Source organism: Nicotiana tabacum, chromosome 17 (assembly GCF_000715075.1).
Source record: "Nicotiana tabacum cultivar K326 chromosome 17, ASM71507v2, whole genome shotgun sequence".
Taxonomy (NCBI): domain Eukaryota; kingdom Viridiplantae; phylum Streptophyta; class Magnoliopsida; order Solanales; family Solanaceae; genus Nicotiana; species Nicotiana tabacum.
The window spans coordinates 104,031,019-104,100,907 of NC_134096.1; the positions used below are offsets into that span (position 1 = coordinate 104,031,019).

General features: G+C 38.7%; 1 long non-coding RNA gene across 2 annotated transcripts; it reads left to right on the forward strand.

Annotated features, from left to right (window-relative positions):
• Positions 1-22,772: 22,772 nt before the first annotated feature.
• LOC142171597 (uncharacterized) lies at positions 22,773-39,580 on the forward strand. Of its 2 annotated transcripts, XR_012701390.1 has the most exons (4): positions 22,773-23,468; positions 26,014-26,081; positions 31,455-31,552; positions 39,370-39,580. It is a non-coding gene; the product is annotated as an uncharacterized LOC142171597 (long non-coding RNA). The 2 variants fall into 2 exon arrangements; XR_012701389.1 differs by lacking the exon at positions 39,370-39,580 and having other exon boundaries at positions 31,455-31,731.
• Positions 39,581-69,889: the final 30,309 nt, after the last annotated feature.

Here is a 69,889-nt window from a genome sequence, read left to right on the forward strand (position 1 = left end):
GTAGCTAGATTAGTTCCTTGTAGTTATATTTATAATATGTAATTGAGTTTGGATAGATTTGGGCCATTCAGAGTCGAATTTTCGTCGAAACAGAATTATTACGGATTGATTGAGCTTGGTTCAAGGTAAGTGGCTTGCCTAACTTTGTGTGGGAGAACTCCCCTTAGGATTTGGTACTGTTTTGATGTGTGAGCGTCGTATACGTGAGGTGACGAGTACGTAGATGGGCTAATTGTTGTTAAACACCGATTTCTACTAAGTAATAACATGTTTCCTTCTTGTTTGAGTCATATTAGCATGTGTAGTATCCTGTTAGATTAGAATAGCATGTCTACTTGCCTTAGTTGCTTATCTGAACTTCGCACAGCATGTCTAGTGCATTTCCTGTTTTCCCTTGACTTGTACTTAGTCTAATTGTAGGATTTCGTGTTGTAGCTGTTAAGTTCTGTTATTTGAGCTGCATATTTACTTTGGGACTACGGAACGGTATTCCAGGAGATCCCCTCGCATATTTACTTTGGGACTTCGGAACGGTATTCCGGGAGATCCCCCTGCATATTTACTTTGGAACTATGGAACGGTTTTTCGGGAGACCCCCTACATATTTACTTTGGGACTACGGAACGGTATTCCGGGAGATCCCCCTACACATTTACGTTTGGGACTACGAGACGGTATCTCGGGAGATCCCCTGTTGTCATCGTTGTGTACTGAGTTGTTACCTTCATATGATTTCATTTTTGCTAAATTTCAGTCTTTATTTTACTGCGATATTTCATTATGCCTTGCTCTATTATTTATATACCAGTAGGGCCCTGACCTGACCTAGTCACTACTCGACCGAGGTTAGGCTTGGCACTTACTGGGTACCATTGTGGTATACTCACGCCCTTTTATGCACATATGTTTCGTGTGCAGATCCAGGTTCTTCCTACCAGTCTCGTCCTTAGTTGCAGTCACTACTGTTTATCAGAGACTTCAAGGTACATCTGCCTGCGCCCGCAGATCCTCGGAGTCCCCCTCTATCCCCCTATGTTGATTCTTCTCTTATTTCTATAGACATTGATTTATAGAATAGTTAGAACTTCGTAGAAGCTTGTGACTTGTGGTGTTTCGGGTCTTGGTAGTGTTATGTATATTTCGAGCGTTGATTATTGTATATGCCGAGCGGCATCTCAATTGCTTATTAAAAATATCTGTTACTGTTAGTTTTTAATTTTCATATTTTTCATTTCATTTCTGCAAGTGTTAGGCTTACCTAGTCGTAGAGACTAGGTGACATCATGACGATTCACGGAGGAAGGATTTGGGTCTTGACATCAGTGAGCTTGAGTGGGGCAGCCTTGGAATGGTACACTCGTCAAGATGTCAGTAAGTGGTATGCATGGGATGACATGGCTCAAGATTTTGTTCGACACTAACAGACATTATCCCAGACCGTTCCTCCCTATCTAAGATGGAAAAGAAATCCGAAGAAAGTTTTAGGGAGTTTGGGTTCAGATGGAGGGAACAAGTTGCTCGGGTCAGTACCCCGATTGATGAAGAAGAAATGGTTGAGCTTTTGCTACAAGCTCAGGACCCACCTAATTCAGTTATTTGATCCCAACTTTAGGTAAGCCTTTCAATGATGTGGTAAAAATGGGGGAGATGGTAGAAGAAGGAATCCAGTCAGGCAAAATAATGAGCTACTCTGCATTGAAAGATACTACAGAAGACATTCAGAATATCTCAGTAAGTTTGGGTGGAAGAAAGAGAAATAGAAAAGATGTTGTTGAGCCCCACCAACGACAAGATCCAGTGGGCGTTCCTGCTCAACTATTTCAGCCTCAATATCGACCCCATGAATATCCTCGTACTCCAGATAATCCTCCCCCAATGCTACTTCTCTACACAAAATCCCCAAAGCCATACTTCACCTTCCCAGTACTCTATCCACATGCACCGCCATATGCTCCACATCCACAAGACCTGCAATGGCCTGTACCGCCACCATAAATGTCTTACCCACCTATACAAGCATATCAACCACCTACCCGCAAGAGGTTCCAACCGAGGCCGGAGTAAAAAATGAAAAGGCAACAACAAAGAGAAAAGTCTTCCACACCTATTAGAGAATCATATGCCAGTTTGTTCCAAAAGTTCAGGCAATTAGATATGTTCAAGCTGATTTAGATAAAAATGTCGAACCCCCTTCCAAAGAATTTTGATTATTCTCAAAGGTGCGCATATTTCTCTAATGCCCCGGGGCACAACATAGAAAAGTGTTGGAATCTGAAAAGAGCAGTCTAGAATGTTGATGCCCCGGGTCCATTGCCTGTTCATAATGAGACGCATATGGTGGGCATAATTTATGTTGAAAAGTAATATGAGAACTCTTCTGAGTTCCTTGGAGGTACACTTGCCGCAAAGTTTTCAGCGCTATCAGTCTCGGTTCCAGAAGTTGATCTTAATAACGAGTTGGCAAAAGGGACACAAAAGCTATTTGCTAAGGTCAACGTGATGGAGACTTGTGAAGGTCCTAGTAATGTCGATATGCGACTCAGTGGCTAAAATGTCGAGCTAGGAAATTGGAAAGACACTCCTTTCTTGGTTAGACATGAAGGAGTCTTGGTAATTTATTTTGTCATCATTTCTTTTGTCCGGGTTATTTCAGGGTTGTAATCCGGATATTGTCTTGTGACTCAAACCCTTCTATCCTTTTATTTTGCCTAGATCGATTAGTCTTGTTACGTCTTTTAGTGTTATCTAGGATTGTTCCAGGGTTATAACCCAAGTTTATTTTTCTTGTTTTGTTGTTCAAACCCTTTCACCGTTTGTCTAATGCAATCTCCTGTTTTCTGTTATTTCTAGTCAGTTTTTGTTTAGTTCTATTTTCCTTTTATAGTTCTTTTCATGGTGACCCTAGTGACATGATATGCACGTGGAATTCTCAACCTGGTCTTGAAAGTTAGTCTAATCATGAAGCACTGAAACAAGTTTTGAAGATGACAGAGATATTTAAGGGAAACAAGTAAATATTTGGACATTTTGAGATCATTTAAAGCTCGAATTGTGGGAAACTGGGGCAGATAGTTTGGGAAGTTAAGAAGACTACAAGAATTTGTTACAAGAGAGTGCATCCCGAGCAATTTGAAGAGAGCAACTTTGAGTTCAAATGCATTTCAATTTACAAGATAAATCCAAGGTAATTTGCTCCAAATTGACGGTGGACGGAGGACATCCATTGTGAAGAAGAAATCACCCAACAAGAGTTCTGTACTTGACAAGGCACTAAAGAAAGGTGGAAGGCATATTTGTGTTATCAATGCTAATGCTCCAAAAGAAATGCTATGCATGATCTGCATTTTTTATCCTCAAGTTGCATGTGTTATACTTGGCATTTTCAGAGATTGAGAGGCCCTCTTCCAGCTACCCAAACACTTTATACCGTTCGGTATCCCTTTTGAACCTATGTTAATTTCTTTGACCTCCCCTCTTTTGGAATCAAGTTAGAGCCACTAAAAAAATTCATGTCCTCATAAGGTTTGTTTTAGAAGTTCATCCCAAAGGAAAATAGAGAAAAAAGAGAAGAAAAGGAAAAGAGATAAAAGAAAAAAAAGAAGTCAAAAAGAAAAAAAAAGAAAAAAAGAAAAAAAGAGAAAGAGAGAAAAGAAGAAAAGAAAAAGAAGAAAAAGAAAAATAGCAACAACAAAAAGTATTCCTTTGAACTGCGTTCGACCTGATTCTTATGTCAACAAGATACGTAGGCAGCCTTACTCTAAGGTTCGGTCACACCAAGTTAAAAATTCTAAAATTCCTCATTTCAAAAGAAATTGCGGCAGAAGTTTTATTTTCTATAAAAGACGGTTCCAAAAGTTGTAAAGTTATACCTCATTTTGTCTTAGTTTGAATTTGAGCCTTTCTTTCTTTCTTTCTTTCTAACCCTATGCAAAAGCCACATTATAGTCTAAAAAAGACCTCCCAGATAATCTTTGAGGGTGCCGAGTTAGACATACCAGGAACATATGATATTTTTACCATGGTTAATGCCATATCATCTACAGAATCAGAGGAAATAAGAAGAAAGAAAAATGAGAGAGTTTTATTGGTGAAAACCCTCACGGGCACCATAAAGCAACATTGAGTTGATAGAAAGAACAAAATAAGAGACTTTTTATGGTGAAAACCCTTCGGGGAACCACAAGTCGAATAAGGATTGTGAATCTAATAGAAAAATTGGACATTGGAGCCCAGTTCCAAAGATTGAAGGTATGACAAGAATTGAAAGTTAGACTTACTAGGCAGATTAGGCCGCTTAATCCAAAATGCATGTCATGGTCATTAGAGTTGGTATCCACATCATATAAGTTTCTACTTTGTAATTCTCTTGTTAGATATCATCTCTTTCCATTGTCCACTTACTATGTTCCTCTTGCTTTGTTTAAGTCCTCTTTTTGAGTCTGGTTTGTCAGAACAAGTGAGAAATGACTTCAAAATCTGCTACCAACTTTCCAATTGCACAAAGCCGAGTCTGGATAGCGCATCAAAGTGGCATAAGTCAGGATAGAGAGTAGTATGCACACTGAGTTGGTGACAATTGACGTGCTTTGGGATTCATGTGAAATGCAAAGGTTCGGTAAATGTCAATTCATAAGCACAATGCAAGAGATAGAGGGTATTGGGATTGAACGGATCAGAGGTGTTTTCTGTGATAATGGTTGGCAGGAAAAGTGGTTAGTCAATAACAAGCAAGGTCTTCCAAGTTGAAATCAAAGTTATCATGGCAAGTGTAGGAGAAATCTCCCTCAAGGTCGAGGCCACAAACCGACCACTATGTTTTAAACTCACAATTTTTCTTTGTTTGAAACAGGGACGAAGACTATGCCCAAATCAAAGCTTGGAAGCATGAATTTTTCAGGTGTCGTGCCCAAATTGTCAGCACAAAGGCTGTTTGAGAAAGATTTTATGTCATGACCCAAAATGCATTAAAGTTTGTGATGGCGCCGGACACCGCTATCAGGCAAGCCAACACTAAATACTTAATTCAGGTCTCATTTTAATATTTTTGAAATCACAGTTTTTCCCCTCAATTAAATAGTAGAAGATGGAGTTTACAAAATACATAATAATATCTTTAAAAATTCCAATACAGTGCAACCCACAATCATCCCAAAACTCAGTATCACAAGTGCATGAGCATTAACTAGGAATATAAAATAAAATACAACAGCTATCCGGAATACAAATTGGACAGAAAAAATGTAAGTACTCTAAAGGATACTCTGTTGGTTGCGGAGCATCGTATAGAATGCAGCTCACCTAAGTCCTCGTCATAATCGCGCCTCTGCTCCCACAAGGCCGCTAAACATATGTGTACCTGTACAAAAATATACAGCAAGTGTAGCATGAGTACGTAAATCAATGCACACCCAGTAAGTATCCCGCCTAACCTCGAAGAAGTAGTGACGAGGGGTCGACTCAGACACTTACTATGGGCTATAATTAATATACCAATGATATGATAAATTATGGATTTTATGAGGCAACGGTAAACACAATAACATGAGGCAGGTAAATAATTCTCTTGTTAATAGAGAATTTTCAAATTTATTTTCATCTTTTAACAATTTATATCTCCGGCCAGTGGGGCCATATCAATTATCAATAATTCTAAAATAATCAATTAAGTTATGCGAAAATCATGCCGAGGACGTACGGTCCGATCCAACATAATATTAAACTATGCACTGTCGGAGGGTCGAACAACGCGAACCATAGATGCATCTATTTAATCTACCGAGGCGTTTGGCCTGTGTCCACAAAAGATAAACACATTCAGACAACCAAATCTAGGATTTATTTAGGTTTGATGTTTAAAGAAATATCAATTCTCATTAACAGTCAAGTAACCCGTCCAAAACCCAAGTAGGTGAAGTCTAACCCTTTTGAAATTCCTTTATCAAGTTCCAATCTATTTTAAACTGTTAAATTAACAAGTAGGATGCAAGCATCGCAAGTATAACATGATTTGGGTCCTAGACTACCCGAACATAAGAATAATAATAGCTACGCACGGACTCTCGTCACCTCGTATGTACGTAGCACCCACGAATAGAAGCACATATTGAATTATTTCACCTATGAGGTAAATTCCCTCTTACAAGGTTAGAAAAGAGACTTACCTCGCTCCAAAATTCCAAAACTATCTTCAAAGCCTCCCTAACACCTCAAACCGATGCCCGTCGCTCCAAAACTAGTCAAATAAGTTGCAACCCAATCAAAATATGCTCTAATACTCATAATTAATCAATTTATAATAATTTCTAACTCCGCTAGAAAAATCGATAAAGCAACCCTCGGTCCCACGTGCCCGAATTCTGAAAATATTTGAAGATAACCATTACCCATAACCTTACGAACTCAAATGTATGATTTATTTCCAATTACATGCCCAAATTCGTGGTCAAAAATCAAAGAATACCAATTTCTAGATTTTTCTTCAAAATTCAAATTTTCTACTAATTCCCTTGTTTAAATCCATATATAAACCAAGTATTTAACTTGCAATAGGTGGAAATCACTTACCTTGACATAGATGATGAAAATCTCCCCTTGAAGCTCTCCAAATATCGTCCATCCTAGTGAAAAATGAGAGAGAATGAGCCAAATTCCGTATTAAATCCAATCTGTCCAGACCCGTTCTTCTTCGCATTCGCGTGACCAGTGTTGCATTTGCGAAGGCCTGACCATACACAGCATTGCATTCGTGTTCAAGCTCTTGCATTCGCGGTAGCCAACTACCCTCCTTCTTTGCGTTCGCAGTCTAAGCTTCGCGTTCGCGTAAGCTTGACCAGACCTTACCTCGCGTTCGCGTCCACTGCTTCGCGTTCGCGAAGGCCAAATCCAGCACCCCCAAAATTTCTTCATCGCGAACGCTGGACTTCCTTCGCGTTCGCGAAAAAGGAAACCAGATACCAGAATCAACAGTTCCAAAATAGCTCCAAATAATGTGAAACCACCCCGAAATACACCCGAGCCCCCCCAGGACCTCAACCAATTATACCAACTAGTCCCATAACACATTACGAACTTGCTCGAGGCCTCAAATCACATTGAACAACATCAAAATCATGAATCGTACCCCAATTCAAGCTTAAAGAACTTTAGAACTTCAAACTTCTACATTCATTGCCGGAACCTACCAAATCACGTCCGATTGATCTCAAATTTTTCACACAAGTCACATTCGATATTACGGACCTACTCCAACTTTCGAAATTAGAATCCGACCCCGATATCAAAAAGTCTGCTCCCGGTCAAACTTCTCAAAAACCTTCAAATTTCTACCTTTCGCCAATGGCCCCAAAATGGCCTACGGGCCTCCAAATCCAAATCCGGACACGCTCCCAACACCAAAATCACCATACGAAGCTATTCCCAGGTTCGAAATCCCAAACATACATGATAACATTGAAATGCACTTCAACTCAAATTTAAGAAATCCTTCTAAAAATGCCAACTTTAATAATAGGTGCCGAAACGTTCCCGGGTCATCCACAATTCGACCCGGACATACGCCCAAGTCCAAAATTATCATACGAACTTGTTAGAACCTTAAAATATTGATTCCAAGGTCGTTTAATCAAAAATTCAATCTTAGTCAATTCTTCCAACTTAAAACTTTCGAAATGAGGATTTTCTTTCCAATATCAACTCTGATCTCTCCGACATTGAATTCCGACCATGCGTACCAGTCGTAATACCTGAAATGAAGCTGCTCATGGCCTCAAACCGCTGGACGATGCGCTAGAGCTCAAAACGACCGATCAGGTCATTACATTTTACCTCCTAGACATTCCCCTAGTTGAGAAGAACATTACCTCCCAAGAATTTTCCCTACTTGAGAAGACCATTACCTCCTAGGCATTTTCCCTAGTTGAGAAGAACAGTAGCTTCTAGGTATTCCCCCTAGTCGGAAGAGTATTTAGCTTTCCTTTCGTTCAGGGGTCCCGCCTGGAGAATATGGTCATTCTTAGTTTCCTTAAGATGTTAGTCTTTAGTTTTTATTAAGTTCAGGGGTCCCGCCTGGAGAATAGGATCAGTTTTTAATTTTCTTAAGTTGTTAATCATTAGCTCTTCTTAAGTTCAGGGGTCCTGCCTGTAAAATATGCTCAATTTTAGTTATCTTAAATTGTTAATCTTTAGTTTTTCTTAAGTTTAGGGGCCCCGCTTGGAGAATAGAGTCAGTTTTTAGTTTCCTTAAGTTGTTACTCTTTAGTTTTTCTTAAGTTCAGGAGTCCCGCCTGGAGAATAGGGTCAGTTTTTAGTTTGCTTAAGTTATTAATCTTTAGCCTTCCTTGAGTTCAGGGGTCCCACCTGAAGAATAGGGTCAGTTTTTAGTTTCCTTAGTTTTACTAGAGTTGAGGAGTTCGCCTGGAGAATAGAGTCAGCTTTTAATTTTCTTAAGTTGTTATTCTTTATTTCAGGGGTCCCGCCTGTAGAATAGTGTCAGATTTTAGTTTTATTAAGTTATTAATCTTTAGCTCTTTTTAAGTTCAGGTCCAGCCTGTAAAATGGGGTCAATTTTAGTTTTCTTAAGTTATTAATCTTTAGTTTTCCTTAGGTTCAGGGGGCCCTCCTGGAGAATTGGGTCAGTTTTTAGTTTTCTTAATTTGTTACTCTTTAGTTTTTCTTAAGTTCAGGAGTCCCACCTGGAGAATAGGGTCAATGTTTAGTTTTCTTAAGTTGATTAAACTTTAGTTTTACTTGAATTCAGGGGTCCGGCCTGTAAAATGGGGTCAATTTTAGTTTTCTTAAGTTGTCAATCTTCAGTTTTCGTTAAGTTCAGGGGTTCCGCCTGGAGAATAGGGTCAGTCTTTAGTTTCTTTAAGTTATTAATCTTTAGCTAATATCTAATTCATGGGTTCCGCCTGGAGAATAGGTCCATTTTAGTTTCCTTAAGATAGTCTTTACTTTTTCTTAAGTTCAGGAGTCCCGCTTAGAGAATCGAGTCAGTTTTTAGTTTCCTTAAGTTATTAAGTTTTAGCTTTCTTTGAGTTCAGGGGTCCCGCCTAGGGTCAGTTTCAAGTTTTCTTAAGTTGTTAATCTTTAGTTTTTCTTGAGTTCGGGAGTCCCGCCTGGAGAATAGGGTCAATTTTTAGTTTTTCTCAAGCTCAATCTCACATCTAGGAGAAGCACTTCCTAGTTTAAGTCATTTAGGCTACACTTTTAGGAGACGTGCATCCTAATTTGAGCCATTGAAGTTTCACCCCTAGGAGACGCACTTCCTAGTTTGGGTCATTTAAGTTTTATTTTTAGTAGACGCATTTGCTAGTTAAAATTTTCTTGGTTTTACTTATAGAAGACACACATCCTAGTCGAGTCTTTAGTTTACTCTCATCATTGCATCCTTCATCAATAGCATATGTGATTTACAGTTTTGCTAATAACTCACAATTCTTCCTAGTATAAATTGGGGCAGAAAATTTTGTTCGTTTTGTTTGTTTTGATTGCAGGCACCCACCTAGAGAACAAGGGTCAATATTTCAGAAATTGATTTTAAGTTCAAATCAGAGAAGCACCAGGAGTCCGCCTGAAGAACAGGGTTAACTTTCAGTTTCCTTCAAGTTCAAGCCGCAGGATCCCGCCTGAAGAACAGGGTCAACTTCCAATTTTTGAGTTTAAAAAGCAGGAGCTCACCTGAAAATGCAGGTTTACAAGCGCAAGCCTACTTCAAAGTCAAGCTTATTTCAAGTTCAAGTTAGAAGCACCAGGAGCCCGCCTGAAAAATAGGGTCAACCGTCAATTTCCAGTTTAATTTAGAAGTACTAGAAGCTCACCTGAAGTACATGGTCAGCTTTCAATTTTCAGTTCAAGTCAGAAGTATCAGGAGCCTTCCTAAAGAACAGGGTCAACTTTCAGTTTTCAAGTTCAAGACATGGGCAACAGGAGCCCGCCTGAAGGACAGGGTCAACTTCTAGTTTTTTTAGTTCAAATCAGAAGTAGCACAAGTCCGCCTGAAAAACAAGGTCTGCAAGCTCAAGTCTACTCCAAGTTCAAGTTTATTTCAAGTCCAAGCAGCAGGAGCCCGCCTGAAAAATAGGGTCAACTTCCAGTTTTCTTCAAATTCAAGTCAGCAGGATGCCCACCTGAAGAATATGGTTGATTTTCTATCTCATGTTGAAGATTCAAGTAGAGAATTAAGGAAGATTCGAGACAAGAAGTAGATAGGATCTTGTAATTTTTTTTATTTTTTGTTGTAATTTTTCCTTTTATTTTTTATGTAATAGTAGAGACCGCGGACCAGAACCTCGACGACATGACACTTCACTCGACTCTTCACCTCGGTATCCTTCTCACTTTTCTTACATCTAAACTACACATGGCCTGATTCCTTTATAGCCAAGGATATGTAGGCAGCTCAAATACCAGGGCTCGGTCACAATCTTTTATCCATCTTTATTTTCTTTTGAATAAGTGTCGGGTCAGAAATAAATTACGTCGCTTACTTGTTTCTTTGCTAAAAAACACTTCGTGTTTTCAAGCAAAGAGAGACAGCTGTAAGCACGTAATTTTTGACCTACCACATCTTCAAGCTTTATTAGTAGTTTCGCATATTTTATATATTTATTTGAGTTATTTTAATTTTTCTAAGATTGTAATATATTATTTTAATTGTTATTTTATTTGGTCTATTTAATATTTAAAAAAAAATCAAAAACACAAAAATAGTTTCAAGTCTATTTTAATTTAAGGTTAATTAGTATTTTATGTAGTAATACTATTTTTCACCTATATTTATCTATTTTTATTTAGTATGATCTTTTAAAAAAACACAAAAATAGTTTCACTAATGTTTTTGTAGTCATACTATTTTACTAGGATGTTTATTTTTCTCTACTTTATTTTTATATAATCTTGAGGAATACCAAAAATAGTTTCACAATATAATATTGTTTATTTTAATTAATTAGAATTAGTTTTGTATTTTATTGTATAGATTTTATATTATTTTTAGAAGGAAGATTAAGATGCTTGGGCTGGTATTGTCTTGTTTAAAGTTTAGGATATCCATGTACTTTTAAGCCCAATTCAACCAACCTAATCCAATCCCCTTAGCCCATACCCGCCTGACCCATCTTCCTCCCCTCTTTTAACGTCAACCCTCTACTCCCCTAAGATCCAACAGCCCGCATTTAATTCTCACTCCCATACAAATACCTAATGTAACACCCAAGACCCTAATCCTAAGAACTAGCTAGCAACCGCAACCCAAAAAATCTCCACACCTCTGTCGCACCCAATTTCCAAAATCAAACACTCCCAAAGGTTAGACATCTCCCCAAAAAATCGAATACCCCAAGGACCTAGGACCGGCGGCCATACACACTCACGTACATAATAGGGGGATAGACATTAGAGAGGTTAGAGGACAAAAACGTTTTAGCTCAAGAGAGGAGGCGGAAATGAACGGCAAAAACATAGGAAAGAAACGGAGAACAAGAGTGAGAGTCCAAAAACAAGAGATTTCGGGAGAGAAAAAATCGGACAAAAAATTAAGAGGAAACTTGGGTTTCAAGAATTCTTCAAGCTCCTTTCCTTAGTTTTTGATTCTTTTAAAATTTCAGAAAAACAACAAAAACACAAAAATATTTTTTTACCTTTTATGTTTCTTCTTTTAAATTTCAATTCTAGTTTCGAAAAATGGAGTTTGATTGAAATTTGAGGTCTGGTCGTGTTCGAACTCCAGTTTTCCGACGTCATTCGAGTTTTGTTACTGGTTTGCGGTCCCTGCTCAATTTTGTTACTGCTATTTTTCAACCTCCTTTCGAGTTCAATTGTCAGAATTCTCATTAAGTTGTAGTCGTCGGAGATTCAAATATATTGAAAAGTAATTCAGGTCCATCTTTTCTCCTCTTTTCTGTTATTTGCGATGTTACTTTCGTGGTTGTGATTGAAATATGTTACTGGCCTGTTCTCTTAGTTTTTGTTGATTTTATATGTGTTCGTCAAGTTTATTATACGGCTCAGTTCTGATTTTTGGATTTAGTTCATTAATCGAAAAATTTGGATTTGAACTTTATTCATGAGCATTGGTTCTTTAGTTTCCTTTGTAGGATGCTTTTACTATATATTTGAACTTACTTTGTTTTTACTTCTAAAGAGAAAAACATATTCTGATATCCAATTCTATACAACTGTTGTGTTGGATTTGTGCTGAATATTAAAAGTTAATTTACTAAGAAAATTGATGGCACATTAATCTAATTTATGTGATGCTTTTGCTGGGCTAACACACATTCTTTTCTCATGGAAAGTTGTCTTGAATTTTGTCCTTTGCTAAAGATTTCAAGAGTAGAGTGCTCATTTTGTGGAAGTCAGTTTTTAATCTAAAGCTATGATGGCCAGTACCATATTTTAAGTCACCTTTTAATTCTGTTTTTGTTGTTCCCATTTCTTATGCTTAGGATGTTCGTATGTTTAGGTGTTTCATTTGTCATTTTGGTATATATTTGTTTGGAATGAAATTAGACTGTGGGAAAAGAGAAAAGGCCAGACCCAATAGTGATTAAACTGATTACATGCTTTAAGATTGGGTTCGGTCTAAATACATGAAAAAGATAAGTATGAGCATGAATTAAAATTTTGTTTTATTTACTTTATTTATTATATTATTCTCTAGGAGCATGCCTAAGCCGACCACACTTGGGTAGGCAAGCCTTAGGATTTTTGTTTATGTTTTAAGGCAAGAGGTTGTTCCCTTTAGTTTATTATTTTATCTGGAAAACGCCCCGAGGTACATGTAAATGAAGGCCAAGGATGAGACGACATCATCATGGAAGCGTAGTATAGTATTTTTTTTCCCTCTTATTTTATTTTCTTTTATTTAGGTGGGGACAATCTCGAGTCTCTTGTTTGTTTATTTTCTCTGTGTGTTTTGCCTCAGTTTGAGTATTCTTTAAAGCCGACTAGATCAAGTGTGAAACTGTACTAGTTATGGGACTCGGGGAATGTCTAACACTTTCTCCCCGAGTCAAATGAATCCCCTTACTTAGAATTTATGGTGTAGTCAGTTTTAGAGTCAAATGTATTTTGAAGGAATTCTTTTTTAAAAAACGGTTACCTGGCACACCAAAATCAAATGTCAGGTGGCGACTCTGAAAAATCCTTCTGAATACGATTCTTTGTCACTTTCAGTTTGAAAACCCTTTTAAGCTTTTAAATCACCTTTTTATATATATTTTAAATGGTATTAAAAGGTGAAAAAAAGGATGTGACAGCTTTGGCGACTCTGGTGGGGAGTTGTAGGTTCAAGCTGGTACTTGATATTGTTGGCTTTTTAGAATATTCGCTTGAGGTTTTTATATTTTTATTTGCTTTATTTGATTTTTATTTTTGTTTATGTCGTTTTATTATTTGCTAGTTGTTTATATGTTTACAGTTTTTCTTTATGTGTTACTGCTTTATAATTGACATCACATGCACTAGCCGGTCAATTCTTTCTGCAACAAGTCTCGTAGTACGCATCGCATACACGAATTCTTCGTTGAGTCACCCTTATTTTAGGAGGGGGGCGTCGGACGTATGGAGTGAGTGGAAAGCTTGAGCAGCCACTATCGACCATACGCTTCCTCCGAATTGCCTTGTTAGTGAACCCCAAACGTAGGTCAGCTTTTAGGTTATTTTTATTTGCATCATATCATTGTGACCTAGCAGGGCCCGGTCCTAGGTACAGTGTCCTTTGTTGAAAACCTGTCCAAATTATGTCAAATGGGCCCGTTGGCCCAAAAGGACATTCAATCATCCTATGTGCTAAATGTTGCTTCTTTAAGGGTAGAAAGGTCATTTGGCGGACTGATATTTGGGAAGAAAGGTAAAAAAATGAAGTAAGAGAAAATATTGAGGGTTTTATCACTTTTAATTTCTTGCCCGTTTTCTAAAAAAAAATAACAAATAATAAAAAAAAATTTATATTTTCTTATCATTTTTCAAAAAAGAAAAAAATAATTTTTCCAAATTAGTTACATTTTTTTTCAAAGCTTTCTCCCATATCCAATCCTCCCGAATTACGCATACCTGATTCTCGTCTTTCGGGACGAGATACATAGGCAGCCCATATAGGGTCCGGTCTTCCTAGTGAGTTAAGTTTTTGGCTTCGAGGGTCATAGCCAAATCTTGCATGTCTAGCCACTTTTGGCCACATCGGCCATTTTGCAAAATGGGGCCATTTTCGCAAAAATAATTCAGTGACCCATGTCTTAGAGTCCTATGTCCACAACAAGATGTTCTCCCAGTTTAAGGTCCATTCCTGTTGAATTTGCATGCTTAGCCAATATTTGGCCATATAGGTCATTTTTACAAAGTGGGGCCATTTTTGTAAAGTAATTTTGGAGACCTTGATTCCTAAGAGGTTGGGGGCTACATAGGCCCTCGTGAGATGTTTTCTGTGTCTTAGAGGTCAGCCTAATTGAGTTTGCACTAATAGTCACCCTTGGCCACGTAGGCCATTTTGCAAAATAGCCCAATCATGCCTTGCATGTGTCCAATAGGAGGTGTTGTGGCGTCGCATAGTGTCTTGAGTTACTAAATCTATTTAATCTTATTTTTCTCATTAAGGTGTGGATTTATTTACCGGAGCTTGAGCATGATAGATGCCCCAGGGACAATCTTAGTCAGGACCGTTGCTTTCAGGAGCTGTTTGAGGAGACTTTTTATATTTTGAGTATGTTTTGTCTCTTATTTTATAAATCTTGTCCAGTAGTACTGATTCGTTTAGGTGGTGTCACAGTTTGTCGTAATCTAGTTGAGCTTGTCGAATCTTTTGTTATCGTAATTCCTATAATATATTTGAAAACCAAAAACAGCTATAAATGAAAAATCCAAAAAGATATTTATTTTTAGTTTATTTTGTCCATTAATTTTCCAGAACTATATTTGGTCCGATTCATGTGGAACATGATACGTAGGCAACCTACATCGGGTTCGATCAAATCATTTAAAAAAAAAATAAAGTTATGGGATATGAGAAATGAGAGGAAGAAAAGAGTGACAATCAAAAGGAAAAAGAGAGGAAAGAAAATGATCAAACCAAGGAGTGTTAAAGAGAAAAATGAAGAGGAAAGGGGCAAGAAGAGTGAACTTGGGATGATGCCAATATGACATTCGTATCCTTGAAGTTATTTTAGAACCGATAATTGTGACTAGGTACATTGCACATAATGTGAGATTATCTTATGTTAAATGCCCTAACGCTAATGTGATGACTTTATTTTGTTTCTCTTTGTTATCTTCATTATAACAGAAGGGTGGTTGCTTTGTGGTTCTTAAACTGTTACTCTTCCCTACAACATAAAGTTGAAAGGCAATGGAAGATGATAACGGAATTGAATTAGTTGATACTGGTGCCCAAAAGCAATTTGTTTAACAAGACATTGGGTTGGTTGAATAGGTAAGGATGTTAAGATAATACATGGCGAACATGTATCCGGCTTGGATGACTGGTAAGGCACCACTCCCGCCACCACCTAACTTCCTAGATGCCACCCCCACCCAAGCCCCGGTCATAGTGTCAGATGATCCCCCATATTCTCCAAATTTTCCCGCTTATCATAGCTTTCCTAACCTCCCTAGTAGCTCCATTGTTCGTCCTTCAACTATATTTCCCAAAATAGCATACCTGTCATATCCAATATCCCCGCTGTCACAACTTCTCAACAACCTTTCTTTCATAGATCTAACAGTGAACACAGTTCAAACCTTTTGATACCCAATACTTCCCCCCAGAGTTGGCCTACCAGGTCCCAGACTCATATAATCATAGCTCTTAGAATGAGCCTCACGTCGAAAATGAAAAGTTCACAAGGAAAAAAGAGAGATGAGATATCCAGAAAGCTGAAAGGTATAGAACAATCCTTAAAGAACATGCAAGGGATGGAAAATCAGATTAACATGTCTTACAATGGCTTGTGTATGTTTCCTGATATTCATCTGCTCGCGGGGTTGAAAATGCCAAAGTTTAACTTGTATGATGGGCGTGGAGATCCAGTAGCCCATCTAAGGGGTTATTGCAGTGAAATGAGAAGTGTTGGCGGGAAAGATGAGTTGTTGATGGCGTATTTCAGTGAGAGCTTGAGTGGGGGAGCCTTGGAATAGTACACTCTTCAAGATGTCAATAAGTGGTATGCATGGGATGACATGGCTCAAGATTTTGTTCGACACTATCAGTACAATTCAGATATTATCCCAGACCGCTCCTCTTTATCTAAGATGGAAAAGAAACTTGCAGAAAGTTTTAGGGAGTTTGGGTTCAGATGGAGGGAACAAGTTGCTCAGTTCAGTCCCCCGATTGATGAAGAAGAAATGGTTGAGCTTTTGCTACAAGCTCAGGACCCACCTACTTCAGTCATTTGATCCCAGCTTTAGGCAAGCCTTTCAATGATGTGGTAAAAATGGGGGAGATGGTAGAAGAAGGAATCAAGTCAGGCAAAATTATGAGCTACTCTGCATTGAAAGATACTACAGAAGACATTCAGAATATCTCAGTAAGTTTGGGTGAAAGAAAGAAAAATAGAAAATATGTTGTTGAGCCCCACCAACGACAAGATCCAGTGGGCGTTCCTGCTCAACGCTTTCAACCTCAATATCGACCCCATGAATATCCTCGTACTCCTGATAATCCTTCCCCAATGCTACTTCTCTCCACAAAATCCCCAGTGTCATACTTCACCTTCCCAGTACTCTATCCACAATGCACCGCCATACGCTCCACATCCATAAGACCCGCAATGGCCTGCACCGCCACCACAAATGTCTTACCCACCTCTACAAGCATATCAACCACCTATCCGCAAGAGGTTCCAACCGAGGTCGGAGTACAAAATGAAAAGACAACATCAAAGAGAAAAGTCTTTCACACATATTGGAGAATCATATGCCAGTTTGTTCCAAAAGTTGAGGCAATTGGACATGTTAAAACCGATTCAGATAAAAATGTCGAACCCTCTTCCAAAGAATTTTTATTATTCTCAAAGATGTGTATATTTCTCTAATGCCTCGGGGCACAACATCGAAAAGTGTTGGAATCTGAAAAAAGCAGTCCAGAATCTTGTTGATGCAAGTGACATTATCGTGCAAAATCCAGATGCAGCGGATACTAGCAAAAGTCCATTGCCTGTTCATAATGAGACGCATATGGTGGACATGATTTGTGTTGAAAAGGAATATGAGAACTCTTATGAGTTCCTTGGAGGGCCATTTGCCGCAATATTTTCAGTGCTATCAGTCTCGGTTCCAGAAGTTGATCTTAAGAACGAGTTGGCAAATGGGGCCCAAAAGTTATTTGCTAAGGTCAACGTGATGGAGACTTATGAAGGTCCTAGTAATGTCGATGTGCGACTCAGTGGCTAAGATGTCGAGCTTGGAAATTAGAAAGACACTCCTTTCTTGGTTAGCCATGGATGAGTCTTGGTAGTTTATTTTGTTGTCATTTCTGTTGTCCGGGTTATTTTAGGGTTGTAATCCGGATATTGTCTTGTGACTCAAACCTTTCTATCCTTTTATTTTTCCTAGATCGATTAGTCTTGTTACCTCGTTTAGTGTTAACTAGGATTGTTCTCGGGTTGTGACCCAAGTTTATTTTGCTTGTTTTGTTGTTCAAACCCTTTCACCGTCTGTCTAATGCAATCTCTTATTTTCTGTTATTTCTAGTCAGTTTTTGTTTAGTTCTCTTTTTCTTTTATAGTTCTTTTCACGGTAACTCTAGTGACATGATATGCATGTGGAATTCCCAGTCTGGTCTTGAAAGTTAGTATAATCATGAAGCACTAAAAAAAGTTTTGAAGACGACAGAGACATTTGAGGGAAACAAGTAAAGATTTGGGCATTTTGAGATCACTTAAAGCCCGAATTGTGTGAAACTGGGGCAGATAGTTTGGGAAGTTAATAGGACTACAAGTATTTGTTACAAGAGAGTGCGTCCCGGACAATTTGAAGCGAGCAACTTTGAGTTCAAGTGCATTTCAATTTACAAGATAAATCCAAGGGAATTCGCTCCAAATTGACGGTTAACGGAGGACATCCATTGTGAATAAGAAATCATCCAACAAGAGTTATGTACTTGACAAGGCACTAAAGAAAGGTGAAAGGCATATCTGTGATATCAATGCTAATGCTGCAAAAGAAATGCTATGCATGATCTGTATTTTTCATCCTCAAGTTGCATGTGTTATACTTGGCATTTTAAGAGATTAGGAGGCCCTCTTTCAGCTACCCAAACACTTTATACCGTTCGGTACCCCTTTTGAACCTATATTAATTTCTCTGACCTCCCCTCTTTTGGAATCAAGTTAGAGTCACTAAAAAAATTCACGTCCTCATAAGATTTGTTTTAGAAGTACATCCCAAAGGAAAATAAAGAAAAAAGAGAAGAAAAGGAAAAGAGATAAAGAAAAAAGAGAAGAAGTCAAAAAGAAAAAAAAGAGAAAAAGAAAAAAAAGAAAAAAAGGGAAAAGAAGAAAATAAAAAGAATAAAAAGAAAAATAATAACAACAAAAAGTATTCATTTGAACTACGTTCGACCTGATTCTTGTGTCAACAAGATACGTAGGCAGCCTTACTCTAAGGTTCGGTCACACCAAGTTAAAAATTCTAAAATTCCTCACTTCAAAAGAAATTACGGCAGAAGTTTTGTTTTCTATAAAAGACGATTCCAAAAGTTGTAAAGTTATACCTCATTTTGTCTTAGTTTGAATTTGATCCTTCGTGCCTTTATTTCTTTCTAACCCTTTGCAAAAGCCACATTACAGTCCAAAAAAGAAAAAAAATTAGAATCAGAGGAAATACCAGGAACATATGATATTATTATCAGGAACATACTAGGATATTATTATCCTGGTATGTTTGAGGGTGCCGAGTTAGACATACCAGGAACATATGATATTATTATCATGGTTAATGCCTTATCATCTACACAAGCAGAAAATTGAAAAAATGAGAGAGTCTTATTGGTGAAAACCCTCACGGGTACCATAAGGCGACAATGAGTTGAGAGAAAGAACAAAATGAGAGATTTTTTATGGTGAAAACCCTTCGGGGAACCACAAGTCGAATAAGGATTGTGAATCTAATAGAACAATTGGACATTGGAGCCCAGTTCCAAAGGTTGAAGGTATGACAAGAATTGAAAGTTAGATTTACTAGACAGATTAGGCCGCTTAATCCAAAATATGTGTCATGGTCATTAGAGTTGGTATCCACATCAGATAAGTTTCTACTTTGTAATTCTCTTATAAGATATCATCTCTTTCCATTGTCCCCTTATTAAGTTCCTCTTGATTTGTTTAAGTCCTCTTTTTGAGTCTGGTTTGTCAGAACAAGTGAGAAATGACTTCAAAATTTGCTACCATCTTTCCAATTACACAAAGTGGAGTCTGGCTAGCGAATCAAAGTGGCATAAGTAAGGAACGAGTAGTATGCACACTGAGTTGGTGACAATTGACGTGCTTTGGGATTCATGTGAAATGCAAAGGTTCGGTAAATATCAATTGATGAGCACAATGCAAGAGATAGAGGGTATTGGGATTGAACGGATCAGAAGTGTTTTTTGTGATAAGGGTTGGCAGGAAAAGTGGTTATTCAATAACAAGCAAGGTCTTCCAAGTTGAAATCAAAGTTATCATGGGAAGTGTAGGGGCAATCTCCCTCAAGGTCGAGGCCACAAACCAACCACTATGTTTTAAACTCACAATTTTTCTTTGTTTGAAACAGGGACGAAGACTATGTCCAAATCAAAGCTTGGAAGCATGAATTTTTCAGGTGTCATGCCCAAATTTTGTTAGCACAAAGGTTGTTTGAGAAAGTTTTTACCTACTAGACATTCCCCTAGTTGAGAAGATCATTACCTCTTCCCTACTTGAGAAGACCATCACCTCCTAGGCAGTTTTCCTAGTTGAGAAGAATAGTACCTTCTAGGCATTCTCCCTAGTTGGAAGAGTCTTTAGCATTCCTTTAGTTCAGGGGTCCCGCTTGGAGAATAGATTCATTTTTAGTTTCCTTAAGATGTTAGTCTTTAGTTTTTCTTAAGTCCAGGGGTTCCGCCTAGAGAATAGGATTAGTTTTTAGTTTTCTTAAGTTGTTAATCTTTAGTTTTCCTTACGTTTAGGGGGCCCGCCTGGAGAATATGATCAGTTTTTAGTTTCCTTAAGTTGTTACTCTTTAGTTTTTCTTAAGTTTAGGAGTCCCGCCTGGAGAATAGTGTCAGTTTTTAGTTTTCTTAAGTTATTAATCTTTAGCCTTCCTTGAGTTCATGGGCCCGCCTGGAGAATAGGGTTAGTTTGTAGTTTCCTTAAGTTGTTAGTATTTAGTTTTACTTGAGTGTAGGGGTCTCGTCTTGATAATAGGGTCAGCTTTTAGTTTTTTTAAATTTTTAATCTTTAGCATTCCTTTATTTCAAGGGTCCCGCTTGGAGAATAGTGTCAGTATTTAATTTCTTTAAGTTATTAATCTTTAGTTTTTCCTTGAGCTCAGGGGTCCCGCCTGTAGAATAGGGTCGATTTTAGTTTTCTTAAGTTTTTAATGTTTAGCTAATCTCTAGTTCAGGGGTTCCGCCTAGAGAATAGGTTCATTTTAGTTTCCTTAAGATGTTACTGTTTAGTTTTTCTTAAGTTCAGGAGTCCCGCTTGGAGAATAGAGCCAATTTTTAATTTCCTTAATTAATTAATTTTTAGCTTTCTTTGAGTTCAGGGGTCCCGCCTAGGGGTCAGTTTCTAGTTTTCTTAAGTTGTTTATATTTAGTTTTCCTTGAGTTCAGGAGTCCCGCCTGGAGAATATGGTCAATTATTAGTTTTTCTCAAGTTCAATCTCACATCTAGGAGAAGCACTTCCTAGTTTAAGTCTTTTAGGCTACACTTTTAGGAGACACGCATCCTAATTTGAGCCATTGAAGTTTCACCCCTAGGAGACACACTTCCTAGTTTGGGTCATTCAGGTTTTACTTTTAGTAGACGTATTTGCTAGTTAAAATTTTCTTGGTTTTACTCACAGAAGACACACATCCTAGTCGAATCTTTAGTTTTAATCTCATCATTGCATCCTTCATCAATAGCATATGTGATTTACAGTTTTGCTAACAACTCACAATTCTTCCTAGTACAAATTGGGGCAGAAAATTTAATTCGTTTTGTTTGTTTTGATTGCAGGCACCCACCTGGAGAACAAGGGTCAATATTTCAGAAATTGATTTTAAGTTCAAATCAGAGAAGCACCAGGAGCCTGCCTGAAGAACAGGGTCAACTTCCAATTTTCGAGTTTAAGAAGCAGGAGCCCACCTGAAAAATGCAGGTTTACAAGCGCAAGCCTACTTCAAAGTCAAGCTTATTTCAAGTTCAAGTTAGAAGCACCAGGAGCCCGCCTGAAGAACAAGATCAACCGTCAATTTCCAGTTTAACTTAGAAGTACCAGGAGCTCACCTGAAGTACATGGTCAGCTTTCAATTTTCAGTTCAAGTCATATGTATCAGGAGCCCGCCTGAAGAACAGGGTCAACTTTCATATTTCAAGTTCAAGACATGGGCAGCAGGAGCCCGCCTAAAGGACAGGGTCAACTTCTAGTTTTTTTAGTTCAAATCAGAAGTAGCACGAGCCCGCCTAAAAAACAAGGTCTGCAAGATCAAGTCTACTCCAAGTTCAAGTTTATTTCAAGTCCAAGCAGTAGGAGCCCGCCTGAAAAATAGGGTCAACTTCCAGTTTTCTTCAAGTTCAAGTCAGCAGGATGCCCACCTGAAGAATAGGGTTGATTTTCTATCTCATGTTGAAGATTCAAGTACATATTCAAGGAAGATTCGAGACAAGAAGTAGATAGGATCTTGTACTTTTTCTTTTATTTTTGATGTAATAGCAGGGACCCCGGACCGGAACCTCGATGGCACAACACTTCACTCGACTCTCCACCTCGGTATCCTTCTCACTTTTCTTACTTCTCAATAACACATGACATGATTCCTTTATAGCCAAGGATATGTAGGCAGCTCAAATACTAGAGCTCGGTCACAATCTTTTATCCATCTTTATTTTCTTTTGAATAAGTATCGGGTGAGAAATCAATTACGTCGCTTACTTGTTTCTTTGCTCAAAAATACTTTGTGTTTCCAAGCAAAGAGGGACAGTTGTAAGCACGTAATATTTGACCTGCCACGTCTTCAAACTATATTAGTAGTTTCACATATTTTATATTTATTTTAGTTATTTTAATTTTTCTAAGATTGTAATATATTATTTTAATTGTTATTTTATTTGGTCTATTTTAGTATTTTTTTTAAAAAATAATCAAAAACACAAAAATAGTTTCAAGTCTATTTTAATTCAAGTTTAATTAGTATTTTATGTAGTAATACTATTTTTACCTATTTTTATTTAGTATGATCTTTTAAAAAACACAAATATAGTTTCACTAATGTTTTTGTAGTCATACTACTTTACTAGGATTTTTATTTTTCTCTACTTTTATTTTTATATAATCTTGAGGAATACCAAAAATAGTTTCACAATATAATATTTTTTATTTTAATTAATTAGAATTACTTTTGTATTTTATAGTATATATTTTATATTATATTTAGAAGTAAGATTAAGATGCTTGGGCTGGTATTGTCTTGTTTCAATTTTAGGATATCCGTATTGTTTTAAGCCCAATTCAACCAACCTAATCCAATCCCCTTAGCCCATACCCGCCTGACCCATCTTCCTCCCCTCTTTTAATCTCAACCCTCCACTCCCCTAAGACCCAACATCCCATATTTAATTCCCACTCCCATGCAAATACCTAATGTAACACCCAAGACCCTAATCCTAAGAACTAGCTAGAAGCCGCACCCCAAAAAGTCTCCACACCTCTACCGCCCCCAATTTCCAAAATCAAATACTCCCAAAGGTTAGCTTTCTCCCCAAAAAATCGAATACCCCAAGGACCTAGGACCGGCGGCCACACACACGCACATACATAATTGGGGGATAGACATTAGAGAGATTAGAGGACAGAAATGTTTGAGCTAAAGAGAGGATGCGGAAAAGAACAGCAAAAACAGAGGAAAGAAACGGAGAGCAAGAGTGAGAGTCCAAAAATAAGAGATTTCGGGAGAGAAAAAATCGGACAGAAAATTGAGAGGAAACTTGGGTTTCAAGAATTCTTCAAGCTCCTTTCCTTAGTTTTCGATCCTTTAAAATTTCAGAAAAACAACAAAAACACAATTTTTTTACCTTTTATGTTTCTTCTTTTCTATTTCAATTTTGGTTGCGAAAAAATGGAGTTTGATTGAAATTTGAGGTTTGGTCGTGTTCGAGCTCCAGATTTTCGGTGCCGTTCGAGTTTTGTTACTGGTTTGCGGTCCCTGCTCGATTTTGTTACTGCTGTTTTTCATCTTCCTTTCGAGTTCAAACGTCGAAATTCTCATTAAGTTGTAATCGTCAGAGATTCAAATATATTGGAAAGCAATTCAGGTCCATCTTTTCTCCTCTTCTCTATTATTTGCGATGTTACTTTCGTGGTTGTGATTGAAATATGTTGCTGGTCTATTCTCTTAGTTTTTGTTGATTTTATATGTGTTCGTCGAGTTTATTATACGTCTCAATTCTGGTTTTTGGATTTAGTTCATTAATCGAAAATTTTGGGTTTGAACTTTATTCATGAGCATTGGTTCTTTAGTTTCCTTCTGTATGATGCTTTTACTATATATTTGAACTTACTTTATTTTTACTTCTAAAGAGAAATATATTATGATCTCCAATTCTATACAACTGTTGTGTTGAATTTGTGCTGAATATTAAAAGTTAATTTACTAAGAAAAATGATGGCACATTAATCTAATTCACGTGATGCTTCTGCTGGGCTAACACACATATTCTTTTCTCATGGAAAGTTATTTTGAATTTTGTCCTTTGCTAAAGATTTCAAGAGTAGAGTGCTCATTATGTGGAAGTCAGTTCTGAATCTAAAGCTATGATGGCCAGTGCCATATTTTAAGTCACCTTTTAAATCTGTTTTTGTTGTTCCCATTTCTTATGCTTAGGATGTTCGTATGTTTAGGTGTTTCATTTGTCATTTTGGTATATATTCGTTTGGAATGAAATTAGACTGTGGGAGAAGTTTAAAGGCCAGGCCCATTAGTGATTAAACTGTTTACATGCTTTAAGATTGGGTTCGGTCTAAATACATGAAAAGGATAAGTAAGAGGATACGAGCATGAATTAAAATTTCCTTTTATTTAGTTCTCTTTTATTTACTTTATTTATTATATGTAACGACCCGACTTGTCGTTTCAAGAATTAATGCCTCGTTCAGTGATTTAAGGACTCGAGAAGTTTTTCAATATGTATTATGACCCACGGGTATGGTCGATTTTGATTTTCGGAAAATTCAGAATTAAATTAAAAGAATAATTCTTATTTAGAAGCTTAAATGGAAAGAGTTCACCGGAGAGTTGACTTTTGAGCAAACGATCCCGGAATAGAATTTCGATGATGGCAATAGCTTCGTATGATGATTTCGGACTTAGGCGCATGTTCGGATTTTGATTTGGAAGCCCGTAGGTCAATTCGACGCATTTTGGCGAAAGTTGAAAAATATAAGATTTTTGGAAGAATCCGACAGAAGGTTAAATTTTTTATAACGAGGTCGGATTTCAATTCCGGAAATTGGAATAGCTCCATTACATCATTTATGACTTGTGTTCAAAATTTGAAGTCATTCCGGATTGATTTGATATGTTTCGGCGCAAAATATAGAAGTCGGAAGATTTGAAAATTTAAAATTTGATTCAATGCGCGATTCGTAATTTCGGCGTTGTTTGACGTGATTTGAAGCCTCGACTAAGTTTGTATTGTATTTTAGGATGTGTGGTATGTTCGAACAGGGTCTCGAGTGGCTCAGGTGAGTTTCGAGGTGGTTTCGGACCATTTCTAGGTCATTTTTAGTTGCTGGTTTTTTGCCACAGAGGTAAGCATCGCGATCGCGGACAAACGGTCACGATCATGAAGAGAAATATTGCTGTTTGGACACTGTGAATCGCGATCGCGGAAGCCTTTTCGCGATCGCATAGAGGAAAATCATGCTGCACTCACCCGATTTTGGAAGCTAATATCTCACAACCTATAAGGAATTTGTAGATGATTCAAAAATAAAAGTTGTAGCCCTTTGTGTCTAATTTTTTAGAAAGGTAAACCATTTGTCATTTGGAGTTGTGTACAAAAAGTTATGGCGGATAAACTATATGCTGTCTAGGAAGAGTTTGGAAATCTCTGTTGCACAGGGCTGACTTGAAATCTTATATCTAGCAATTTATAAGGAATTAAGAGATGAACAACAAATGAAAGTTATATCCCTTGGTGTCTAGTTTTCAGAAAGTTAAACCATTTATAATTTGGAGTTTTGTACCAAAGGTTATGACCATTATACTAGAGGCTATCTAGAAGAGCTGGACACTTGTTTTTCGCGATCGCGAAGCATTTTAAGCGATCGCAAAAGGCAAATTTTGGGCTGAGAAAAGTTGTGCTTCGCAATCACGAAGCATTTTCCGCGATCGCAGAAAGTAAATATATGGGCAGTAGCTATATTTCGAGGTTTCAGCCATTTTTAACATATTTGGAGCTATAGAGTTCGGATTAAAGCGATGTTTGAGACGATTTTCACCATATGGATTGGGGTAAGTGTTCTATATCCAAAAGTGATTATACTTCAGGATTCTATGGTTATATTTATCATTTATTTTGAATTTAAATAGAAAAGATCAAGATTTTTGCAAAACATTTCAAAAACAAAAATTTAAGATTTGGAGGTCGAGTTGTTATCGGAACTTGATAAAATTTATATGGTTGAACTAGTATCGGAATGTGTGTTCGGATTTCATCAAAATTATATTGGGTTCCGAGAGGCGAGCCCCGCGTTGACTTTTGTTGACTTTTTTGGAATAAATTTTTAAGTCGATGTATTATTATCCATAATTGTTTCCAATGAATTTTAATGAGGTTGTACAATAAATTTGGATAGATTTGAGCTGTACAGAGGTCAATTCAAGCAAGAAGACTATTTTGGAATATCGTCGTAACTTCAAAAAGGTAAGTATCTTGCCTAACCTTGAGTGGGGGAATTATCCCTTAGGCATCGAGTCTTATGTGCCATTTGTGAAATGTGAAAAGCCGTGTACGCGAGGTGACGAGTACGTACTCAGGCTTATATGTGTAAAATATATTGGGTTAAAGTCTTAGGCCTATTGTGTAGTAAATTGTATAACCGCTGACATTTATTAAATCATCTATTTGCCATGCCTCAATTCGTGTTTGTTAAATTTATTTTTATATGACAATTTGATGTGATTATTACTTGTATATTTATGTGAAATTCGTGAGTTTGATGATTTGATATTTCTTGGAATTTAATTTTATTATGGATTTTCCATCTGCAAATAATTAATGAAATAAGTTTAAACCGAAGCGTTATATAATTATCAAGAATTTGAATTATAAAGGCTGTGAATCATATTGAGGCAAAGTGCCGAATTGTGAAATATTATTCGGTTGAGTTATTCACTCCCGAATATTTTGTTAAGATGTTGTGCTCATTATGGCCGAGCCGTGGGCTTCTTATTGTGAAAAGAATAATATATTGTTGAAATTTGTGATATGTTGTAATATTTGAGTACTTGATGATCCATTTGTGATATGTGAGCACTTGATGTGCAGTTGTTGAAATCATATTTACTTTGGGACTACGGAACGGTATTCTGGGAGATCCCCATACATATTTACTTTGGGACTACAGAACGGTATTCCGGGAGATCCTCCCTTGTCTTGCATATTTACTTTGGGACTACGGAACGGTATTTCGGGAGATCTCCCTGTCTTGCATATTTACTTTTGAGACTACGAGGCGGTACCTCGGGAATGCCGTTTTGTTGATATTGTTCTATGGATGCACTTACCGTTGGTTATTTTATTTTTTCGTGATATGTAAATTCTTGTCTTCTTCGGTGATGTACTAGTTGACTTTATTATTATGTGTTTTGTACTCCTTATTGTATTGTGTTGGCTTTGGCTTTTTAGTACGAGACTCTGGAGATTTATATTTCTGGTTTTTATTGATTTTTGATGACTGAATTGTTTTAAATAAAAGAAAATTTCTATTATGTTTTATATTGATAAGTATTACATCCAAATAAGTAGTTTATCTGATGCTTTAATTTAAGTGCAAATGTCATTTTCTTCACTCAAACTATTTCTAAAGTCAATTGATCGTGCAGATTCTTTTATATATTGATATTTTTGGCACGTGAGTTGTCCGTGCAGTTGTGATAGAAACATGGGCACGAGATGCCGTAAAAATATGAAAGTGGGCTGAGACCCATATTATTATGAATATGAAATGAGGTGTTACAAGGTGACTTTTATTTGAAGGAATTATATTCCAAAATTATATTTGAAAGATATTTATTTGAAGGAAGTATATTCGAAATAAAATTATTGGAAAGTATTATATCCTGTTTATTATTTGAAAGATTTATAGGTGAACGAACTATATTTGAAGGACTTGATTAAATTGGTTGTACTTGTATTCATTATTTGTTGAGCAATATTTATGGTGTTCTTTCCGCCCTGCTGTTTATATCACTGATTGATTATTATTGCCATCATTGTTATTTGTTTCCTATTATTTTTGTATGCTATATTACACAAGTTATTAGACTAGTGAGTGTCTTGACTATACCTCGTCATTACTCCACTGAGGTTAGTCTTGATACTTACTGGGTACCGACTGTGGTGTACTCATACTACACTTCTGCATATTTTTGTGCAGAGCTAGGTTTGGAGATATCGGACTCGGACATAGTTAAGGTGTGATCGCAAGGATTCAAGGTAGAGCTGCTTGGGCGTCGCAGTCCCTTGGAGTCTTTCCATTTTATTGTATTGTTAATTATTATTTGAATAGTATTGAGTATTCAATCCTTGAGATCATTCCATGTATTCAGTTAGAGTTCGTGACTCAGTATTACCAGTCTTGGGAGGTTGTTATATTTGTAATTATTTCCGCTGTTGGTTTATATATATTAAAAAATAAAATTGGCTTGAATTGTAATTATAATTGGCTTACTTAGTCTTAGAGACTAAGTGCCATCACGGCGCCTGTGGTGGGATTTTGGGTCGTGACAGAAAAAGCGGTAATTGAGCATTGAGTGGCCTTTGGAGCGAGATAAGTGTTGTGTCTAACCTTGACTTGAGGGAATAGGACTTGTTTGTCTATTTTCTACATGTTTAAATGTTGGGGAACAACGTATATGTGAGGTGACGAGTACTTATGCATTGTGGTCGGGTTAAAGCATGCGGGCGAGGCTGAAATTGCGCACTCGGTATCAACTATGCGTTAATGGTTCGTGATACTACAGAGGGGTCATAAGGGAGACAGAGTTGCTCAACCATTCCTACAACGTGTCGTCCAGATCGAGGATGCGGAAGTATTGAGAGATCATTCAATTGTGCACATGGAGGTGCATTAGGTTCTGACATCTGGTTGATAAATATGATCTTAAGAAGGTTTAATTAATTGCCTAATTGTCACAATCGTGGTAGGGTCACGAGGTAGGTGTAGATCTGAAGATAGTTGGTGGTATTAGAGACTATGTAGTGTGTGTGGGATTTTCATTTAGTGAAAGGTACATTCTAGCAGTCAAGGCACTCGAGGAAGCAATTTTGTCTGTCATGAGGATGACATGCGCCCAATAAATAACTTGATGTGTCTTATGACTGGTGACGTACGAGCGATGAAGGTTAGTATTGTGCATCATCACACTGTGTCCTATGGCTTCGCGCCAAGTGAGGGGAGTTTACTATCAACGATCAGATTGCAGGGTCATGTGTTATATCAATTTTAGCCTGAGATGTATTTATGTGGTATTGAAAGGTTCTCCAAAACTTGTATATGATTAAGAGTTGAGATTTCTATGGGATAATGATGGGACTTGTGGTATTCCCCCACCCTTAATAATTCTATATTTCAGTATCAGCGGGGTCATGGAAATAATTTCAGAATACTCGAAGTGCTCCAGTAAATTCTTTTAATGAACCACCGGCACGGGGTTCCTATAATGGTTGTTCCAGTTATCCGGCACAAACTCAGTATGAGCAGCCGAACCCGTAGAGGGGTTGTTATCGCTGTGGTGATACTAGGAACATCATGAGAGATTGACCCAGACTTGGGAGAGGCGGATTTCATCAGAATGCTCAAGCTACATGCTCTATTCCAGTTACCACCCCACATGCATAGTCAGTTAGGGGTGGATGACAGGCGGGTAGGGTATAACGACCCAACTGGTCATTTTGACTTTTAGAACCCTGTTCCCATAAATAAAACTTCCCGAATGTGCTTTTAATAATTTATGACTTGCGGGGATGGTTGGTTCAGAATTTGGAAGTGATCGGGTTGAAATCGGAACAATTGGTTCCTTAGTTTAGCTTTAAAATGCCAAGTTTGACTTCGATCAATATTTTGAGAAAACGACCCCGGAATCGGGATTTGACTGTTCCAATAGCTCCGTATGGTGATTTTGGACTTAGGAGCGTGTTCGGAATTTTATTTGAAAGTCCGTAGTTAAATTAGGCTTGAAATGGCTAAAACAGGAATTTAAGTTTGGAAGTTTGACCGAGGAGTTGACTTTTTGATATCGGGGTCGAAATTCAGTTCCGAAAATTTTCATATCTCCATTATCTCATTTAAGACTTGCACGCAAAATTTGGTGTCATTCCGAGTAGTATAAGTATGATTCGGCGCGTTCGGAGGAAGTTAAAAACTTGAAGTTCATATTTTGATCTAATTCGTTTTGGGGTGCGATTCTTAGTTTCGTTATTGAATTTCGTGTTTTGAGAGTTCGAGCAAGTCTGTGTAATATTTTCAGACTTGTTGGTATATTTAGACGGGGTCCCGTGGGGTTCTAGTGAGTTTTTTAACCACCCGGAGCTAAGTTGAAAAACGAGAAATTTCCCTACGCGAAAGAGGAATGGGACTGGCGGGGATTTTTCCCTACGCGTTCGCGAGGGAGATCACGTTCGCGAAGGGCAGGCCAGTAAGCCTTCGCGTTCGTGAGACCCATGTCGTGTTCGCGAAGGGTAATTTTAAGGTTGTGCAATTTTGCCTTCGCGAAGAAGGGATTCACAATACCGGACAGGATGTCTTAAAAACGGGATTTCACCATTTTTAACCCCATTTCTTCCATTTTTGGGCGATTTTTGAGCTTTTGAGAGGGGATTTCAACTACCAATTGGAAGGTAAGTTAATTCTACACACCTTGAGTTAAATACATAGATTATGGGTAGGTTATAACCGGTAAATCTTAGAAATCAAGGATTTAGATGAAAAACCTAGATTTGTATAAAAATGAGATTTTAACCACCAAAATGGTTATGGAATTGGATAAAAATTATATATTTGAGTTCTTGAGATTATGGGTAACGTTTTCATCCAAAAATTTCTGGAATCCAGGCACGTGGGTCAGGGGTGAATTTTAGGAATTTTACCATTTTGGATAGGGTAATGTATTTAATAGATGAATATCAAATTATTGAACATGTATTAGTTATTTTGTATAATATTTGGATAGTTTCGGATTTTTCGGCACCGAATTGAGATTTTTACGCGACATTTTTGACCGGAAAGCGGACTTTGAGACAAAGTAAGTCTCTTGTGTAATCTTGTGTGGGGGAATTTACCCCATAGGTGATTAAATTAATAATTGTTGTTAATTATGGGAGCTACGTACGTACGAGGTGACGAGCCCGTACGTAGCTACTATCTATGCTAAAGTCCGGGTAGTTTAGGACTCAAAGCATGAATTATTTGTGTAAATTGTATTCTTTATTTAATTAAATTATTTAAAATACATTGTGAATTGTTAGGGAAAGATAGTAAAAGATGGAAATCTTATATACTTAATTTTCTGCTTAAATTAATTAATTATTAAAAGAAATTATTCATCCTCTCGAATTAATTTCTAATAAATATACTATCCTTCCGGAGGTACATAAGAAAATGTCCTTCTTTCTTGTGGAGCGTGTCGAACTCCTCGGCATTATAGATGCATCTATGGATCGCGCTGCCTGTCCCTCGGCAGTGTACACAACACTCTGGATCGGGTCGTACGACCTCGGCAGAAATCGTGCCTAATAATAATAATAATAATTACTTGATGCCTTGATATTTTTAATTGCAGTTTGTGAATTTAATTAATAGATTGAAAATTATTTCTGTTGGTTAAATAAAATTATTGTTAACTTTGTGAATCATGTCGATTTAGATATTCTAGTTTTATTTTAATTATTATTATTGACCCATAGTGAGTGTCAAAGTCGGTCATCTCATCTCTACCTCTTCGAGATTAGGCTTGATACTTACTGGGTACACGTTGTTTACGTACTCATGCTACACTTGCTGCACTTTTTGTGCAGCGCCTGAGACAGGTGCTATCGTTGGACCTATCGGCGCGCACCCGTGTTATCCGGAGGCTTAGTGGTGAGCTGCTTTCTGAGCCGTTCTGCAGCAACTAGTGCGTCTTCCTGAATTTTTATTCTATCTATTTCATTCCAGGCAGTATTTATAATTTTTGTATAATCTACTAGATGCTCATACACTTGTGAAATGAGGTCTTGGCACACACACTAGTAGAATATTTTGATTTAATTATTTTTTTTATTATTTTAATTTACCAGATCTTTTCATATTGTTTTAATTTTTGCAAGTGAGAAGAGTTTAATTACTCGGTTAATTTTAAAAGAATTGAATATGGGTTTAAATTACTAGTTGACTTACCTAGCTGTAGTGTTGGGGGCCATCACGACCTATAGGTGAAATTGGGTCGTGACAACATGGTATCAGAGCACTAGGTTCAAGTAGGTTTCACAAGTTACGAGCAGGCCTAATAGAGTCTTGCAGATCAGTACGGAGATATTTGTACTTATCTTCGAGAAGTTATTGGGTGTTACAAAACTACCTTTCTTCATCTTCCATCGTGCAATTGATGTAGTACAAAATATCTTTCTCTTATTCTCTCACAGATGGTGAGAACGCGCTCTAATGAGGTTCTAGACCAGGGAAGAGCTACTCCTCCAGTTGCTAGAGGCCGAGGTAGAGGTCGAGGGAGGGCTCCAGCTCGTGGTAGGGGGAGAGGATGTCCCAGGACTGTTTAAAGTTATGCCGCCAGTGGGTCCAGCAAAAAATCCCATTATTGAGGAACAGGGTGAGGTGCTTGTGGCAGAGCGAGCTCCGGTGGATTTCACATCTGCACCGGGATTCTAGGATGTCATGAGTCGTATGTTGCGGTTCATGGACACTATGACTTAGGCCAGTTTATTTTCGGCATACCTAGCCACATCTCAGGCAGGCGGGGGAGCACAAACCCCTACCGTACAGGCTCATGGGCAGGCAGCTGCTGTATATCAGACCCAGGGTGCACTACACATGGGTGGAGCCCAGTAAGTGGCAGCAGCTATACCTGAGCCCAGGCCAGCTGCAGCCGCTGATCCGCAGAAACTATTGGACAGATGGACTAGACTTCATCCTCCTGTCTTTGGGGGTGAGTGACATGAGGATCCCTAGGATCTCATTGATCGGTGCAAGGATAGACTGTACAACATGAGGATATTGGAGTCTCGTGGGGTTGACTTTGCTACTTTTCAGCTAGAGGGTAGAGCCCGTAGATGGTGAAAGTCTTATCTTCTTGGCAGACCAGTAGATTTTCCTCCCATGACTTGGGACAGGTTTACCCGTATCTTCCTGGACATGTATATTCCACCCTCTCAAAGGGAAGAGTTGCGATTTCAGTTTGAGTAGCTCCAGTAGGGTCAGATGTTAGTGACTGATTATGAGGCGATATTCTCTGAGTTATCTCGCCATGCACTTATGATACTCCCTACTGAGGTGAAGAGAGTGCGGAGGTTCGTTACGGGTTTACATACTAGCATTCAGGCCACTTTGGCTCGAGAGGTTGAGATGGGTACTTCTTATGAGCTAGTCGTGGAGATAGCCCGGAGGATTGAGGGTGTGTGTCAGAGGAGCCGAGAGCAGGTTATGAGAGATAAGCAATTTAGATATTCTGGAGAGTTCAGAGGTGCTCCGTCTGGGGGTAGAGGTCAGTTCGTGAGAGGGCAGTCCAGTAGGCCCTCATATCCAGCACCACTGCCTCCTCGGGGTGCTCCAGTGCGACCTTATTTCAGTGCTATACCAGAAAGTTCTTATCGCCCACCGGCTATTCAGGGTTCTTCCAGTGGGTATTCAGGTCACCAGGGCCAGATTCTTAGTCAGCAGCCCATTATACTGAAGAGTTGTTATGAATGCGGGGATCCCAGTCACATACGGAGATTCTGCCCCAGCCTTCGGGGTAGGCCAGTGCAGCAGGGTCAGCAGCCTATGATTACCGCGCTAGTTGCTCCACCAGTAGTACGACCACCAAGAGGTGGAGGACAGGTGGGAAGGGGCCGTCCTAGAGGTGGAGGTCAGCCAGGCGGAGGCCAGCCAGTTGGCGCTCCAGCTCGGTTCTATGCTTTTCCGGCCAGACCAGATGTAGAGGCCTCAGATGCCGTGATTACAGGTATTATTTCTGTTTGCGGCAAAGATGCCTCTGTATTATTTGATCCAGGATCTACATATTCCTATGTCTCATCTCTATTTGCTCATTTCCTGGGTGTTTCCCGTGAGTCCTTGAGTACTCCCTTTATGTGTCCACTCATGTGGACGATTCTGTTGTTGTGAATCGGATCTACTGGTCTTGTATTATTACATTTTGTGGTTATGAAACTAGAGCAGATCTCCTATTGCTTGAGATGACCGATTTTGAAATTATCCTAGGCATGGACTGGTTATCTCCATATCATGCCATCCTAGATTGCCATACCAAGACTGTTACATTGGCTATTCCAACATTGCCTAGGCTAGAGTGGAAGGGTTCGTCTGTTAGTGCATCTAATCGAGTTATTTCTTTTATGAAGGCTCAACACATGGTTGAGAAGGGTTGTTTGGCTTATCTAGCCTATGTTCGGGATACTACTGCAGAGACTCCGACTATTGATTCAGTGCCTGTAGTTCGAGAGTTCTCCGATGTATTTCCTTCAGATCTTCCAGAAATGCCACCTGATCGTGATATTGATTTCTTTATTGATTTGGCTCCAGATATCCAGCCTATATCTATCCCATCGTATCGCATGGATCCGAAAGAATTGAAAGAACAGCTTGAGGAGTTACTAGCCAAAGGGTTCGTCAGACCGAGTGTATCGCCTTGGGGTGCACTGATATTATTTGTGAAGAAGAAGGATGGAACGATGTGAATATGTATTGATTATCATCAATTGAACAAAGTCACTATTAAGAACAAGTACCCGTCGCCGCGTATTGATGATCCATTTGACCAGTTGCAGGGTGCTAGGGTGTTCTCTAAGGCCGACTTGAGGTTGGGGTATCATCAGTTGAAGATTCGGGATTCGGATGTTCCAAAGACTGCTTTCCAGACTTAGATATGGTCATTATGAGTTTCTGATGATGTCCATCGGTTTAACTAACACCCCGACATCGTTTATGGATGTGATGAACAGGGTATCCATGCCATATATTGATTCGTTTGTCATTGTCTTCATTGAAGACATCTTGATCTACTCGCGCAGTAAGGAGGAGCACGAGCAGCATATGAGGTGCTTCAGACGCTGTGGGAACAAAAGTTATATGTTAAGTTCTCTAAATATGAGTTTTGGCTAGAGTCTGTAGCATATTTGGGGCATATTATATAAGGCGAGGGTATTAAGGTTGATCCCAAAAAGATTGAGGCGGTTCAGAATTGGCATCGTCCCACTTCGGCGACTGAGATAAGGAGTTTTCTGGGTTTAGCAGGTTATTATCGTCGGTTCGTGGAAGGTTTTTCATCTATTACAGCACCTTTGACCAAATTAACCCATAAGGGTGCTCCGTTCCGATGGTCCGATGATTATGAGGTGAGCTTTCAGAAGCTCAAGACAGCATTGACTACAACACCAGTGTTAGTGTTGCCTTCCGGTTCGGGGATGTATACAGTGTATTGTGATGCTTCACACATTGGCTTGGGTTGTGTATTAATGCAGGAAGGGCGAGTTATTGCATATGCTTTACGTCAGCCGAAGCCCCACGAGAAGAATTATTCGGTGCATGATTTGGAGTTAGTTGCAATTGTTCACGCTCTTAAGATTTGGAGGCATTATCTTTATGGGGTGTCTTGTGAGGTTTACACTGACCATCGCAGTTTGCAGCATTTATTCAAGCAGAGGGACCTAAATTTGAGGTAGCGCAGATGGATGGAGTTACTAAAAGATAATGATATTACTATCCTATATCATCCGGGAAAAGCAAATGTGGTTGCCGACGCCTTGAGTAGAAAGGCGGAGAGTATGGGTAGTTTGGCTTTCATTTCAGCAAAGGAGAGGCCATTAGCTTTGGATATTTAGTCCTTGGCCAATGGATTTTTGCAGCTGGATATTTCAGAGCCCAGCCGAGTTCTTGCATGTGTTGTAGCTCAGTCTTCACTATTTGAGCAGATCAAGGCTCGCCAGTATGATGATCCACACTTAATGGTTCTTCGAGAAATGGTACTACGGGGTGGTGCCAAGTTACTATTGGAGCGGAAGGTGTTCTGCAACTCCAGGATCGTCTATGTGTTCCGAATAAGGATGGACCGAGGAAATATATCCTAGAGGAAGCACACAGTTCTCGGTATTCTATTCATCCAGGTGCTACGAAGATGTATCGTGACCTAAGGCAGCATTATTGGTGGCGACGAATGAAAAAGGACATAGTTGAGTATGTAGCTAGGTGTCTAAATTGCCAGCAAGTTAAATATGAACACCAGAGACCAGGTGACCTACTTCAGCAGATGACTATACCAGAGTGAAAATGGGAACGCATCACTATGGACTTTGTAGTTGGGTTGCCGCGGACCTTGCGGAAGTTTGATGCAGTTTGGGTTATTGTCGAAAGGTTGACCAAGTCGGCACACTTTATTCATGTAGTGACTACGTATACTTCAGAGAGGTTGGCCTAAATATATATATTCAGGAGATAGTTCGGTTGCACGGTGTGCCAATTTCTATCATATCAGATAGAGGCCCTCAGTTTACTTCATATTTTTGGAGAGCAGTACAAAGTGAATTGGGGACCCGTGTAGAGCTCAGCATAGCCTTTCATCCGCAGACAGTCAGAGCGGACAATTCAGATTTTGGAGGATATGCTCAGGGCATGTGTGATTGACTTTGGAGGCCAGTGGGATCGTTTCTTGCCTTTGGCCGAGTTTGCTTATAATCAAAGTTACCAATCCAGCATCGAGATGGCTCCATTTGAGGCTTTATATGGTCGGCGATGTCGTTCGCCCATCGGATGGTTTGAGCCCGGTGAGTCTAAGTTATATGGTACTGACTTGGTGAAAGATGCCTTGGAAAAGGTAAAGTTGATTCAGGAGCGACTTCTTACAGTATAGTCCAGACAGAAGAGTTACGCGGATCAGAAAGCACGTGACTTAACTTTTATGGTAGGTGAAAAAGTTCTCTTGAAAGTTTCGCCGATGAAGGGAATCATGAGATTTGGGGAAAAGAGGAAATTGAGCCCAAGGTTTATAGGCCCATTTGAGGTGTTGAGACGAGTTGGGGAGGTTGCTTATGAGCTTGCCTTGCCTCCCAATCTATCAGGAGTTCATCCGGTTTTCCATGTATCTATGCTCCGGAAGTATCATGCCGACCTATCACATGTGTTAGACTTCAGCACAGTTCAACTAGATAATAGTTTGGGCTATGAAGAAGAACCAATTGCCATTGTTGATAAACAGGTTCGCCAGTTGAGGCCCAAGAGGATTTCTGCAGTAAAAGTCCAGTGGAGGGGACAACCAGTCGAGGAAGAGACTTGAGAGGCCGAGGAAAACATGCGAAGCAGATATCCACACTTATTCAACACTCCAGGTATAATTCTAAACCCGTTCGAGGACGAACGTTTCTTTAAGAGGTGGAGAATGTAACGACCCAACTGGTTATTTTGACTTTTAGAACCCCGTTCCTCCAAATAAAACTTTCGAATGTGCTTTTAATAATTTATGACTTGCGGGGATGGTTGGTTCAGAATTTGGAAGTGATCGGGTTGAAATCGGAACAATTGGTTCCTTAGTTTGGCTTTAAAAGGCCAAGTTTGACTTTGGTCAATATTTTAAAAAAACGAACCTGGAATCGGGATTTGATGGTTCCAATAGCTCCGTATGGTGATTTTGGACTTAGGAGCGTGTTCAGAATTTTATTTGGAAGTCCGTAGTTAAATTAGGCTTGAAATGGCTAAAACAAGATTTAAGTTTGGAAGTTTGACCGGAGAGTTGACTTTTTGATATCAGGGTTGGAATCCAGTTTCGGAAATATTCATAGCTCCGTTATGTCATTTAAGACTTGGACGCAAAATTTGGTGTCATTCCGAGTAGTATAAATATGATTCGGCGCGTTCGGAGGAAGTTAGAAACTTGAAGTTCATATTTTGATCTAATTCGGATTTGGGGTGCGATTCTTAGTTTTGTTGTTGAATTTCGTGTTTTGAGAGTTCGAGCAAGTCCGTGTTATGTTTTCAGACTTGTTGGTACATTTGGACGGTGGTCCCGGGGGGTTCTAGTGAGTTTTTTAACCACCCGGAGCTAAGTTGGAAAACGAGAAATTTCCAATTCTGGTTTCCTTCTTCGCGAACGCAGAAGGACCCTCGCGTTCGCGAAGAAGGAAAATTGGGAGCTGGGCTTTTGCCCTTCGCATTCGCGTGGAAGGGGACACGTTCGTGAAGCCCGGGAGTTTTGGCCTACGCATTCGCGATGGTAGACACGCGTTTGCGAAAGAGGAATGGGATTGGCGGGGATTTTTCCCTACGTGTTGGCGAGGGAGATCACGCGTTCGCGAAAGGCAGGCCAGTAAGCCTTCTCGTTCGCGAGACCCATGTCGCGTTCGTGAAGGGTAATTTTAAGGTTGTGGAATTTTGCCTTCGCGAACGCGAGGCACTGACCGCGTTCGCGAAGAAGGGATTCACTGTACCAGACATAATGTCTTAAAAAACGGGATTTCACCAGTTTTAACCTCATTTCTTCCATTTTTGGGCGATTTTGGAGCATTTGAGAGGGGATTTCAACTAGCAATTGGAAGGTAAGTTAATTCTACATACCTTGAGTGAAATACATAGATTATGGATAGATTATAACCGGTAAATCTTAGAAATCAAGGGTTTAGATGAAAATCCTAGATTTTTATAAAAATGAGATTTTAACCACGTAAATAGTTATGGAATTGGATCAAAATTATATATTTGAGTTCTTGAGATTATGGGTAACGTTTTCATTCGAAAATTTCCGGAATCTGGGCACGTGGGCCCGGGGTGAATTTTAGGAATTTAACCATTTTGGATAAGGTAATTTATTTAATACATAAATTTCGAATTATTGAACATGTATTAATTATTTTATATAATTTTTGGATAGTTACGGATTTTTCGGCACAGAATTGAGGTTTTTACGCGACATTTTTGATCGGAAAGCGGACTTTGAGACAAGGTAAGTCTCTTGTCAAATCTTGTGAGGGGGAATTTACCCTATAGGTGATTAAACTAATAATTGTTGTTGATTGTGGGGGCTACATACGCATGAGGTGATGAGAGTCCATACGTAGCTACTATCTATGCTAAAGACCGGGTAGTTTAGGACTCAAAGCATGAATTATGTGTATAAATTGTATCCTTTATTTAATTAAATTATTTGAAATATATTGTGAATTGTTAGGGAAGGATAGTAAAAGATGAAAATCTTATATACTTAATTGTTTGCTTAAATTAATTAATTATTAAAAGAAATTGTTCATCCTCTCGAATTAATTTCTAATAAATATACTCTCCTTCCGGAGGTACATAAGAAAATGTTCTCCTTTCTTGTGGAGCGGTCCAAACGCCTCGGCAGTATAGATGCATCTATGGATCGCGCCGCACGTCCCTCGGCAGTGTACACGACACTCTGGATCTAGTCGTACGACCTCGGCAGAAATCGTGCCTAATAATAATAATAATTACTCGATGCCTTGATATTTTTAATTGCAGTTTGTGAATTTAATTAATAGATTGGAAATTATTGCATTTGAAGGAATTTAATTATTTCTGTTGGTTAAATAAAATTATTGTTAACTCTGTGAATCATGTCGATTTAGATATCCTAGTTTTATTTTAATTATTATTATTGACCTATAGTGAGTGTCAAAGTCGGCCATCTCGTCTCTACCCCTTCGATATTAGGCTTGATACTTATTGGGTATACGTTATTTACGTACTCATGCTACACTTGCTGCACGTTTTGTGCAGGGCCTGAGACATGTGCTATCGTTGGACCTATCGGCGTGCACCCGCGTTATCCGTAGGCTTAGTGGTGAGCTGCTTTCTGAGCCATTCTGCAGCAACTAGTGCCTCTTCCTGAATTTTTATTCTGTCTATTTCATTCCAGACAGTATTTATAATTTTTGTATAATCTATTAGATGCTCATACACTTGTGACACCAGGTCTTGGCACACACACTAGTAGAATGTTTTGATTTAATTATTTTTCTTGGTTATTTTAATTTATCAGATCTTTTCATATTGTTTTAATTCTTGCAAGTAAGAAGAGTTTAATTACTCGGTTAATTTTAAAAGAATTGAATATGGGTTTAAATTACTAGTTGGCTTGCCTAGCTGTAGTGTTGGGCGCCATCACGACCTATAGGTGAAATTGGGTCGTGACATAGGGGGCGCCCTAGAGGGGGAGGCCCGACCCATTGATATAATTGATATGGTATGGTTGAGGCCGCTACACCAGATTTTGTCGTTATAGTTATGATTTAATTTGTAATAGAGGAGCACTGTTCTTATTTGATTCAATTTCAATTATCGAGGTGAGACCTGCTATCATGCTCCATGTATAGCGAGTTAGTAATTTTGTACACCACTCACGTGTTTATCCGTATTTGATAATGTTAGCCCGTGTCTATCATTTTTATTTTTGTTCACTATTGAGGGCTATAAGTCCAAAATAAATGGCTTTCTATTACTCACTACAATACGTTTTGACGTGATTTCGGGATAATTGGATTCAATTCTATGAATTATATGCCCTACCGGGATGAGGGTTCATTATGTGTTGTGAAAACTGTTTACGAAATTTATTGAAAAGAAGAAAGAAAGGAAATTGAAAATTTTAAATGGCACAATGTGCAAAATACTTGTGATTCGGAGTTGAGAACGAGATCCTCGCATTTTTATATGCTACGAAATATTTAATGTTATATAAGGACGAAGTTCTTGTGGTGAAAAAAAAATTAAAATTAAAAAAATTATGAGTTTAAAATTCTCCCTTTGTGAAATTTAATTTATACTATAGTATTAATAGGGAGTCATACCTGTTAGGCTTATTTGATAATTCTTGTATATTCTTTGTGCATATTTAGCCATTTTCGTGTTGTAAACATTGAGTTTTAGCCTTTGAGGTGAGTGCCCAGTTGGCGTTAAATGTGACTCAATAATCCGAGTAAGTAATTGTAATGACTCGACCGGTCGTTTTGAGCCCTAACACGTCATTCAGCGGTTCGAGGCATTGAGTAGCTTCATTTCAGGTGTTATGACTTGTACGTGTGGTGAGAATTAAATTTCGGGAAATTCGGAGTTGATTTGGAAATAAAATTCTAAATTTGGAAGCTTTAAGTTGGAAGAGTTGACCAAACTTTGACTTTTGAGTAGACGACCTCAGAATCGGGATTTAAAGGTTCCAACAAGTTTGTATGATTATTTTGGACTTAGGCGTATGTTCGAATCGAGTTTTGGATGACCCGGGTGTTTCGGCGCCTATTGTGGAAGTTGGCATTTTGGAAGAATTTTATAAATTTGGGTTGAAGTACATTTCAATGTTATCGATGTCCGTTTGGGATTCTGAGTCTGGGAATAACTCCGTATAATGATTTTGGTATTGGAAGTGCGTCCGGAAGTGGATTCGGAGGTCCGTAGATCATTTTGGAGTCATTTGGCGAAAGTTGGAAATTTGGATAATTTTGAGAAGTTTGATCGGGAGTGGACTTTTTGATATCGGGGTCGGATTCCGATTCCGGATGTTGGAGCAGGTCTGAAATGTCAATTATGACTTGTGTGCAAAATTAGATGATAATCGGACGTGATTTGATAGGTTTCGGCATTAATTGTAGAAGTTAAAGTTTTAAAGTTCATTAAGTCTGAATTGGGGTGCGATTCATAATTTTGATGTTGTTTGATGCGATCTGAAGTCTCGAGCAAGTTTGTGTTATGTTATAGGACTGGTTGGTATGATTGGACGGGGTCCCAAGGGCCTCGGGTGTGCTTCGGGTAGTTTCGGATCATTTTGGGCTGTTTTGGAACTGTTGTTTCTGGTGTCTGGTTTCCTTCTTCGCGAACGCGAAGAAGAAATTTTGGGGGTGCTGGTTTTGGCCTTTGCGAACGCGAAGGAGGGCTCGCGAACGCGGAGAGGTTCCTAAGGAGCCTTCGCGAACGAGAAGGGGCAATCACGAACGCGTAGAAGAAATGGAGGAGACGGGCCTAAGGCCATTTGGCCTACGCGAACGCGATGGCTTGAACGCGAACGCGATGCCTTGGATGGACAGACCTTCGCGAATGCGACACTGGTCACGCGAACGCGAAGAGGAAATGCTGGGGCAGGAATGTTTGGCCTTCGCGAACACGAGGCATTTGTCGCGAACGCGAAGAAGAACGGGTCTGGGCAGTGTTCTGTTAAAGACGGGGGTTGGACTCATTTCCACCCCATTTCTTCATGGGAGCCGATTTTGGGGACGGTTTGTGAGCACCATTTTCACCATCAATCATGAGGTAAGTGATTCCTACTAGTTGTGAGTTAAATACAAGGTTTATACATGGATTCAGACATGAAAATTTGTAGAAATTTAGAGTTTTGAAGAAAAACCTAGAAATTGGTGTTTTTGATTTTTCACCACGAAAGTGGTTATGAAATTGGATGAAAATTATATATTTGAGTTCTTGAGATTATGGGTAACGATTCTCTCCGAAAATTTCTGAAATCCGGGCACGTGGGCCCGGGGTGAATTTTAGAAATATTACCATTTTGGGTTGGGTAATTGAATTAATAGCCTCATTTCGAATTATTGAGCATGTACTAATTATTTTGTATAACATTTGGATAGTTTCGGATTTTCGGCACCGAATTGGAATTTTTACACGACATCGTGATCGAAAGTGGGCTTTGTGATAAGGTAAGTCTCTTGTCTAACCTCGTGAGGGGGAAATTACCCCATAAGGAATTGAACTAATAATTGTTGCTAATTGTGGGGGACTACGTACGCACGAGGTGACGAGAGTGCGTGCGTAGTTACTATTAATGCTAAAGTCCGGGTAGTTTATGACTCAAAGCATGAATTACTTGTGTAAATTGTATCTTTTATTTAATTTAATTATTTGATATATATTGTGAATTGTTAAGGAAAGATATTAAAAGATGAAAATCTCATATGCTTAATTTTCTGTTTAAAATTAGTTAATTGTTAAAAGAAATTGTCCATCCTCTCGAATTGATCTTATATAAATATACTCTCCTTCCGGAGGTACATAAGAAAATGTCCTCCTTTCTTGTGGAGCGGGCCGAAAGCCTCGACAGGATAGATGCATCTATGGATCGCGCCGCACGTCCCTCGGCAGTGTACACGACACTCTAGATCGGGTCGTACGACATCGGCAGAAATCGTGCCTAATAATAATAATTATACGATACTTGGATATGTTATTCCAACTTGTGAAGTTAATTAATAAATTGGAAATTATCGCATTTGAAGGAATTTAATTATTTTTTCTGGTTGAAGAAAAATTTATGTTAATTCTATAATTCATGTCGATTTAAATATTGTTATTATTATTAATATTATTGACCCTTAGTGAGTGTCAAAGTCGACCTCTCGTCACTACCTCTTTGAGGTTAGGCTTGATACTTACTGGGTACACGTTGTTTACGTACTCATGCTACACTTGCTGCATATTTTTATTGTGCAGGCACAGATATGTCTAGCGGCCTTGTGGGCGCAGAGGTGTGGTTAAAATGCGGGGACATGGGTGAGCTGCATTCTACATTACGATCCGCATCCAACAGAGTCTCCTTCAGAATTATTTATATTTTTTTTTCCTGTCTAATTTATATTCTGGACAGATGCTTTATTTTATTTTTTAACTCCCTAGTAAATGCTCGTGCACTTGTGACACCGGTTTTGGGAGTGGTTATGGGTTGTTTAGTAATTTAGTTGCTAAATTATTTATCACTTACTCTATGAGTTCTATCTTTACTATTTAATTGAGGAAATTTTGATTTCAAAAATACTAAAATGGGTAATTAAATTAATTAGTCAAGGTTGGCTTGCCTGACAACGGTGTTAGGCGCCATCACGACCTTTAATGGGTTTAGGGTCGTGACAGTAATTATGAGTTCTTCATGCCTCGCGTGTTGCCATCAGTGTTCTGAAGAAATTAGATATGAAATTTTGGTTAAGATGCGATTAATTGAAGATACTGAAATTAATTATAAACATCTATTATGACCAGAGATGTGGCTATGGACATATGTATGATGTGTGCGTAGGCACGATTTGCTATAACTGGTTGAGACTAATACCGTGTGTTGATGTGAGGAATTTGAAATTTATTTGAGTGTAAGGAAATTGGCTTTAAAGCTTACAAGTGTGAATAAAAGAAATAATCTCCACTGAGATGATGTTGTCGGACCCCTGTTAAATTTACGGTGACGTAGAATCACCCGTGAGTATGTGTGAAATAATGCACTCGGTAATTTAATATTATCAGAATAATTCTTGGCACGTTCGAGGACGATCGTATGTTTAAGAGGGGGAGAATCTAACGACCTGACTTGTCGTTTTAAGAATTAATACCCCGTTCAGTGATTTAAGGTCTCGAAAAGCTTCGCAATATGTATTATGATCCGCGGGTGTTGTTGAGTTTATTTTTCTGAAGATTCAGAATTAAATTAAAAGAACAATTCTTATTTAGAAGCTTAAATGGAAAGAGTTCACCGGAGAGTTGACTTTTGAGCAAACGACCCCGGAATAGAATTTCGATGAAGGCAATAGCTTCGTATGATGATTTCGGACTTAGGCATATATTCGGATTTGGATTTGGAAGTTCATAGGTCAATTCGACGCATTTTGGCGAAAGTTGGAAAATATAAGATTTTTGGAAGAATCCGACCGAAGGTTGAATTTTTGATAACGAGGTCGGATTATGATTCCGGAAATTGGAATAGCTCCATTACATCATTTATGACTTGTGTTCAAAATTTAAAATCATCCTGGATTGATTTGATATATTTCGGCGCAAAATATAGAAGTTGGAAGATTTGAAAACTCAAAATTTGATTCAATGCGCGATTCGTAATTTCAGCGTTGTTTGACGTAGTTTGAAGCCTCGACTAAGTTCGTATTGTATTTTAGGATGTGTTGGTATGTTCGGACGGGGTCCCAAGTGACTCGGGTGAGTTTCAGGGTGGTTTCGGATCATTTCTAGGCCATTTTTAGTTGCTGGTTTTTGTCCACAGAGGTATGCATCGCGATCGCGGACAAACGGTCGCGATCGCGAAGATTAATTTTGTTGTTTGGACACTGTGAATCGCGATCGCATAGAGGAGAATCCTGCTGCACTCACCCGATTGTGGAAGCTTATATCTCACAATCTATAAGGAATTTGGAGATGATCCAAAAATAAAAGTTATAGCTCTTTGTGTCTAGTTTTCAGAAATGTAAATCAATTAATATTTGAAGTTGTGTACAAAAAGTTATGGTGGATAAACTATATGCTATATGGGAAGAGTTTGGAAATCTCTGTTGCACAAGGTTGACTTGAAAGCTTATATCTAGCAATCTATAAGGAATTGAGAGATGAGCAACAAATGAAAGTTATACTCCTTGGTGTCTAGTTTTCAGAAAGTTAAACCATTTGCAATTTGGAGTTTTGTACCAAAGGTTATGATCATTATACTAGAGGCTATCTGGAAGAGTTGGGCACTTGTTCTTCGCGATCGCGAAGCATTTTAAGCGATCGCGAAAGGCAAATTTTGGGCTGAGAAAAGTTGTGCTTCGCGATCGCAAAGCATTTTCCGCGATCACAAAGAGCAAATACCTGGGCAGTAGCTATATTTCGAGGTTTCAACCATTTTTAACATATTTGGAGCTATGGAGCTCAGATTGAAGCGATGTTTGAGACGATTTTCACTATATGGATTGGGGTAAGTGTTTTATATCCGAAAGTGATTATACTTCATGATTCTATGGTTATATTCATCATTTATTTTGGATTGAAATGGAAGAAATCAAGAGTTTTGCAAAACTTTTCAAGAACGAAAATTTAAGATTTGGAGGTCGAGTTGTTATCGGAATTTGATAAAATTGGTATGGTTGAACTAGTATCGGAATGGGTGTTCGGATGTCATAAAAATTATGTCGGGCTCCGAGAGGCGGGCCCCACGTTAACCTTTTTGACTTTTTTGGAATAATTTTTTAAGCCGACATATTATTATTCAGAATTATTTCCGATAAATTTTAATGAGGTTGTACAATTAATTTGGATAGATTTGAGTTGTCCGGAGGTCAGTTCAATCAAGAAGGCTATTTTAGAATATCGTCCTAACTTCAAAAAGGTAAGTATCTTGCCTAACATTGAGTGGGGGAATTACCCCTTAGGCATCGAGTCTTATGTGCCATTTGTGAAATGTGAAAGCCGTGTACGCGAGGTGACGAGTACGTACTCGGGCTTATATGTGTAAAATATATTGGGTTAAAGTCTTAGGCCTATTGTGTAGTAAATTGATAACCGCTGACATTTATTAAATCATCTATTTGCCATGCCTCAATTCGCGTTTGTTAAATTTATTTTTATATGACAATTTGATGTGATTATTACTTGTATATTTATGTGAATTCCGTGAGTTTGATGATTTGATATTTCTTGGAATTTAATTTTATTATGAATTTTTCATCTGCAAATAATTAATGAAATAAGTTTAAACCGAAGCGTTATATAATTATCAAGAATTTGAATTATAAAGGCTGTGAATCATATTGAGGCAAAGTGCCGAATTGTGAAATATTATTCGGTTGAGTTATTCACTCGCGAATATTTTGTTAAGATGTTGTGCTCATTATGGCCGAGCCGTGGGCTTCTTATTGTGAAAAGAATAATATATTATTGAAATTTGTGATATGTTGTAATATTTGAGTACTTGATGATCCATTTGTGATATGTGAGCACTTGATGTGCAGTTGTTGAAATCATATTTACTTTGGGACTACGGAACGGTATTCTGAGAGATCCCCCTGCATATTTACTTTGGGACTACGAAACGGTATTCCGGGAGATCCTCCCTTGTCTTGCATATTTACTTTGGGACTACGGAACGGTATTCCATGAGATCCCCCTGCATATTTACTTTAGAACTACGGAACAGTATTCTGGGAGATCCCCATGTCCTGCATATTTACTTTGGGACTATGGAACGGTATTCCGGAAGATCCCCATGTCTTGTATATTTACTTTTGGGACTACGAGGCGGTACCTCGGGAGTGTCCTTTTGTTGACATTTTTCTATGGATGCACTTGCCTTTGGTTATTTTATTTTTTCGTGATATGTAAATTCTTGTCTTCTTTGGTGATGTACTAGTTGACTTTATTATTATGTGTTTTGTTCTCCTTGTTGTATTATATTGGCTTTGGCATTTTAGTACGAGACTCTGAAGATTTATATTTCTGTTTTTTACTGATTTTTTATGACTGAATTGTTTTAAATAAAAGAAATTTTCTATTATGTTTTAAATTAATAAGTATTACATCCAAATCAGTAGTTTATCTGATGCTTTAATTTAAGTACAAATGTCATTTTCTTCACTCAAACTATTTCTAAAGTAAATTGATCGTGCAGATTCTTTTATATATTGATATTTTTGGCGCGTGAGTTGTCCGTGTAGTTGTGATAGAAATATAGGCACGAGGTACCGTGAAAATATAAAAGTGGGCTGAGACCCATATTTTTATGAATATGAAATGAGGTGTCACAAGGTGACTTTTATTTGAAGGAATTATATTCCAAAATTATATTTGAAAGATATTTATTTGAAGGAAATATATTCGAAATAAAATTATTGGAAAGTATTATATCCTGCATATTATTATTTGAAAGATTTATAGGAAAAAGAATTATATTTGAAGGACTTGATTAATTGGTTGTACTTGCATTCATTATTTGTTGAGCAATATTTATGGTGTTCTTGCCGCCCTGATGTTTATATCACTGGTTGATTATTATTGCCATCATTGTTATTTATTTTCTATTATTCTTGTATGCTATATTACACAGGTTATTAGACTAGTGAGTGTCTTGACTGTACCTCGTCACTACTCCACTGAGGTTAGTCTTGATACTTACTGGGTACCGACTGTGGTGTACTCATACTACACTTCTGTACATTTTTGTGTAGAGCCAGGTGTTGGAGATATCGGACTCGGACAGAGTTAAAGTATGATCGCAAGGATTCGAGGTAGAGCTGCTTAGTCGTCGCAGTCCCTTGGAGTCTTTCCATTCTATTGTACTGTTAATTATTATTCGAACAGTATTGAGTATTCAATCCTTGAGATCATTTCATGTATTCAGTTAGAGTTCGTGGCTCAGTATTACCAGTCTTGGGAGGTTGTTATATTTGCAATTATTTTCGATGTTGATATATATAAAAAAAGAATGGCTTGAATTGTAATTAAAATCGGCTTACTTAGTCTTAGAGACTAAGTGTCATCACGACGCTTGTGGTGGGATTTTGGGTCATGACATTATATTATTCGCTAGGAGCATGCCTAAGCCAACCACACTTGGGTAGGCAAGCCTTAGGATTTTTGTTTAAGTTTTGAGGCAAGAGATTGTTCCCTTTAGTTTATTATTTTATCTGGGGAATGCCCCGAGGTACATGTAAATGAAGGCCAAGGATGAGACGATATCATCATGGAAGCGTAGTATAGTATTTTTATTTTTATTTTTTTTTGCTCTTATTTTCTTTTCTTTTATTTAGGTGGGAATAACCTCGAGCCTCTTGTTTGTTTATTTTCTCTATGTGTTTTTGCCTCGGTTTTAGTATTCTTTAAAGCCGACTAGATCAAGTGTGCAACCGTACTAGTTACGGGACTCGGGGAATGTCTAACACCTTCTCTCCGAGTCAAATGAACCCCTTACTTAGAATTTATGGTGCAGTCAGTTTTAGGGTCAAATGTATTTTGAATGAATTCTTTTTAAAAAAATGATTACCTGGCACACCGAAACCAAATGTCAGATAGCGACTCTGAAAAATCCTTCTGAACACAATTCTTTGTCACTTTCAGTTTGAAAACCCTTTTAAGCTTTTAAATCACTTTTTTATATATATTTTAAAGGGGGTTAAAAGGTGAAAAAAGGGGTGTGATATCTTTGGCGAATCTGCTGGGGAGTTGCAGGTTCGAGCTGGTACTTGATCCTGTTAGTTTTTTAGAATATTCGTGTCACGACCCAAAACTAACCCTGTCGTGATGGCGCCTATCGTGGAACTAGGCAAGCCGACTCATTTCCAAAACAAATCAATATATTCATTTCAAAGATAATTTCAAGGTAAAAACCTCCATTTAAAGAGTTCAAATCAAAGAAAAACAGAAGTGCGGAAAAGAAAAGCCCGACATCGGGGTGTCACTAGTCATGAGCATATATTACGATCTATCTAACAATGTCAAGGCTAACTCAGCCTGGAAAATAGCTAAATACAACTAGAGGAAGATAAGAGGGAGAAGAGCAGGGGCTGCGATCGCCAAACAGCTACCTTACTATCTCTGAGAAAACCTGCAACCAGAATACTCAATAACCGCTACTGTGTCCAGCTACACCTAAATCTGCACACAAGGTGCAGGGAGTAACGTGAGTACGCCAACTCAGTAAGTAACAACAATAAATAAAGACTGAGCAGTAGTGACGAGCAATAAAGCATGTAACGTTCATATCAGGAAATCTCGGCGAAATACCACATGCTCTTAAAAATCAGGATTTGAATCAAACATCTCGTTTAAACCCAGTTCTAGTAAAAATCATTTAAAGATATTTTTCCAACAGTTTTTCAAACAAAGGCTCAGCAAATGTGGGTAAAAATGATGAAATCATAAACAGCCCCTCGGGCAAACCTCACAGTCACTCTTGCCACTCGGGCATACCTCACAATCACTCTTGCCACTCGGGCATTCCTCACAATTACTCTTGCCACTCGGCCATACCTCACAATCACTCTTGCCACTCGGGCATTCCTCACAATCACTCTTGCCACTCGGGCATACCTCACAATCACTCATCACTCGGCACTCGCACTCAGTAGGTACCTGCGCTCACTGGGGGTGTGTACAGACTCCGGAGGGGATCCTTCATCCCAAGCGCTATAATCTGCACGGACAACTCACGTGCGATAATAATAAAATATGATGTAGGCGGGTAGCCCCGATCCACACTCATCCTCACAAATCAGGCCCTCAGTCTCACTCAGTCACAAGTATGCTGCAGGCGGGCAGCCCCGATCCACACTCATCCTCACAAATCAGGCCCTCGGCTACACTCAGTCATAAATATTTAAAGCCACTCGGGCATTTCAGTAAAACAAGTCATTCGGCCCAAAACATTTGTATGCATCAAAATAGAGTCATAAAACTGAGTTATGCAGTAAACAAGTATAACCATGACTGAGTATAGATTTTCAATCAAAAACAGTGAGAGGATGATACAAAATAGCCCCTAAGGGTCCAAACAACATTGGCGCAAGGCCCAAACATGGCATTCGGCCCAATTTACAAAAATTCTTTCTAAATCATATAAGTATCAACGGTTTCAACAAAGTATGCAACTTTACAGTTGCCACGGGACGGACCAAGTCACAAATCCCCAACAGTGCACGCCCACACGCCCGTCACCTAGCATGTGCGTCACTTTAAAATAATAGAATGATACAAAATCCGGGGTTTCATACCCTCACGACTAGATTTACAATCGTTACTTACCTCAACAAGATGAACCCAATGTCGAGCAAGCTAATCAATACTCAGGAAATTTCCACTCCGTGCATATCCACCTCTGAATGCTTTCTTGTCTTCTCAATTCAATGCCAACGATCCGAAACCGAAATTCACCCCTTAATGATAATACAACGATCTATTATGCTAAGCAACTTCAATCTACAATATCAACATCCATTGGGACCAACATTAGTAACACATTCCATAGTTTCAGCCATTTAGACAATCTACCAAACACCTAGTGGGCATACATTTATACATTTCTTAACCATAGAATTAGTTCTTGCAACTCCCATCATTTATCAACAATTCATCCCACCATCATTCTTTAACAACTCATAATCCTAACATTACATGTGTGACCAACCATTCTCAAAAGTACTATTCATGCCATGAACTAGAGTTTTATAATCCAATCTTCCAACCATTAAAACATGTAACAAATGCTTCAAATACTTCTAACTACTCATAATAAACGAGTTTGAAGCATTGGAATTACCTCTAGTAGATCAATCTTGAAAATCACAACTTTGGTGATTTTTGTGTTCTTGAGGATTTGATGATGAAATCTTATATTTGGATGTAAGAATGATGTTAGAAATCATGTATATTGAGTAATAATCAACCCAAAACATCATTAACAGCTTACCTTGGTTAATTGGACATGATTTGAGCTCAAAATCATCCCTTCACCTCAAGAACCCTAACCCACAAATACTCAAAATATCCCCCTTCCCCGACCTTGTATTTATAGGCCCAGATTTCTGGGTTTCGGATGCGGACCTGGACTGTATGGCAGCACTTCACTGCCAGCCTCTCTTTCGGACGCGACCTGAATGTCCAAATGACGAACGGTTTGAAGCGTTAGAAACTAGACTCAAAGATATTTAATTTGATAGGTAATACACCATATTACACTTCGTATAATGAGAGTTATGCTCAATGGAATTTAGGTCTTATGCGAACTCACTTGAAACTTTAATCTTATGAAATTTCCAACTTCCAAACTTCTCATTAACCATTCGAAATCATCTCGAGCCCCTAGGGACCTTAACCAAATATACCAACAAGTCCTAAGATATCATACAGAGCTATTGGAATCATCAAAATTAAATTCCGAGGTCATTTACACATAAATCCATATTCAGTCCACTTTTCTAACTTAAATTTCTCAATTATGAGACTAAGTGTCTTATTTCACTCCGAGTTCCTTTCGGACCCGAACCAACTAATCCGATACAACTCAACACAGCTGAACAACACATAAATAAGGATAGATGGAAAAAACGGATCTAAAAAGCTCAAAACGACCGGTCGGGTCGTTACATCCTCCCTCACTTAAACATACGTTCGTCCTCGAACGTGCCCAGAGTTGTTCCAAAAGCCATCAAATCACTGTGTAACTTTCCCATGCACATATCCGGGGGTGATCCCACATCACTCTAACCCATACAAGTCCGATAGCACAGCATAACTGAAATTCCTCAATTCAACCTAGCCCACAAGCCTTCGAATCAAATTTACGACATCCGAAATTTCTTATAAGATTAGAAGTTCGCTTATACATACCGTATAAGTCTGAACAAGCTGTACCAAAAGCTGTAACCATAACTCAAATACTCAAATTCAAATACCGCATAGCTCAAATGCTCGAAGCAATGATTTCAAATCACAGTATCGACTCAAATCAACAAGTGCTGGTAATAAACCTCATATCAGACAAAACCTCGTTCTAAAACCTTTGTACACTGCCGATGATAAAAGAAACATACCGAATTCATAACCATTCATTAGACCAACAGGTCATGGAGCTCCCGTTCCTTCTACAAGAACTATAGCAAATTTCAAAGCCGACTTCCGATATTATCCTCCTAATTATACCACAATCAATCTGATAGCATCCATTCTAGGCCCAATGACCTCGTCTCCTCCAGCACGACCACTCTAGTGACATGACACATCAATACAATTTAAATCCACAACCCGTGCAATCCGTGCACCAGATAACAACATTCCAAATGTACCCAATCGTAATAATGACCCAAACAGGAGAACCGTTCCACAAGCTCGACGAGTACCACCCCGACGCAATGCTAATAACCCATTACACACCGCAGAACTATAATATACGAATCTTACACAAGGGATCATATTTCCACATAACCCTGCTGCAATACGCGACCCTATCCAAATACTGGTCCATATGAAACACCTCAAGTCACCCTGCTAAAATTAATAACCATGCGCAATTCGACATCAAGTACCCAAAGTACATTACTATAGCCACAGAGAAGCAAACGACACCATGCCACATAAAATCTGAAAGAACGTGACCAATACGTCATCAACCAAGCAATATCCAATACTATTCTCGCTCAAATTCTGCTATAAGGCCATAATAGAACCGCACCATATGTGCATATAACCAACTAATCACAACTCCTCGTAGCATAGAAAAGTAACTCACCAATCATTCCAGAACACGAATAAGCTTCACAACAACTGAATGGAACATCCTTCAACAATAGCAGTATGCAGCCAATCAATCCGGATCGGTGTAGAATACACATCCTAATTGGGCCTACCAATGGGCCTCGAATCAACTATGGTCAGCCACCAATAGATAAACAACCTTCGAACGTCCACAATGACGGAATCATAACACCTTCTATCATCTGGCTAGCTCCGGCCACAACTTCACAGTCCATGAAATAATCTGCTCATGAGAACTCCCAATCTTCAATTCCATAGAATACATGAATCACCCTATTTGATTCCACCTCCATCGCCCGAATGCCTAACACCTCTCTCATACACAATCCTCCCACGAGAAATACTTTGAAGCTTCTTCCGTGCCACCTAGTCATCGGAAATCATTCATGCTCCCTAAGAATTTATGTCCTTCCCTTCAAAACTGAACTGTGACCTGGTACATGTAAATCTTATTCCCGCACAACACACCACATCTATTATGCCATCATGTGACAAGTATAAGAATTCCATTATCAACTCTAAGTCACTTGCAAATTACATACCTTATTAGTCAGAAACCTCTTTCTTGCTTCTTTCTAGGGAAAAATCATAACACACAACACGTTCCGTACATCGGCAGAAAATATCTGGTTCAAACCATGGTAGAACCCATCATGAACACTTTGAAATCCATTTGCACATAATCAAGCTATCTGAACCGAATTCCTCTAACTTCACCAAGCCACACAGGTTGCCAAATTCGAGAGCATTGCCACGAAACACCTGTAGATACTAGCCACATCATAAGTACACAAATAATCGATCATACCCATTACTGTGCTACACCAACCTACTTCCAAACTGTACTATTTCCCTAAGTCCTTTCCAAATTGCCTTCAAATTGCTATTTTATTTCCTTATTAGAACACTACTATCCTTAACTAAAACTTGCCCCGTGAACTCTAGCATAGAATCGCACCGCCCTAAGGCTTATAAGCCGCCGAATTCCCTTTTTATGTATTCCAAAGGTTCCACAACCAAAAATACTTACTCCGAAGAGACTTTAGGTCAATCTAAAATAGTTTCCTTTACCTTCTTGATACTGAAATGCATAATTCACAATGATATAAGATGCCACGAGTCTCAACATCGTTCAATGCAACTCCCAGTTTTCTAGCCATATTTATAAATCTTGAATCCATTGGAACCATTCTCGAGAGTCATCCACTCTACTCAATTCTCGAATTAACCGACCAAACAGACTGAAACGACCTGTGCCCCATTAGCACACCAACAACTAAGGGAATAAAGAGTAACCCACACTCCTACGTAACCGAGCAAATTCCCGCTCCATGTACACTACATTCTCTGCGAATAACCACTCAATTATTTTATAGTCCTCCTATAACCATAGAGCGTAATACAACTTGTGTCCAGAAATTCCTTTACCCGAGTCATCCTCGACCTCGACCTCTGCAAGTCATAACTAATTCACCGGTATACCCCGAACCGAAACTAATACGACCCATAACCGTGCAATTAACTCGTCGATAGCAGACTCCCCCACTTAGCCTTAAGCTGCTATTATATAAAATTAGAAATTGCAAGGATTTCTCCTTCTCAATTACCAAGGTCTCGCACCGTTAACCTGCCAGACTTCTCGAAGGCTTTTATTAAGCCTTTCATGAACATTCTGAATCTCCAGCCAAAATCATATATGCGAACTCATACCGGGTAGTGAGTAATATTCCTCGCAAACGCTTCATCAACATCACGCCACCGCTAGCTGCACACATGAGATAACCCATATGTGGAATTCCTTACCGACATCTTCCAATGACACTGCACTGAGTGCAACGACCACTAAATTCGTAAATTCTCCTGAGTTCATGCTCGCACACCATTTGTACAAGTCTGCACTTTCCCTATTGACATCAACTATACGTCAACAATACCTTCCGAACTCAAGTCATATTGCACCTAACATGATAATCAGATCTCCATGCCTCTATTCATTTCAAACACACTCCTTTCTGCCATATTAAATTTTTCCTTTGTACTCTAACCATCACTCCAAATAGAGTTTGCAGGCCGATTCACATACTAACATGATTCGAAACCATTCTGCACTTTCTCAAGGCGCACGACTACCCTACTAGTGAGTTCATATGCTAATTTGCCTCTCTTACTTCGGTTAAATCATCTCTTTTAAGAAACCTCTTAACCTCTACTTCTCCTACTTGACCTGTTAGTACTTCAACCACCGCGAAATACTTCCTGCCATGTCTTCCCTCATAATTTTCTACCCAACTATTGCATCAAATCTAAATGTATCTCTGTCGCACCTGAACCAATAAAATGTTACCGACTCTAAGTCTCTTCAAAGATTATCTTTCCCAAGCCATCAATATCAAATACCCATTCGCAACCACAATTACTATACAACCACTTACTCTTCTTGAGTTCAAACTCATTGACATACATGAGAATTTAATTTGCCCCAAAATTTAACAATGTGAAAGATCCTTCAAAACATTCACACTCGAGACGGTACGTCGCATCAAAATGAAAATCCAAGCACCCAATGGCCTTCATTTACATTCAAATAAAACATTTCTCGTCATATTCACATAGTCTTAACACTTCTAGAAGTTATGTCATACTCACCACAAAGCCATTCCACTGCTCATCGAGCCACAATTCAACTCGTAGTGACATTATCAGACATATGAGTCCAAATGTATAGGTTACAACTAAAGCTACCGAGCCTAAGCTACGGTCTAACCATGGCCTCATGTCCTACAGACTGGCCCACCACCATAACACAGAATACACATCTCAACCTTGTTCATAGAATCACAAGCCGGCGATGCACAACTGATACCGAGCGCTCATGTAATCGTACGAGATGCGTGGAAGGAATTCAAAGAGTTATGTCTCAAGCTGAATCATTTTCGCACGATAGAATACAAGAATGTGAAGTTTCCTAAAGGTTCCGTAGCCTCTCGAAGATAAGTACAAACGTCTCTGTACCGATCCGCAAGACTCTACTAAACCCACTCATGACTCGTGAGACCTATGTAACCTAGGCTCTGATACCAATCTGTCACGACCCAAAACTAACCCTGTCGTGATGGCGCCTATCGTGGAACTAGGCAAGCCGACTCATTTCCAAAACAAACCAATATATTCATTTCAAAGATAATTTCAAGGTAAAAACCTTCATTTAAAGAGTTCAAATCAAAGAAAAACAGAAGTGCGGAAAAGAAAAGCCCGACATCGGGGTGTCACTAGTCATGAGCATATATTAGGATCTATCTAACAATATCAAGGCTAACTCAGCCTGGAAAATAGCTAAATACAACTAGAGGAAGATAAGAGGGAGAAGAGCAGGGGCTGCGATCGCCAAACAGCTACCTTACTATCTCCGAGAAAACCTGCAACTAGAATACTCAATAACCGCTACCGTGTCCAGCTACACCTGAATCTGCACACAAGGTGCAGGGAGTAACGTGAGTACGCCAACTCAGTAAGTAACAACAATAAATAAAGGCTGAGCAGTAGTGACGAGCAATAAAGCATGTAACGTTCATATCAGGAAATCTCAGCAAAATACCACATGCTCCTAAAAATCAGGATTTGAATCAAACATCTCGTTTAAACCCAGTTCTAGTAAAAATCATTTAAAGATATTTTTCCAACAGTTTTTCAAACAAAGGCTCAGCAAATGTGAGTAAAAATGATGAAATCATAAACAGCCCCTCGGGCAAACCTCACAGTCACTCTTGCCACTCGGGCATACCTCACAATCACTCTTGCCACTCGGGCATTCCTCACAATCACTCTTGCCACTCGGGCATACCTCACAATCACTCTTGCCACTCGGGCATTCCTCATAATCACTCTTGCCACTCGGGCATACCTCACAATCACTCATCACTCGGCACTCGACACTCGGCACTCGACACTCGGCACTCGCACTCAGTAGGTACCTGCGCTCACTGGGGGTGTGTACAGACTCCGGAGGGGATCCTTCATCCCAAGCACTATAATCTGCACGGATAACTCACGTGCGATAATAATAAAGTATGCTGCAGGCGGGTAGCCCCGATCCACACTCATCCTCACAAATCAGGCCCTCAGCCTCACTCAGTTACAAGTATGCTGCAGGCGGGCAGCCCCGATCCACACTCATCCTCACAAATCAGGCCCTCGGCCACACTCAGTCATAAATATTTAAAGCCACTCAGACATTTCAGTAAAACAAGTCATTCGGCCCAAAACATTTGTATGCATCAAAATAGAGTCATAAAACTGAGTTATGCAGTAAACAAGTATAACCATGACTGAGTATAGATTTTCAATCAAAAACAGTGAGAGGATGACACAAAATAGCCCCTAAGGGTCCAAACAACATTGGCGCAAGGCCCAAACATGGCATTCGGCCCAATTTACAAAAATTCTTTCTAAATCATATAAGTATCAACGGTTTCAACAAAGTATGCAACTTTACAGTTGCCACGGGACGGACCAAGTCACAAATCCCCAACAGTGCACGCCCACACGCCCGTCACCTAGCATGTGCGTCACTTTAAAATAATAGAATGATACAAAATCCGGGGTTTCATACCCTCACGACTAGATTTACAATCGTTACTTACCTCAACAAGATGAACCCAATGTCGAGCAAGCTAATCAATACTCAGGAAATTTTCACTCCGTGCATATCCACCTCTGAATGCTTTCTTGTCTTCTCAATTCAATGCCAATGATCCGAAACTGAAATTCACCCCTTAATGATAATACAACGATCTACTATGCTAAGCAACTTCAATCTACAATATCAACATCCATTGGGGCCAACATTAGTAACCCATTCCATAGTTTCAGCCATTTAGACAATCTACCAAACACCTAGTGGGCATACATTTATACATTTATTAACCATAGAATTAGTTCTTGCAACTCCCATCATTTATCAACAATTCATCCCACCATCATTCTTTAACAACTCATAATCCTAACATCACATGTGTGACCAACCATTCTCAAAAGTACTATTCATGCCATGAACTAGAGTTTTATAATCCAATCTTTCAACCATTAAAATATGTAACAAATGCTTCAAATACTTCTAACTACTCATAATAAATGAGTTTGAAGCATTGGAATTACCTCTAGTAGATCAATCTTTAAAATCACAACTTTGGTGATTTTTGTGTTCTTGAGGATTTGATGATGAAATCTTGTATTTGGATGTACGAATGATGTTAGAAATCATGTATATTGAGTAATAATCAACCCAAAACATCATTAACAGCTTACCTTGGTTGATTGGACATGATTTGAGCTCAAAATCGTCCCTTTACCTCAAGAACCCTAACCCACAAATACTCAAAATATCCCCCTTCCCCGACCTTGTATTTATAGGCCCAGATTTCTGGGTTTCGGATGCGGCCCTGGATGCTTCGCATCCCCACTTCACTCCTCTTTGAAGGTCGAATGCGGACCTGGACGCTATGGCAGCACTTCACTGCCAGCCTCTCTTTCGGACGCGACCTCGGATGCTTCGCATCCGCAGGCTCCTCCGCCAGCCTTTGGTAATTTGGTCATAACTTTTTGTAGGAATGTCCAAATGACGAACGGTTTGAAGCGTTAGAAACTAGACTCAAAGATATTTAATTTGATAGGTAATACACCATATTACACTTCGTATAATGAGAGTTATGCTCAATGGAATTTAGGTCTTATGCGAACTCACTTGAAACTTTAATCTTATGAAATTTCCAACTTCCAAACTTCTCATTAACCATTCGAAATCATCCTGAACCCCTAGGGACCTTAACCAAATATACCAACAAGTCCTAAGATATCATACGGAGCTATTGGAATCATCAAAATTAAATTCCGAGGTCATTTACACATAAATCCATATTCGGTCTACTTTTCTAACTTAAATTTCTCAATTATGAGACTAAGTGTCTTATTTCACTCCGAGTTCCTTTCGGACCCGAACCAACTAATCCGATACAACTCAACACAGCTGAACAACATATAAAAAAGGATAGATGGGGAAAACGGATCTATAACTCTCAGAACAAACGATCGGGTCGTTACAATTTGCTTGAGGTTTTTATGTTTATTATTTTCTTTATTTGATTTTTATTTTTGTTTATGTCGTTTTATTATTTCTAGTTGTTTATGTGTTTACAGTTTTTCTTTATGTGTTACTGCTTTATAACTGTCATCATATGCATTACCCGGTCAATTCTTTCTACAACAAGTCTCGTAGTACGCATCGCGTACACGAACTCTTCGTTGAGTCAACCTTATTTTAGGAGTGGGGGTCGTCGGACGTATGGAGTGAGTGAAAAGCTTGAGCAGTCACTATCGACCATACGCTCCCCCGAATTGCCTTGTTAGTGAACCTCAAACGTAGGTCAGCCTTTAGGTCATTTTTATTTGAATCATATCATTGTGACCTAGCAGGGCCCGGTCTGGTCCTAGGTACCGTATCCTTTGTAGGAAGCCTGTCCAAATTGTGTCAAATGGGTCCGCCGGCCCAAAAGGACATTCAATCATCCTATGTGCTAAATGTTACATCTTTGAGGGTAGAAAGGTCATTTGCCGGACTGATGTTTGGGAAGGAAGGTGAAAAATAAAGTAAGAGAGAATATTGAGGGTTTTATCACTTTTAGTTTCTTGCCCGTTTTCTAAATAAAATAAAATAAAATAAAGATTTTACACTTTCTTATCATTTTTCCAAAAAGAAAAAAATAATTTTTCCAAATTAGTTGCATTTTTTTCAAAGCTTTCTCCCATATCCAATCCTCCCGAACTACGGATACCTGATTCTCGTCTTTCGGGATGGGATACGTAGGCAGCCCACATAGGGTCCAGTCTTCCTAGTGAGTTAAGTTCTTGGCTTCGGGGGTCGTAGCCAAATCTTGCATGTCTAGCCATTTTGGCCACATCAGCCGTTTTGCAAAATAGGGCCATTTTTGCAAAAATGGTTCAGTGACCCATGTCTTAGAATCCTATGTCCACAAAAAGATGTTCTCCCAGTTTAAGGTTCATTCCTGTTGAATTTGCATGCTTAGCCAATTTTTTGCCATATAGGTCATTTTTGCAAAGTGGGGCCATTTTTGCAAAGTAATTTTGGAGACCCTGATTCCTAAGAGGTTGGGGCTACATAGGCCCTCGTGAGGTGTTTTATGTGTCTTAGAGGTCAGCCTAATTGAGTTTGCACTAATAGCCACCCTTGGCCACGTAGGCCATTTTGCAAAATAGCCTAATCATATCTTGCATGTGTCCAATAGGAGGTGTTGTGGCGTCGCATAGTGTCTTGAGTTACTAAATCTATTTAATCTTATTTTTCTCATTAAGGTGTGGATTTATTTACCGGAGCTTGAGCATGATAGATGCCCCAGGGACAATCTTAGTCAGGACCGTTGCTTTCAGGAGCTGTTTGAGGAGACTTTTTATATTTTGAGTATGTTTTGTCTCTTATTTTATAAATCTTGTCCAGTAGTACTGATTCGTTTAGGTGGTGTCACAGTTTGTCGTAATCTAGTTGAGCTTGTCGAATCTTTTGTTATCGTAATTCCTATGATATATTTGAAAACCAAAAAAAGCTATAAATGGAAAATCCAAAAAGATATTTGTTTTTAGTTTATTTTGTCCACTACTTTTTCAGAACTACGCTTGGTCCGATTCATGTGGAACATGATACGTAGGCAACCTACATCGGGTTCGATCGAATCATATTTTTTTAAAAAAAATTAAAAAATAAGTTATGGGATATGAGAAATGAGAGGAAAGAAAAGAGTGACAATCAGAAGGAAAAAGAGAGGAACGAAAAGAGAGGAAAGAAAATGAGCAAACCAAGGAGTGTTAATGAGAAAAATGAAGAGGAAAAGGGGCAAGAAGAATGAACTTGGGATGATGCCAATATGACATTCGTACCCTCGAAGTCATTTTAGAACCGATAATTGTGACTAGGTGCATTGCACATAATGTGAGATTATCTTATGTTAAATGCCCTAACGCTAATGTGATGACTTCATTTTATTCCTCTTTGTTATCTTTATTATAACATAAGGGTGGTTGGTTTGTGGTTCTTAAGCTATTACTCTTCCCTACAACATAAAGTTGAAAGGCAATGGAAGACGACAACGGAATTGAGTTCGTTGATACTGGTGCCCAAAAGCAATTGGTTGAACAAGACATTGGGTTGGTTGAAGAGGTAAGGATGTTAAGACAACACGTGGCGGACATGTATCAGACTTGGATGACTGGTAAGGCACCACCCCTGCCACCACCTAGCTTCCTAGATGCCACTCCCACCCAAGCCCCGGTCAATCATGTCAGATGATCCCCCATATTCTCTAGATTTTCCCGCTTATCATAGCTTTCCTAACCTCCCTAGTAGCTCCATTGTTCTTCCTCCAACTATATTTGCCAAAAATAGCCCTCTTGTCATATCCACTATCCCCGCTATCACAACTTCTCAACAATGTTTCTTTCATAGATCCAACAGTGAACACCAGTTCAAACCTTTTGATATCCAATACTACCCCCCAGAGTTGGCCCACCAGGTCCCAGACTCATATAATCATAGCTCTTAGAATGAGCCTCACGTCAAAAATGAAAAGTTCACAAGGAAAGAAGAGCGAGATGAGATATCCAGAAAGCTGAAAGGTATAGAACAATCCTTAAAGAACATGAAAGGGATGGAAAATCATATTAACATGTCTTACAATGGCTTGTGTATGTTTCCTGATGTTCATCTGCCTGTGGAGTTTAAAATACCAAAGTTTAACTTGTATGATGGGCGTGGAGATCCAGTAGCCCATCTGAGGGGTTATTGCAGTGAAATGAGAAGTGTTGGCGGGAAAGATGAGTTGTTGATGGCGTATTTCAGTGAGAGCTTGAGTGGGGCAGCCTTGGAATGGTACACTCGTCAAGATGTCAGTAAGTGGTATGCATGGGATGACATAGCTCAAGATTTTGTTCGACACTATCAGTACAAGTTAGACATTATCCCAGACCGCTCCTCCCTATCTAAGATGGAAAAGAAACCCGAAGAAAGTTTTAGGGAGTTTGGGTTCAGATGGAGGGAACAAGCTGCTCGAGTCAGTCCCCTGATTTATGAAGAAGAAATGGTTGAGCTTTTGCTACAATCTCAGGACCCACCTACTTCAGTCATTTGATCCCAGCTTTAGGTAAGCCTTTCAATGATGTGGTAAAAATGGGGGAGATAGTAGAAGAAGGAATCAAGTCAGGCAAAATTATGAGCTACTCTGCATTGAAAGATATTACAGAAGACATTCAGAACATCTCAGTAAGTTTGCATGGAAGAAAGAGAAATAGAAAAGATGTTGTTGAGCCCCACCAACGATAAGATCCAGTGGGCGTTCCTGCTCAATGCTTTCAGCCTCAATATCGACCACATGAATATCCTCGTACTCCAGATTATCCTCCCCAATGCTACTTCTCTCCACAAAATCTCCAAAGTCATACTTCACCTTCCCAGTACTCTATCCACAATGCACCGTCATATTCTCCACATCCACAAGACCCGCAATGGCTTGCACCGCCACCACAAATATCTTACCCACCTCTACAAGCATATCAACCACCTACCCGCAAAAGGTTCCAACCGAGGACGAAGTACAAAATGAAAAGGAAATAGCAAAGAGAAAAGTCTTTCACTCCTATTGGAGAATCATATGCCAGTTTGTTCCAAAAGTTAAGGCAATTGGACATGTTGAAGCCAATTCAGATAAAAATGTCGAACCCCCTTCCAAAGAATTTTGATTTTTCTCAAAGGTGCGCATATTTCTCTAATGCCCCGGGGCACAACATAGAAAAGTGTTGAAATCTGAAAAGAGCAGTCCAGAATCTTGTTGATGCAGGTGACATTATCATGCAAAATTCAGATGCAGCGGATACTAGCAAAAATCCATTACATGTTTATAATGAGACGCATATGGTGGGCATGATTTGTGTTGAAAAGGAATATGAGAACTCTTCTGAGTTCCTTGGAGGGACACTTGCCGCAAAGTTTTCAGTGCTATCAGTCTCGGTTCCAGAAGTTGATCTTAAGAACGAGTTGGAAAAAGGGACCCAAAAGCTATTTGCTAGGGTCAACGTGATGGGGACTTGTGAAGGTCCTAGTAATGTCGATGTGCGACTCAGTGGCTAAGATGTCGAGCTTGGAAATTGGAAAGACACTACTTTATTGGTTAGCCATGGAGGAGTCTTGGTAGTTTTTTTTTGTCGTCATTTCTGTTGTCCGGGTTATTTCAGGGTTGTAATCCGGATATTGTCTTGTGACTCAAACCCTTCTATCCTTTTATTTTGCCTAGATCGATGAGTCTTGTTACCTCGTTTAGTGTTATCTAGGATTGTTCCAGGGTTGTAACCCAAGTATATTTTGCTTGTTTTGTTGTTCAAACCCTTTCACCGTCTGTCGAATGCAATCTCCTGTTTTCTGTTATTTCTAGTCAGTTTTTGTTTAGTTCTCTTTTCCTTTTATAGTTCTTTTCATGGTGACTCTAATGACATGATATGCACGTAGAATTCTCAGTCTGGTCTTTAAAGTTAGTCTAATCATGAAGCACTTGAACAAGTTTTGAAGATGACAGAGACATTTAAGGGAAACAAGTAAAGATTTGGGCATTTTGAGATCACTTAAAGCCCGAATTGTGTGAAACTTGGGCAGATAGTTTGGAAAGTTAAGAGGACTACAAGAATTTGTTACAACAGAGTGCGTCCCATGCAATTTGAAGCGAGCAACTTTGAGTTCAAGTGCATTTCAATTTACAAAATAAATCCAAGAGAATTTGTCACTTGAAGTGAATAAGGACCCATTCCGACCTCCGGAAGAGGATGAGGAACTCCTTGGTCCTGAAATACCCTATCTCAGTACAATTGGTGCACTTATGTATCTTGCTAATGCTACAAGGCATGACATAGCATTTTTTGTTAATTTACTAGCAAGATATAGCTCTTCTCCTACACGGATTCATTGGAACGGGATTAAGTATATTTTGCGATATTTAAAGGGAATTCTTGACATGGGTTTGTTTTATGCTAACAAAGGTAGTGCAGATATTGTTGATTATGCAGATGCAGGTTATTTATCTGATCCCCATAAAGCTCGATCTCAAACTGGGTACGTATTTACATATGGAGGTACTATCATATCATGGTGCTCCACAAAGCAATCTATTGTTGCTACTTCTTCAAATCATGCTGAGATAATAGTTATTCATGAAGCAAGTAGGGAATGCATATGGTTGAGATTAGTGATTCATTTCATTCGAGAAAAATGTGGTTTGGAATGTGATAAAAGATCCACAATTTTATACGAAGACGATGTTGCATGCATAGCCCAATAAAAGGGAGGATTTATAAAAGGAGATAGAACGAAGCACATTTCACCAAAATTATTCTACACACATGATTTTCAGAAAAATGGTGATATTGATGTGCAACAAATCCGTTCAAGTGACAATCCGGGAGATTTGTTCACTAAGTCTTTGTAAACTTAAAATTTTGAGAAGATGGTAGACAATATTGGAATGCGGAGACTCAAATATTTGAAACAAGATTTTTATCAGGGGGAGTGAAATACGCACTGTACACTTTTTTCCTTACTAAGATTTTTTTCCATGGGGTTTTTCTTGTAAGGTTTTTAATGAGGCAGCTAGAATTGCGTATTACTAAATATGTGTACTCTTTTTACTTCACTAAAAAAATTTCCACTGGATTTTTCCTAGTAAGATTTTAACGAGGCACATTATCTTTTAATGAACATCTAAGGGGGAGTGTTATGAAAATATTATATTGTGGATGTCCATTCATTACTCCGCTATAGATAATCTTCCTAAAGAAGATTCTCCATTTAGGACTCTATTGAAGTTTATCTACAAGCAGCTGATGCAGGCAGGTTGCAAGCAACTAAATGAAATAATTTGCAGCGGCTTCTTATTAAACATGCAGGTTGTAAGTAGCTCATGCAGACAGCTTACAAGCAGCTAATGCATGCAGGTTGCAAGCAACTCAATGAAATGATTTGCACCAGCTTCTTATTAAACAGGCAGATTGCAAGCTCATGCAGACAACTTACAAGCAGCTAAAGAAAAGCCTTGCAACTGCTTCCTGAAAAGCCTCGCAGCTGCTTCATTTCTTCTATAAATAGAGGAGTTTTCAGTTCATTATGAACATAACTTTGAAAGTTGAATAAAATATCAATCTCCCTCTGTCTTCAATTTATTTCTTTTATAGTCCTTATTTTATAACATCAAGCAAATTGTGTGTTCCGCCATACTACTATTTTTTCAATTTCCTAAATATTATTTTAAGGCACTTGAGGAAATTGATCTTTGACAGAAGTCAACCCAGTTAGACCTGGTGGGTCCCCCGTGCTTCTCCTGTATAATCTGCAGAGTCCGTTACATTTTGGCGCGCTCCTAAAAATTCTTTATAATTAACCCACTCTCTAAAAGTCTTCCTCTCTCTAAAAATTCAGTGCCTTTCTGTTTCGCTCTCGTAGAAGCTCTCATGTACTATCAATGGCGGCTCACGGTTATGAATTTCTCTCAGAAAGGGGAAGGGCCATATTACTATGCGATCCTCCCAGTGGCGACCAAGTCAAGTGTACTATCTGTGGAAAATATTTTCTTACTCATCTCCGCTTTTGAACATAAGTCACTTTGACCGAACCACGTTAAATTTATGTGTCTTCTTTATATGCTTTAATTGTCGTTGTTATTAACTCTCATTGTCTTTGTTATTGTTATTATAACATTGTTTGGCTAAATTTCGCACTACCCGGGTTCCCTATTCTAACAAATTGGTATCAGAGTCGGATCTAACCTGGATAGTTTCAACAGCCAAATATGACTTTAACAAAGACTTATGTTGAGAAATTTGATCGAAGTGTAAACTTCGGAATGTGGCAATTAAAGATAGAAGCTATCCTAATTCAGGATGGCTTAGACTTGGCATTACAAGGGAAGGAAAAGAAGCTTTATACAATTCGTATGGGTGAAGGTACCTCTATTCTCTCTCATCTTGACACCTTTGATTCCATTCTTATGGATTTGAGTAATATAGATGCTGAAATTAAAGATGAGGATCAAGTCGTGTTACTGCTTTGTTCTCTACCCCATCTTTTAAGCATATAAAAGATACTATATTTTATGCAAAGGATAATATCTCTTATAAGGATATTAAATCTATCTTAAAATCAAAAGAACAGATAGATAATGATATTACTGGGGAAGCTAGTGGAACTCAAGCGGAAGTTGGCTTGTTTGTTAGGGGCAAATCCGACTCCATATCCAGATACAATAATTTAGAGTGTCGCTATTGTCATAAGAAAGGTCACATTATCTCTAAATGCTATAAACTGAAAAATAAAGAAAAGCATAAAGAAAGAAAAAACGAGCACAAAAATACTGACACCGCCGAAGCTAGTGTAGCTGCTGATGAGACTGAGGGAACTGTTTTTTAACAACTAATAATAGTTTCAAATCTAACGGTGGTCATCATTTTTCCATATTATAAAACAAGCCACACAAAATTCTCAGCCCTAACGTCAATTAAGTTTTTTAATGTTATCTACGATTGAATTATCATCCGGCACAATCAACCAAATTTGAGCACACCAAAGTGATTTAATTTCTGGACTGCACATATAGTAGCAATATGACCACCAACACTAGTCTCAAAAATAATGAATTAAAATTAAAAGCCTTGAGAGGATCTTTCTGAGCCGAGAGTCTATTGGAAACAGCCTCTCTATCCTCACAAGGTAGGGGTAAGGTTTGCGTACACACTACCCTCCCCAAATTCCACAGTATGGGATATTACTGGGTATAGAATAATAATAAATTGAGAAGATCTTCGATAGGCAGAACAAGAAATAGTAATTATGATAATAGATAGCTCGAAAAAAGAACAAAAGAGAACGAAAGAAAACAATTTGTTTATTATAGACTTCTTTGTTCCTTTTCGTGTCAAGTATGCCAAGCTCTTCAAAATATGCTATTCATCTTAAAACTGATTTAACCAATAAACAGAATTACATACTAAAGTAATGTGCAAGTGAAATTCACTATTATTTCTAAAACATGGTACCATAAGAAATTTGTCTTTTGAAGACACACTCCACAAGCTAAATGCCATGCTTAAAATCGTTTTACGACCTTTGCCATGGGGCATATAAAACAACTATGCTCTTCTTCCCGGGAACATAATTGTAAACCCTTCAGAATTCTTTTGCTTGAGACAGTAGTGTGATTACTAATGTATAATTTTAAATTCTTTACAGTTACTGTGGCATTACCCAATGGATAATTTTCAAAATAAGGACCAAATCTGCCAGGTAAACTTGCAATGCAACAGTAAATGACTCCCAGTTTCAGCAGCATCTTCACATAAAAAGTATCTACGACATAATATCAGCCCCACTAATGGATATTTTCTGATGCCATCTACAGCCAAAAATATGATTTAGCAGATTAAAGCATCCATTGCAGTTCCAATTTTATCAGCCCCACTAATGGATATTTTCGACATATGCATTACTTTGCCAATTTAACTTACAACTCCAGGCAAAAAAAAAAGACTAAAGCATCTTCAATGCCAAGCTTAGCAACAAGTATTCTCAGAGTGGAAATGGCTTCTATCCGAAGGCTTACGCTGTCTTGCTGCCCTCATGCTGCCTCAACATCTGCTGCCTTCAGCAGAAGTGAATCAGTGATGGCCAATGTCCAACAGCAACTGAAGCAGTTACAGACTTAGAAATGCAACTAAACACTCTTCATCCTTGAATTTTGTTTTTGAGACGGTGAGGGTGCAAATTTTTGCTTTCCAGAAGCAAAGTCCAACCACTGATTTGTTTGCACGAGCAGGACTCACTGGAACAGCAACGCAGATTAAGCAGCAGTGCTTTGAAACACCTTATCACTCCTTAACGGAACTCTTCCAAAACCTCCAGAGGAGAAAGCGATGCTCCACGTCTCAATTTCTATGTCAATTCAACAAACTGATCCACGGACCCTAAAAAACACTTGTTCAGAAGTTCGTCTAGACAATGAAGAGTACCTCTTCTATCGATATCACTTACTGTATGTGGCATCACGTTAGAATCAATGTAGGGTGATGATCTGCTATCAACAGCGGGTTCAGTATAAGCAGCAATGTGAAGTCGAAGAAGGGCTGGAAAGAATCAGGAGAGGAGCAGCGCAAAAGTTGAAGCACATGAGAGAGAGGGGAAAGGTTATTCTTAGGGTTTAGGTGGAGTTCCAGTAGTTCTATGAAGTAATGTTTGAGTTCAGAAAACATACCGCTGCTTCCAGTGCAGTACTGTTTGAGTTCAGAAAATATACCGCTGCTTCCAGTGCTGTTACTGAATGAATTTTCTGAATAAAAAGTTCTGCTTTAGCAAATTCCCAGTCACTTAGACCTCTTCTGAACTGAATGTATCCATCAACATCAGCCAGCAAGCAGTTTTTATTCGCAGTAATATATATGATAGGGAAGAGGTCCTTAGGTAATCCCCCCAGCACATCAAGGATCTAACCATGGTCTGATATTTTCCCATTCCTCACCTTCTGTTTGATCGAATTCTTGAATCAAGGATACTGCAACTCCATAAGGAGAGTTCATTGGTTTAAGGTCCCAAAACTACTCCAAAAGCACTTGCTCCCATATTTAACAGTCTTACACATAGAGCAAGCATTTATTATGAATACTAAGATCCCTCACCCCTAGTCCACCTCCTTTTATGCTTCTTGTGCCTTTTTGCCACCTTACCAGATGCATTTTGCTAGTTGCAGCCCCCAACAGAAGCCCCAGGTAATTACAACATCCCTTCTAACTCATCAATACAGTCATCAGTATTAAAACTTCTCTCAGAAGTCCCCTCCTGGTAGAAAAATTCTTGAGTCTTCATCATGTCATTCTCCACAATCTGCCAGCATCTCTCAAATAAAGCCATATTAAATCCATCGGGGCCAGGCGCCTTATCTCCTTCAAAAAGTATAAGACTTCTCTTACTTCCTCTTCAGAAAAAGGTCGTTGTAACCATTAGTTCTTCATCATCAACATCGCCATACTGCCATCCTTCCACTCTGGCATCCATAATTTATTCCAGGAAACAAGCACTGATAAATCCACGGATTCCACACACTAAAAATTGCTGAGTTCTAATAATATCTTTCAAGGTAATAATATATTTGTAAGAATGTCAATCTGGCCCTCATAAATTACATTTTATACAAACAACAATAAAGAATGAACGTCGAAATTTCTCAAATTACAATTCAAAAATACAACAAATAACAACGTAAAAATCAAACCTTTATTCTGCTGCTTAGATTGATAGCACCCATCTAAATTTTGACATAATTGGCTAACCTTTCAAGAGTTTTTAATCAAAGTTGTACTTTATGTTCAAGGTTAAATTCATTTATATCCTTTAACTATGCATCTAAGCACATATTCTCCTTTAAGTTTGCCAAAGTTGGAACAAATTTTGGCCCACCTAACAGAGAGACGTAAAGAGAACCGAAAAGCTAACATACGTCTTCCATGTGAACCAGGAAAACCCATCATGAATCCTTCTTCCGAACTTGACTTTTCCCAAATCTGACCTATAGTACTAGATATGTACTCAAATAGAGCTTTACGGCAAAGTTTCCTTCTTCTTATACTCCTCACAGGAAGATGGCAATAGATCACAATGAGTATCAAGAACTATCTTAAACGATCTTTCCTTTAGATAAAGTGACATTGGAACATTACATTAGATTTAATTGGCAGAAATAACAGGTGAATGGACATAAGTTATTCTTTTATTTTTCGAGAAACACATAAGTTATTCAAGTCCTTACTTTGCATATTAGATTTTATAAAAGCATATAATCGCGTCAATCGGCTCTCCAACTTTAGAAATCCATGTGATACTTAGTAATCGGAAAAAAAAAAAAAAAATCTATGTGATCACTAATGCAGCTCCAGAAGGAAGGTAATACTGAACATGTAAATTCCAACTGGTTGCAAGGTTTCCAAGTGGGTAATGGACCAGGTAATAGGGTGGAAGTATCTCAGCAGAAGAGTCAACTTCTATATTTGAAGTATTTATTGGCTTTTTAGGCAATCTCGGGCCTTCATATAATCCTGGCCAAAAGTTGTCTTATTTTGGTTAATACAGGTCAGAACATCCATTAACTGGCAGTCATTCTGCAATGTA